The sequence below is a fragment of the Coregonus clupeaformis genome, chromosome 18 (assembly GCF_020615455.1).
Source record: "Coregonus clupeaformis isolate EN_2021a chromosome 18, ASM2061545v1, whole genome shotgun sequence".
NCBI classification, from domain to species: Eukaryota; Metazoa; Chordata; class Actinopteri; order Salmoniformes; family Salmonidae; genus Coregonus; species Coregonus clupeaformis.
This window is the reverse complement of record NC_059209.1, coordinates 57,730,260-57,802,348: the sequence shown is the minus strand read 5'-3', so window position 1 is coordinate 57,802,348 and position 72,089 is coordinate 57,730,260. Positions and strand designations below refer to the sequence as shown.

At 43.7% G+C, this 72,089-nt stretch overlaps 3 protein-coding genes across 3 annotated transcripts; 1 reads left to right on the top strand and 2 right to left on the bottom strand.

Annotated features, from left to right (window-relative positions):
- Positions 1-22,806: 22,806 nt before the first annotated feature.
- On the top strand, positions 22,807-39,098 carry adamts13 (ADAM metallopeptidase with thrombospondin type 1 motif, 13). The gene is made up of 31 exons (XM_041864609.2): positions 22,807-23,044; positions 23,405-23,471; positions 23,576-23,844; positions 23,976-24,141; positions 24,239-24,375; positions 24,525-24,608; positions 24,740-24,864; positions 24,992-25,138; positions 26,363-26,497; positions 26,664-26,814; positions 26,971-27,075; positions 27,243-27,400; positions 27,573-27,636; positions 32,060-32,186; positions 32,324-32,472; positions 32,765-32,885; positions 32,991-33,071; positions 33,164-33,345; positions 33,529-33,685; positions 33,825-33,954; positions 34,043-34,222; positions 34,344-34,542; positions 34,648-34,756; positions 36,481-36,610; positions 36,685-36,864; positions 37,060-37,264; positions 37,420-37,786; positions 37,900-38,043; positions 38,163-38,342; positions 38,487-38,668; positions 38,808-39,098. Exons 1-31 carry the CDS (start codon positions 22,964-22,966, stop codon positions 38,961-38,963), a joined length of 4,668 nt encoding a protein of 1,555 aa, XP_041720543.2. The 5' UTR covers positions 22,807-22,963; the 3' UTR covers positions 38,964-39,098.
- Positions 39,009-54,872, bottom strand: LOC121551929 (carnitine O-acetyltransferase-like). Its single transcript, XM_041864610.2, has 14 exons — positions 54,702-54,872; positions 46,259-46,537; positions 44,035-44,153; positions 42,939-42,992; positions 42,677-42,842; positions 42,337-42,511; positions 41,940-42,118; positions 41,679-41,779; positions 41,217-41,336; positions 41,003-41,125; positions 40,760-40,895; positions 40,598-40,660; positions 40,362-40,499; positions 39,009-40,208 (listed from the first exon to the last, which is right to left on the bottom strand). Exons 1-14 carry the CDS (start codon positions 54,726-54,728, stop codon positions 39,993-39,995), a joined length of 1,896 nt encoding a protein of 631 aa, XP_041720544.1. The 5' UTR covers positions 54,729-54,872; the 3' UTR covers positions 39,009-39,992.
- Positions 54,873-55,348: 476 nt separating this feature from the next.
- LOC121551261 (immediate early response gene 5-like protein) lies at positions 55,349-56,447 on the bottom strand. Its single transcript, XM_041863830.1, has one exon. The coding sequence runs from the start codon at positions 56,328-56,330 to the stop codon at positions 55,425-55,427; it is 906 nt and encodes a 301-aa protein (XP_041719764.1). The 5' UTR covers positions 56,331-56,447; the 3' UTR covers positions 55,349-55,424.
- Positions 56,448-72,089: the final 15,642 nt, after the last annotated feature.

Genomic DNA, 72,089 nt, shown 5'->3' with positions numbered 1-72,089 from the left:
AATGGGCAGTTGTAACCTATAACATACCTCATTCAATCTCCTCAGGACTTTAAATGGCCCCACAAACCGCCGACCCAGCTTCCGGCAGGGCAGGCGAAGGGGCAGGTTTTGGGTCGAGAGCCAGACCCGATCTCCCGGTGCATACACTGGAGCCTCACTGCAGTGGCGATCGGCGCTCCCCTTTTGCCGCCTGATCGCTCGCTGTAGGTTTCAGGTTTCCTCCGAGCAGCGTTCCAGGTTTCCTCCGAGCGCCGAAACCACTCATCCACCGCAGGGGCTTCGATCTGGCTCTGATGCCAAGGTGCCAGGACCGGCTGATAACCTAGCACACACTGAAAAGGCGTAAGGTTAGTTGAGGAGTGGCGAAGTGAGTTTTGGGCTATTTCTGCCCAGGGGATATATTCCGACCACTCCCCCTGCCGGTGCTGGCAATAGGACCTCAGAAACCTACCCACATCCTGGTTCACTCTCTCCACCTGCCCATTACTCTCGGGGCGAAACCCTGAGGTAAGGCTAATCGAGACCCCCAGACGTTCCATAAACGCCCTCCAGACTCTAGAGGTGAACTGGGGACCCCGATCAGACACTATATCCTCAGGTACCCCGTAGTGCCGGAAGACATGTGTAAACAGGGCGTCAGCAGTTTGTAGGGCTGTAGGGAGACCTGGCATAGGAATGAGACGGCAGGCCTTTGAAAACCGATCCACAACGACCAAGATCGTCGTATTCCCCTGGGAGGGGGGAAGGTCCGTGACGAAATCCACTGAGAGGTGAGACCACGGTCGTTGTGGAACAGGTAGGGGTTGTAATTTCCCCCTGGGTAGGTGTCTAGGCGCCTTACACTGAGCGCACACCGAGCAGGAGGAAACATAAACCCTCACGTCCTTAGCCAAAGTGGGCCACCAGTACTTTCCACTAAGGCAGTGCACTGTCCGTCCAATAACAGGATGGCCAGAGGAAGGTGACATGTGAGCCCAATATAGTAATCGATCACGAACCTCGAGCGGCACGTACTTCTGACCCTCTGGACACTGTGGGGGAGTAGGATCGGTACGTAACGCCCGCTCGATGTCCGCATCAACCTCCCATACCACCGGTGCCACCAGACAAGACTCCAGAAGTATGGGAGTAGGCTCAATGGACCTCTGCTCTGTGTCATATAGTCGGGACAAGGCGTCTGCCTTAGCGTTCTGTGCCCCTGGTCTATAGGTGAGCGTAAATACAAATCGGGTGAAAAACATAGCCCACCTAGCCTGGCGAGGGTTCAGCCTCCTCGCCGCCCGGATGTACTCCAGGTTACGATGGTCAGTCAAAATGAGAAAAGGGTGTTTAGCCCCCTCAAGCCAATGACTCCACACCTTCAGGGCTTGCACCACAGCTAACAGCTCCCTGTCCCCCACATCATAATTGCGCTCCGCCGGACTGAGCTTCTTAGAAAAGAAAGCACAGGGGCGGAGTTTAGGTGGCATACCTGAGCGCTGAGACAGTACAGCACCGATCCCAGCCTCGGACGCATCCACCTCAACTTGGAACGCCAAAGAGGGATCCGGATGTGCCAGCACCGGAGCCGAGGTAAACAGGTCCTTCAGATGCCTAAAAGCCCTATCCGCCTCAGCCGACCACTGCAGACGCACCGGACCCCCCTTTAGCAGGGAGGTAATGGGAGCTGCTACCTGCCCAAAGCCCCGGATAAACCTCCGGTAGTAAATGGCAAAACCCAAGAACCGCTGCACTTCCTTCACCGTGGAGGGAGTCGGCCAATTGTGCACGGCTGAAACACGGTCAATCTCCATCTCGATCCCTGACGCGGACAACCGGTGTCCCAGGAAGGAGATGGACTCCTGGAAGAACAGACATTTCTCTACCTTTGCATACAGGTCATGCTCCAACAGTCTACCAAGCACCCGACGAACCAGGGACACATGCTCTGCGCGGGTAATGGAGTATATTAGAATGTCATCAATATACACCACTACACCCTGTCCATGCAAGTCCCGGAAAATCTCATCCACAAACGATTGGAAGACTGAAGGAGCATTCATTAAACCGTATGGCATGACGAGGTACTCATTGTGACCCGAGGTGGTACTGAATGCTGTCTTCCACTCATCTCCCTCCCTAATGCGCACCAGGTTGTACGCGCTCCTGAGATCCAGTTTTGTGAAGAATCGCGCCCCGTGTAATGACTCCGTCATACTAGCAATCAGAGGGAGAGGATAGCTGTATTTGATGGTGATCTGATTGAGACCACGGTAGTCAATACACGGGCGTAAACCCCCATATTTCTTCTTCACAAAAAATAAACTTGAGGACGCAGGGGAAGTGGACGGCCGTATGTATCCCTGTCTCAGCGATTCGGCGACATATGTTTCCATAGCCGCCGTCTCCGCCTGAGACAGAGGATACACATGGCTACGGGGAAGCGCAGCGCCTACTTGGAGGTTTATCGCACAATCCCCCTGTCGATGGGGTGGTAATTGAGTCGCCTTCCTTTTACAGAAGGCGAGAGCCAAATCGGCATATTCAGGTGGAATGTGCATGGTGGGAACTTGGTTCGGCCTTTCCACCGTCGTGGCCCCTACGGAAACACCCACACACCTCCCGACACACTGATCAGACCATCCGTTGAGAGCCCTCTGTTGCCATGAAATGTTGGGGTCATGAGACGTCAACCACGGAAGCCCCAACACCACGGGAAACGCAGGAGAGTCAATCAAATACAACCGAATTATCTCCTCATGGCCCTCCTGCGTTTTCATCCTGAGCGGCGCCGTGACCTCCCTAATCAACCCAGACCCCAAAGGGCGACTATCTAGGTCATGGATAGGGAAGGGCACATCCACTGGAACTATAGGAATCCCTAACTTATGGGTGAAATGGCGATCGATAAAATTTCCAGCTGCACCTGAATCGACTAGCGCCTTATGATGGGAATGAGGAGAAACCTCGGGAAACACAACTCTAATACACATATACGCAACAGGGAGCTCTGGGTGAGTTGGGCACCTACTCACCTGGAATGACTCATCAGTGCGCGGCCTACTGACTCGATTCCGAGGAGACCCTCCCCAGCACCGACCAGCAGTGTGTCCTCTGCGGCCACAGTTGGTGCAGGGGACGGCCTCTCTCCAGGTCTCCCTCCTAGTACTAGCACCTCCGAGCTCCATAGGGGTCGGCTCGGAAGGGCTGGGGGATGGAATGGACGGCCCGAGTCCGGACGTCCGCGGGTAGCCAACAGGGTGTCCAGGCGAATCAACATGTCCACCAGTTGATCAAAGTTTAGGTTGGTGTCCCTGCAGGCCAATTCCCGACGCACGTCCTCCCTCAGGCTACATCTGTAGTGGTCGATGAGGGCCCTCTCATTCCATCCCGCGTTGGCAGCCAGCGTCCGGAAGTCCAGTGCGAACTCCTGCGCGCTCCTCCTCCCCTGTCGGAGGTGGATTAGACGTTCACCCGCCGCCTTACCCTCTGGTGGATGATCGAATACTGCCCTGAAGCGGCGGGTGAACTCCGCATAGTTGACTGTAGCGGCGTCTATTCCCCCCCACTCTGCGTTGGCCCACTCCAGTGCCTTGCCGGACAGACAGGAGATGAGGGCGGACACGCTCTCGTATCCCGAGGGCGCCGGGTGGATGGTTGCCAGGTAGAGTTCTACCTGGAGCAGGAAACCCTGACACCCGGCAGCTGTGCCATCATAAGCCCTCGGGAGCGAGAGCCGAATCCCACTGGACCCCGGAGATGAAGCGATGGGCATAGCTGATGGTGGTGGTATCGTCGGAGGAGGTGTAGACCAACTTCTTCTCTCCCATCGCTCCACGGTTTTCACCACCTATTCCATGGCGGTGCCGAGAGCCTGGATCATAGCCGCTTGTTGTTCTTCGCGCTCTTCTATTGATCCAGCTGGCACCGCCGCTCCTGCTGACTCCATGTCTAAAGGTGCGTAATTCTGTCACAGCGACGTGTATGCGGTAGGCGAAGTCAAGAGCAGGACACCGAGCTACTGGCAGAAACTTTACTGGATGCAGTGCAAATACAAAGTACAAAGGCAACCTCAATCAGAGAGGAAATAATATGACCCGCACACATGGGCAACTGCCGCAAAGACCAAAACAATTACGAACAATACACAATGAGAAACCGAGGGTTATAAAGGGAACACAATAAAACATAATGGGAAACAGGTGTAAACAATAAAGACCAAACAAGACAAACACCGAAACATCGATCGGCAGCAGCTAGTACTCCGGGGACGACGAACGCCGAAGCCTGCCCGAGCAAGGAGGAGGAGCAGCCTCGGCTGAATCCGTGACATCCATTTTGACATGTGTACCTGTTTTCACACTTACCTATACTGTTGTTTGATATCACCAGTTTGTGGGCCATATCTCACGTATTTAGATACTTTATAGGCATATTGTGTTATGCCGTTTGCCCATAGGATCCCATTCAGCCCAGAAATACATCTAAAATACCTTACAACCAAAAATATCCACATCCTAATATAACAATCACACCAATATTACCTGTAAAGACCTTGGATAAATTCTAAAAATAAAATGTGTCCACTTTTGACTTTTAAAAATACATGCATGTAATTACAGTACTTAGTACAAGGTTATTTTTGTAAATTGCATTAAGATCAGGGATTTGAGTATTGTGTAAGTCATTTGTGATTAACAATGACACACTTTGATGATATGTTTGGTTACTGAATCTCTGAGATGGGTTAGCTGACAATGTCACGGAAACGATGTGTGCACTTCCATGGGGCAGAAGTCAACGTGTTGTTGTGATTCTGGATGGCAAGATTGCTAGCAAGAATTACAAGAAACTGCCATGTAGGAAATCGTAAGTGGCTCATTTCAGCTCATTTCATCTTCTTCTTGATACCATGTCTTGTTTTGAGGTGTTTTGACTGATTTCATGTCAATGCTAATATGGCTCAAATTCACTAGCTAGCTAACCAACAACTGTAACAATGTATATGAGAAACAACAAGTGCTCATTGTGCAAATATATTTATGTTTTCAATAAACATTGGAGACGAAATATAGCTTACATGTTGTCAACAATCTATGCCAACCCAGTTTGTTTTGCCCCATAGTTGTGTACACGCGTTTTGTTGCTAAACAACCAACCCGTCTATAGAGATCAGTAGTTTTTCAATGGCAAACTATGCAACACTCTTTACCGAAACATGCAATCTCATCTCTGAAACCTGCTCATCATTACCGTAACGCACCAATATTTAGGAAATATCAGGAAGAAAAAAAACATATACAGTGCATTCGGAAAGTATTCAGACCCCTTCCCCACATTTTTTACGTTACAGTGTAAAATTGATTAGATAAATGTTTTCCATCATCAATCTACACACAATACCCAATAACGACAAAGCAAAAAGTGGTTTTTATAAATGTTTTCTAATGTTATAAAAAATAAAAAACAGATACCTTATTTACATAAGTATTCAGACCCTTTGCTATGAGACTCAAAATTGAGCTCAGGTGCATCCTGTTTCCATTGATCATCCTTGAGATGTTTCTACAACTTGATTGGAGTCTATCTGTGGTAAATTCAATTGATTGGACATGATTTGGAAAGGCACACACCTGTCTATATAAGGTCCCACAGTTGAGAGTGCATGTCAGAGTAAAAACCAAGCCATGAGGTCAAAGGATTGTATCGAGACACAGATCTGGGGAAGGGTACCAAAAAATTTCTGCAGCATTGAAGGTCCCCAAGAACACAGTGGCCTCCATCATTCTTAAATGGAAGAAGTTTGGAACCACCAAGACTCTTCCTAGTGCTGGCCAAACTGAGCAATCGGGGGAGAAGGGCCTTGGTCAGGGAGGTGACCAAGAACCTGATGGTCACTCTGACAGAGCTCCAGAGTTCCTCTGTGGAGATGGGAGAACCTTCCAGAAGGACAACCATCTCTGCAGCAATTCACTAATCAGGCCTTTATGGTAGAGTGGCCAGACGGAAGCCACTCCTCAGTAAAATGCACATGACTGTCCGCTTGGAGTTTGCCAAAAGGCACCTAAAGACTCTCAGACCATGAGAAACAAGATTTTCTGGTCTGATGAAACCAAGATTGAACTCTTTGGCCTGAATGCCAAGTGTCATGACTGGAGGAAACCTGGCACCATCCCTACGGTGAAGCATGGTGGTGGCAGCATCATGCTGTGGGGTTGTTTTTCAGCGGCAGGGACTGGGAGACTAGTCATGATTGAGGGAAAGATGAACAGAGCAAAGTACAGAGAGATCCTTGATGAAAACCTGCTCCAGAGCGCTCAGGACCTCAGACTGGGGCAAAGGTTCACCTTCCAACAGGACAACAACCCTAAGCACACAGCCAAGACAACACAGGAGTGATTTCGGGACAAGTCTCTTAATGTCCTTGAGTGGCCCAGCCAGAGCCTGGACTTGAACCCGATCGAACATCTCTGAAGAGAGCTGAAAATAGCTGTGCAGCAACGCTCCCAATCCAACCTGACAGAGCTTGAGAGGATCTGCAGAGAAGAATGGGAGAAACTCCCCAAATACAGGTGTGCCAAGCTTGTAGCGTCATACCCAAGAAGACTCGAGGCTATAATCGCTGCCAAAGGTGCTTCAACAAAGTACTGAGTAAAGGGTCTGAATACTTTTGTAAAGTTGATATTTCCGTTTTTTTATTTGTAATACATTTGCTAAAATTTCTAAAAATCTGTTTTTGCTTTGTCATTATAGGGTAGATTGATGAGGGGGGAAAAAATGTGAAAAAAGTCAAGGGGTCTGAATACTTTCCGAATGCACTGTACTTTACCAATTTTGGCTTAATGTGACTTTTGTTCTTTATCGAAATATGTCTACATAAATCAACAACAACAAAAAACATGTATACAAAAGTGATTATGACCAAAAAAAGGTTGTTTTACGCAATGAGATAAATTACGAAATACATTTTTATTTTCAGTCATGTTTTTTCATTAGGGGAGCAATGTCAAAAATATTAGAAATTGATTTGTTTATTACGTTTTTGGACTTTGAAAACTGTTGCGGTAATAAAACATTTTGTGTTGGTAGTTGTGGAAATGGTTGTAAAATGCATCAAAAAACATAATAATAATTATTATTATTATTAAATAGAAAAGTACAGATCCTAATCTCAGTGATTCTAGAGGTAATTTCTGGAAAAATTACACTTGAGAATTTTTGGGTCAAGTGTCAGTTTTGTGAGAATGACCCAGCCAAGCTATTTGTTCTCTCTTAACAGACTAGTTACAATATTGTTATTAGCCTATTTACAACCAGAATCATTGTCCAGTATTGTGACTGACTGGTGCAGTTAGTATAAGATCAGTAAAGAGACATGATGCAACCAATTTCCACAGTGTTACACCCTAATCTGTTTCACCTGTCTTGTGATTGTCTTCAACCCCCACCAGGTGTCTCCCATTACCTCATGTGTATTTATACCTGCGTTTTCTGTTTGTCTGTTGCCAGTTCGTCTTGTCCCGTCAAGTCCTACCAGCATGTTCCCGTGTTTCCTGAACTCTAGTTTTTGCTTTTTCTAGTCTTCCCAGTTCTGACCTTTCTGCCTGTCCTGACCCTGATCCTGCCTGCCGTCCTGTACCTGCCTGACTCTGATTTGGATTACGACTCTTTGCCTGCCTTGACCTACCGATTGCCTGCCCCTTGTACTGTAATAAACTCTGAGACTCGTACTATCCACCTCCTGTGTCTGTATCTGGGTCTTAGCCTGAGCCATGATACTGAGGGTATAGCCTATGCCCACATGTACATCCCTGCTTCACTTTGCTTTGCTCAGCCCTTCACAGAGTATCATCATGTGACACAGTCATAAATTCCAGAGTCAATCTCACGACTGTCAGGCAAGCCAAGCCATGAAATTGGCCTCAAAAGTCAATGGCGTCAAAAAATCTAGGCAATTCACCATGGCTATGATTTAATCAAGTTTTATTACGTAACTCAGTTAAAGGCAATGGGCAGTAATACAATCAGCCTAGGAGGACGGATGAGAGCAGTGAGGCCAGGGCTAGCAGCTCAGCTCATTTAGCCCTGCAGGCCTGCTCACATCCAGCATGCACTATGTCAGTATCAACCGCTGAGCTGAGTCTGACGGCTAACAAAAACAGCTATTACATCCTTTTTTTTTTTCTTTTTTTTTTTTAACCTTTATTTAACCAGGTAAGCCAGTTGAGTTCTCATTTACAACTGCGACCATTACATCCTCAAGTTATTTGACTGGGATTCCTCTTTCCATATGATATCAGACCAGTCATTTGGAAAACCATTTGGCTTGTTCAGTTTTAGGTACAGTAGGCTAAACTGTGGTCCCCTACATTAAAAGATGGGTATGTTTTAAGCCATAACATGCAATATAAAATGCTTGTTATATTGACAAATTGAAATAGCTAATAAAGAAAGAAGGCAAGCAGAGGAAGTATCTCTGCTTTCTGGCCTGCACAACCAAACGTGTAAGACTGGTATAATTATAGATAGGCTATTTGAAGTGTCAAAAGTGAATGTCTCAAACTTGACATTGGATCAAAGTGAGGTTGGCAATAAGAGTAACAACGTTGCTTATGAGATTTACTTGACTGGCTGTCAAAGTACCTTAGATGCAAAAAAAATAAACATCTCCAGAACTGCATCCTGAAATTTTGCTAACGCACAGATGGTGCTCCTCCTCTAATTTGAGTGTGTGCCTTGGACAGGACAGTAGGGTAAGCCAGCTTCTTTTAATATTTTATTATGGTACTGAAAACAGGCCTACAACTTCCTGAGCTCAAAATGGATCACTGAAAACAACTTCCAATGGGAAAGGAAGAAATTATATGATTTATAAGTCAGAGGAAGAATATTTAAGCCTCTCCACAGGAGAGAGGAATCAGAAAGAAATGAGGGGAGAAACGATAAGGGGTCTAAATTAGACGAGAGCGGGGTAAGGGAGTGGACATGCTGGGAGAAAAGGCTGGGTGCCCCTCTGTGCAAAGCTAAGCAGATGGGATCCTAATTATACTATTCTGCTCAAATAGGGCAATTAGGGGATGAGAGAGAGAGCGAGAGAGTGAGAGCGAGAGCGAGAGAGCTGAATAAAGTACAGTAGCAAACAGCCCATCCCAGCACGAAGCCCAATCTTCCTCACCACTTCAATCTCCTGCCACAGCAGCCTTTCCTGGTTGTGGTGAAGCCCACCGCGTGAACAGCACTGTCATTAGGCAGCCATTGGCTGTCAACTCCCACCCATCACCTGGCATGCTATGCTACAGGCTAACCACCACCCACTAGACTAGATACTGTGAGCGCAACAAATAGAGAACGTTTCAACTCTAGTCTTCTAAATGCTGAAAGAACAAAAAGCAATATTTATTTATATGCAAAATGGACGGCTATGTGGATACGTGGATACGTTCATTCTGTGATTAGAGATCCTAATTAACATAATTGTGATTATCTTGTTATTGCTGCAAATGCCTCCAGTCCACTTTGCTTGACTTAGGCTAAGTGACCTATTGCCAACAATTAAAATAGTGTTCTTTCGCCTGCTACTTGAAGACCTTTGCCTAAATGTGCATACTTATGGAAATGTATGAAGGCGCCATCAAGCCCATATTTGCTAACTTTGGCAAAACACCAGCTTGATTGCTGATCCAAAGTCTTAACCATATCTGCATATTCAGAGATCTCTCCTTCCCAGTGGAGTGTTTCAAAAGACCTGAACTAATCACAATTTGTGACACCATATAAATATTTATGCAAGCCAAAAATATGAAGCATAGTCTATATCCACAGAGGAGCTGACATTTAAAGGCCCAGTGCAGTGAAAATTCTGTTTTTCCTGTGTTTTGTATCATATTGTAACAGCTGACTAAACTAACACTGTAAAAGAGTGGAAAATGTGATCAGTGTTATTTCCTGATAGTTGATCTGCACAATCTACACAGGACCTTCTAATCAGCATGAGCGGGAGTTTGGGCTTTCCATGGTGACATCACCATGCGGTAAATTGGTTAATAGACCAATAACAAAGAGAGTTCCAAACCTCTGCCAATAACAGCTAGTTTTCGGTTTTCCCCTCCCCACGCATTTTTTGCTAAAAAAGCTGTTTTTGCCCATTTTAATAGAAATCTGTAAGGTTACCCAGAAATTATTTGATATTGATATAAAAACGCCTGCATTGGGCCTTCAATTTGTTCTGTTGTTTCTGAGGATTAAGTGAAACAGAAGCGTAGATGTCTTATACAGGCTACATGGAAACCAGGTCATATGAGGCACACATTTAGTAGTATTTTATTCACTGTTGCTCATCATAAAATGCACTGGAAAATGCACCAGCACTAGATCAGTCTTGGTTCAGTGCTCTTATAGTTCTGTTACATAGTTATTAAATAGGCATTTATTATTATAGGTTATTTATTATTGCATGTTACAATAATTTTGTTATCCCCACATAACATATTAGCATTTTATACAATCCACGTCCTATCTCAGTCCAGTTGAAAAGAGAGAACATAAAAAGAGAAGGTCACTCACAGTAGGTCTTCCTGGTCAGTTCCTCCACCACCTCCTGCTTGAGCTTGCTGTTTGATTTTCCCATGGTGGGTACCTTTGTCCTCACTGCCTTGGGTTACTCCTCCAGCTCCACCTTGACACACACTGAACACCCCTCTCAGTCTACTCCTCAGTCCAGTCCTCACTGGTCAAACAGACGCAAATATGGGCCAGTTAAGGAAAGCGATGCAATTATACCACTGAAATAAGAGAACAGTAAACTCTGGCAGAGAATTGAACTCCATCCACCCACATCAGGCTTCTGTTCGGTGCAGTCCACTCTGGATGTGGCCAAGATGTGCCCAGACTTCAGCCCTCCAGGGCAGCCACTCCAACCCCAGGGGCTCAGCACTGAATAATGGGAGACTGTTGACTGAGTCTGAGTGCTCGCCTCCCCTTTCTTTAGAATGTTCAGTGGGCGAGAGTTGCGTTGTGATGCGTTGCTACCTTTGTCCTTGGTTACAGGAGTCCCTCAGTCTCAGGGTTGTGTGTACACACTCCCTCACACTCCGCTCACTGTTCCTCTCACCCCTCCTTTTCCTCCTTTCTCTTCCTCCCACCCTCTTTTCCCACCACTGTCTCTGTGGCTCCGGGTAACTTATAATAGAATCCTCCCTCTTGACAGCTGAGATAAGGGGATGGGTAAACTAAAATACAATGAACAGGGCTCAGCCTCAGATGCACTCCGTTTTCAATTACACCCCAGGCTTGAACTCAGATCCCAGCAGGACTTCCTTCTGACACAGCAACAGAAAATACAAAGTCAAAAGGTTTCTGCGACTTAAACTGTAATTTAAAATGCAAAATACCGAAAATTAGAGAGAAAATAGAAATGTTCCAGTTCTTTGAATGAGGCTGTTTTCCCAGTGAGTTTACAGGCTGAGGGATTTACAGAGTGACAGTTCTCTTTTCTCTTCCATTCTGACTCATAATTCTCCCTCCTTCCTGGCCTCACAGCGGCAAATGGAAGCCTTTTGATTTCCACCTCTCACAGCGGACAGGAGATGGATAATGGAATTTCTCTGTGTCACAGGCCTGAAATGGCATTCATAGATGCTTAACCTCAGTAGCTGGCTGAGTCTCAGTATAGCACAGGACAATACGGCACCTTTCCTCACTAAGCATTAGGGTCTATGCCTGTGTTTGTTCTGTTCTTGGCCAGGACTGTCTTCTCTGTGCATATGACTGTGGTGACGGTAATCATCGTCTTGTGTTTGCTCAGCTCCATGGTCCCGGGTAACCCAGACGCTGTAAAAAAAAAAAACAGCAGTTGCAAGGTCAGGGCAGTGCCAGGAGGGCAAGATTACTGTGAACATCAGCAAGCCTTAATCTCTGGAATCTCACCCACTCCACAGTGTCAAATGCTGAGCATTTCTCAATGCTGAGTTCTCCTCAAGCATTCACAGACAATACTGAAATAGCAACTTGCTTGACTTTCACTGGGGTGAGAGAGAGATGCCCTGCTCCTGTATGCAGCCCTCACAATACAGGGCTGCGCTTGCAGTGCAGATGCAAAGTTTGGCAACAGGATGACAGAACAAACAGCACAAATCCTCATTCTGTTACCAAACTTTGCATCTGCACTGTTCTTCAAGTAAATGTGCTTTGGTAAAATGTTCAGTGGTCATTATTAAAAGTAGTCCATTGTGCATAGAGTTGTATGGTTTCTTTAACTTTGCAATCATTGTTTTTTGGTTTGACATAGCCTTCATTTTAATGTGAAAAATCTAAGTCTCAGCGTCACTCTGTTACCATGGAATTGCCCTACTACATAAATGAGATCAATAATACCCTCCTGTAGGTCATTCAATGTAGCATATAAATTATTCAAACCAATGTTTATTAAGACATTCTGCCAGGCTTAAAGAAAATAACATATGTAAATAAGATATAATAATTTTACTCCTCATTGCATTTTGGTTTGAGTTTACTACACCCACCAGGCTGGGTGATGTTTCTTACAACAAAATAAGAACTCAATAACGAAACAGTCAAATCTATTAAACTTATTGTGCTCTGTGCACCTTTCCAGAATGTGCAAAAGTAGGGTACCAGTAGCAGAGACGGTTTCAACGCTATTGCTTAGCAACACAAACAGTAATGTATCTGGCGACCGTGAAGGCTGAGCTCTTCGGTTTGTTACCTGTCATTCGGTTACTACTAAAGCTACTTTCACTATCCAAGGCAACTTATGACAAATAATACCCTTGTAACCGACAGACATGATGATAACTTTCTATTGAAACACTCACCTTCATTTTCAGGCAGGCATCCGGAATTGACTGTTTATGGACGAATTATCTGCTTTCCCCGCAAGGCTTCTGTAGTCTACAAGAGCGCGCTTTTCCTGCGGCTCTCTCCCACTGGCGTCGGCTAGATTCAGAAGCGAATGACATCGCAGTCCCGAACCACAGAACAACATTTGCTATTAACCCTTTATTTCCTGTGCAATTTTCGATAGTCTGCCTTGAACTGTAAATCAGCGATATTGTGAAATGATTCAAGATGAACAGCAATTATGTGTAATAGAATATAACATGATAGATACTTTATTTTCCATTTGGTTAGAAACAGAAATTCGTTCTCTGCCTTTACTAACCAGCAGACTTACACCAACATGGCACAGGGTCAGCAGCGGTGCAGTGCAGTTGGAGCAATTTTGGGGTTAAGTGCCTTGCTCAAAGGCACACCGGCAGTGGAGCTGGGATTCCTTTTAAATCGCATCACCTTGAGAAGGCCATCTCTAGTGGTGTGCTGTGATGTTCTGGATGAGGGACTTTGTCATTGCTCCTGTAAGTCGCTCTGGATAAGAGCGTCTGCTAAATGACTAAAATGTAAAATGTAAAAATGTCATTACAGTCAGCTGCATCATGCCCATAGGGGGCACTAGGGCACATGCCCCCTCAGATTTGTTATTTCTCAGATATTTACATTTTAGTCATTTAGCAGACGTTCTTATCCAGAGCGACTTAGTTAGTGAGTGCATACATTTTCATACATCAGATGTTGAATGTATTACTACATGTAATTTTTAAGCCCAAGTTTTATCATCATTGTTTACAAAAATATCTGTCAGCGGTATTTTGCAGAGGGGGCACACTGACTGGACCAGGCAAAGAGCACCCTTGCACTTTTTTCAAATAATGCACAATTTCTTCCAGAAAACTGTTGAAATTAAAACATATTTTGGTATCCACATATTGTTTTGCAGTTGAACAAAACAAAACATTTGAATAATTTACTAAATGTTAGCTTTTAGGAGGAGGTCAGACAAGATTGTAGCCAAGCATGGACAATCTCAAGGCTACAAGTCCATCAGAGACCTTGATGTTCCTGTTTCCACCGTACATAATGTAATCAAGAAGTTAAAGGCCCATGCCAGAGAAAACCTGATGAAAGATTGCAGCGAAGGATTGTTTGAATGGTGGAGAAAGCTCCTCGATCAACTGCCACACAGATTCAAGCTGACCTTCAGACACAAGGTATGACAGTTTCAACTCGCCCCATCTGTCGCCAACTCAATGAAAGGGGGTTATATGGTAGGAAACCCAGGAGAACCCCACTGCTGAGAGAGAGACATAAGAAAGCGTGACTGCAATTAGCCAAAATACACCTGAACATGCCAAAATCCTTCTGGGAGAATGTCCTGTGGACAGTTGAGACCAAATTAGAGCTTTTTGGTAAAGCTAAATAACACCTTCCCTACAGTCAAATATGGAGGAAGATCAGTGATGTTTTGGGGTTGCTTTGCTGCCTCTGGCACTGGGTGCCTTGAACGTGTGCATGGCATCATGAAATCAGGAGAATACCAAGGCATTTTGGAGCGCAATGTCGGACCCAGTGTCAGAAAGCTGGGTCTCTGTCGAAGGTCATGGGTCTTCCAGCAGGACAATGACACCAAACACACTTCAAAAAGCACAAAGGAATGGTTCAAGACAAAACGCTGGACTGTTCTGAAGTGGCCAGCAAGGAGTCCAGATCTAGATCCCGTTTAAAACTTGTGGAGAGATCTGAAAACAGCAGTTGGGAGAAGGCACCCTTCAAATCTGGGAGAACTGGAGCAATTTGCACAAGAGGAGTGGGCCAAACCGCCAGTAAAGAGGTGCAGGAAGCTCATCGATGGCTATAGGAAGCGCTTGATTGCAGTTATTTTCACCAAAGGCTGTGCTACCAAATATGAAGTCTATGGTGTTAATCATTTTGCAAATGCCATTTCTGTTTATTTTCTGATTTAAATGGATATTGTCACGTCTACGCCCACTCCCCCTCTCCGGCGCTCGACGTCACCGGTCTACTAACCGCCGGTCCTGGCAACCCATCATTACGCACACCTGGCAACCTTCATTACGCACACCTGCGCCTCATCATTAGGCACACCTGGACTTAATCACTTCCCTGATTACTCCCCCTTTATCTAGCACTCCGTTGATATCACCAATCAGGCAGTATTGTTTCTGTGGTCATGTTCAGACGTCACTCTTGTTTGTGTATTCACTCTATGTTCGTTCTTATTAAACTCACCGACTGCACCTGCTTCCTGACTCCCTGCGTCTTTGTTACAGATACATTAAGTTCTGAAATTAAAAACAAAGGTTCTGTACTATTAACAGTGAAATAAAGAATTGTGGAGACCAAATACTTTGGTCAATTTCAACTTATTTTTTGGGGAAAATTGTGAGTTACTTTAAAAAAGTGCAAGGGTGCCAATATTTTTGGCCACGACCGTATATACAGTACCAGTCAAAAGTTTGGAACCACCTACTCATTCAAGGGTTTTTCTTTATTTTTACTATTTTCTACATAGTAGAATAATAGTGAAGACATCAAAACTATGAAATAACACATATGGAATCATGTAGTAACCAAAAAAGTGTTAAACAAATCCAAAAATATTTTATATTTGAGATTCTTCAAAGTAGCCACCCTTTGCCTTGATGACAGCTTTGCACACGCTTGGCATTCTCTCAACCAGCTTCACCTGGAATGCTTTTCCAACAGTCTTGAAGGAGTTCCCACATATGCTGAGCACTTGTTGGCTACTTTTCCTTCACTCTGCGATCCAACTCATCCCAAACCATCTCAATTGGGTTGAGGTTGGGTGATTGTGGAGGTCAGGTCATCTGATGCAGCATTCCATCACTCTCCTTCTTGGTCAAATAGCCATTACACCTCCTGGAGGTGTGTTTTGGGTCATTGTCCTGTTGAAAAACAAATGATAGTCCCACTAAGCGCAAACCAGATGGGATGGCGTATCGCTGCAGAATACTGTGGTTGCCATGCTGGTTAAATGTGCCTTGAATTCTGAATAAATCACAGACAGTGTCACCAGAAAAGCAACCCACACCATCACAACTCCTTCTCCATGCTTCACGGAGGGAACCACACATGCGGAGATCATCCGTTCACCTACTCTGCATCTCACAAAGACACGGCGGTTGGAACCAAAAATCTCAAATTTGGACTCATCAAACCAAAGGACAGGTTTCAACCGGTTGGTTTCTTTAAAGCAATTCGACCATGAAGGCCTGATTTACGCAGTCTCCTTTGAACAGTTAATGTTGAGGTGTGTCTGTTACTTGAGTTCTGTGAAGCAATTATTTGGGCTGCAATTTCTGAGGCTGGTATCTCTAATGAATTTATCCTCTGCAGCAGAGGTAACTCTGGGTCTTCCATTCCTGTGGCGGTCATCATGAGAGCCAGTTTTATCATAGCACTTGATGGTTTTTGTGACTGCAGTTCTTGTAATGTTCCATATTGACTGACCTTCATGTCTTAAAGTAATGATGGACTGTCATTTCTCTTTGCTTATTTGAGCTGTTCTTGCCATAATATAGACTTGGTCTTTTACCAAATAGGGCTATTCTCTGTATACCGCCCCCTACCTTGTCACAACACAACTGATTGTCTCAAACGCATTAAGAAGGAAAGAAATTCCACAAATTAACTTTTAAGAAGGCACACCTGTTAATTGAAATGCATTCCAGGTGACTACCTCATGAAGCTGGTTGAGAGAATTCCAAGAGTTTGCAAAGCTGTCATCAAGGCAAAGGGTGGCTATTTGAACACTTTTTTGGTTACTACATTTACATTTACAGTGGGGGAAAAAAGTATTTAGTCAGCCACCAATTGTGCAAGTTCTCCCACTTAAAAAGATGAGAGAGGCCTGTAATTTTCATCATAGGTACACGTCAACTATGACAGACAAAATGAGATTTTTTTTTCCTGAAAATCACATTGTAGGATTTTTTATGAATTTATTTGCAAGTTATGGTGGAAAATAAGTATTTGGTCAATAACAAAAGTTTCTCAATACTTTGTTATATACCCTTTGTTGGCAATGACACAGGTCAAACTTTTTCTCTAAGTCTTCACAAGGTTTTCACACATTGTTGCTGGTATTTTGGCCCATTCCTCCATGCAGATCTCCTCTAGAGCAGTGATGTTTTGGGGCTGTCGCTGGGCAACACGGACTTTCAACTCCCTCCAAAGATTTTCTATGGGGTTGGGATCTGGAGACTGGCTAGGCCACTCCAGGACCTTGAAATGCTTCTTACGAAGCCACTCCTTCGTTGCCCGGGCGGTGTGTTTGGGATCATTGTCATGCTGAAAGACCCAGCCACGTTTCATCTTCAATGCCCTTGCTGATGGAAGGAGGTTTTCACTCAAAATCTCACGATACATGGCCCCATTCATTCTTTCCTTTACACGGATCAGTCGTCCTGGTCCCTTTGCAGAAAAACAGCCCCAAAGCATGATGTTTCCACCCCCATGCTTCACAGTAGGTATGGTGTTCTTTGGATGCAACTCAGCATTCTTTGTCCTGGAGTCCCTGACACATACAGTAGGTCTCGTGTCTGAGCCATTGAATTGCGAATCCACTTTGTCCCTGTACTGTCGTTTTGCCTCTATGATTGCCTTACGGAGGTCATAGATGTTCAGTTTGTACACGTCTATGTTCCCAGTCACCTTGCCATGGTTAAATGGGATGGTTGCTGCCATCCATCCAAAATTGTTGGTTTGGATAAGTTCTAATTGTCACTGTGGGAACAACATCCTTTATGCACTTCCTGATGAATCCAGTCACAGAGTCAGTGTGTACGTCGAAATTATTCTCAAAGGCGACCCGGAACATTTCCCAATCCACGTGATCAAAACAATCTTGAAGCATAGATTCCGATTGGTCAGACCAACGTTGAACAGTCCTTACCACGGATGCTTCCTGTTTAACTTTCTGCCTATAGGTGGGGAGGAGAAGAATGGAGGCGTGATCTGATTTTCCCAAGGGAGGGCAGGGGAGGGCCTTGTAGCCGTCCCGGAAGGGAGAGTAACGATTATCCAGGGTATGTGATGTGCATGTAGCACAGGAGATGTGTTGATAGAATTTCGGTAGCATTTTCCTCAGATTTCCTTTATTAAAGTCCCCAGCTACAATAAATGCGGCCTCAGGATATGCGATTTCCATTTTGCACATAGTCCAGTGTAGTTCCTTGAGAGCTGTCACGGTGTCGGCTTGGGGGGAATATACAATATACACATAATGACCGAAGACAAAACTCTCGGTAGGTGATGCGGTCAGCATTTGATGGTGAGGTATTTCAGATAGGGAGATGCAGCCGATCAGGTTGAAACTATCAGACCAAGAGTTCCATTTATTTTATGCCCGCTGCATTAGGATCATTGCATTAGTGAAAACCAAGACTGTTCTCAGGGCAGACCTGGTTGTAGCTAGACATGTATTTTGGTGTTTTATTAAGATCCCCATTTGCTGTTGCGAAAGCAGCATCTACTCTTCCTGGGGTCCACACAAAACATGAAACATGACATAATACAGAACATTAATAGACAAGAAAAGCTCAAGGACAGAACTACATCAATTTTTTAAAAGGCACACGTAGCCTACATATCAATACACACAAACTATCAAATAGGGGAGATAGGGGAGAGGCGTAGTGCTTGAGGTGTTGCTTTATCTGTTTTTTGAAACCATGTTTGCTGTTCATTTGAGCAATATGAGATGGAAGGGAGTTCCATGCAATAATGGCTCTATATAATACTGTACATTTTCTTGAATTTCTTCTGGATTTGGGGACTGTGAAAAGACCCCTGGTGGCATGTCTGGTGGGGTAAGTGTGTGTGTTAGAGCTGTGTGTAAGTTGACTATGCAAACAATTTGGAATTTTCAACACATTAATGTTTCTTATAAAAAGAAGAAGTGATGCAGTCAGTCTCTCCTCAACTCTTAGCCAAGAGAGACTGGCATGCATAGTATTTATATTAGCCCTCTGATTACAATGAAGAGAAAGACGTGCCGCTCTGTTCTGGGCCAGCTGCAGCTTAACTAGGTCTTTCAATGCAGCACTCGACCACACAACGAAAAGTAACTTCTGCTAGTCAGACCCGCCCTGAGAACAGTCTTGGTTTCCACTAATGCAATAGAGCGCTGCATTAGGTTACGGTGAAAAAACTGCTGCAACCTTATTGGCTGTTCCCAGTCCGCCCCAGTTGAGATGTGTGTACTTTGTGCCCCCTCTAAAATAATGGGTGTATGATGCCCCTGATTACAGTGTGGGAATTGTAAGAAAATAAGGACAGTTAGAGGAGAGATGTCTTTCTGGCTGTCGGGTTTGTTGTTGTGTTTCAGTATTTTATGAAAAAGTAATGTAAAATGATTAATCTAGGGCCACACAACTGTACCCTCAGTCAGATAAAATCCCCAAACACATGTACAGGGCAGACCTCCACATCAGTTTCAATTTCCGTATCTGTCAGCGGGCTACAGGCAATTATTTTATTTGAAATTAATTGTTTGGGATTAAGTGAACTGGGACTGGGTTGACTAAAGACTAAAAGCTGGATGCAGTCAGTACATATCCTCTTAACATTCAGAACAGAGAGGAACACATTGTATCTGACAGGGGTTTGGGCCAGCCTTTTAGTATTCACAAGAGGGAGTCCTGCAGTCCCTTACGTTGCACAAATAGCAGCTATACTCTCAGAGGAATAAATTGAGTATAATAAACTGCCTGTGCACTGGGCAGTATGCTATGAGGTGTTTGGTGACAGATGGGTGAATGTGTGCGCCTTGTTCCTGACTGTGCCCAGTACTTGGCAAACATATAGCTTTGCCAGTCTGTGTGCTGAGAGTGTTTAACCAGGCCAGTGCAGCCTGTCTCTCAGTCTCCCTTCCAACCCTGCATCCTCAAGAGCCATCATCCTCACCAATCATTTGAGGCTCCTTTCGCACTCACTTTCCTAATGCATCAACGCACCTTTAGGCCAATGTACTAGTAAACTTTGGAGATAGTAGTAGTCCCATTTTGACATTATATTGTATATTATAATATTGTATTGTAAGTATTTGCCACTTTTGGTTCTTTCTCATTGCATTGAAACTCACAGCATCTTTGTATTATGAGTAATATGGCCATTAATAATTTTTAATAATAACCTGACATTGCAATTTTAAATAATTATTCCATGTTAATACTGAGAGACATGTTATGTAGCACACATGATATGAACTGTGCTCCAAACTCTAGACTTTATGCAGGGCAACTAATATAGAGTATTTTCATTATCATATCCACCGCTATCAACATTCTTCATGTCCATATAGTATATTATAGTGAATAACTTATCCCAACAATAATAATGTAATAATATCCAGCCCAATCCGTTGGATGTTTTTGGAAGCAGTATATGGCTAAACCTGTCTAATGGTAACTGACTGACTTGAATTTCCATGCCTGGCACAGCATCGGGGATGCAATAAAATATCCTTCAATAGAGGGAAATATTGCACAGATTCCCTCTGTGTAGCCAGATTTTACAGACGTTTTATTACATTAGAACTGTGAAAAGACAGCAACCCTCCTGCATAAACAAAGACCCAAACAATTAAAGGAAACATCCATGTATTTGAAAAATTATGTTATGAGGCTATTGGTGCGGATGTTTTTAAGTGTTGCTGTACCATTTGCTAAGCATCAGATCAATCATTATCGCACTTTCATAAATAGTCAAGGACATAACTTTCCAAATTAATGCACATTTGATTAATCACAAGTGACAGATGTACTCCATAAGGGCAGCGATGCCTGCGGATCAATAAAGACTAGCAAATACTGAAATTAAAAACACCAGGAGAAAGCCAAATAATTACAATCTTGTATGTTAGATTGAACTTCATGACTCTCTGCCGACTTACTGTAGCAGGACAGGACAAAGTCATATCACCAAGTTAATTAATTATCATGAACATTTGGTCATTTCAAAGGGCAATACATAGAGTTGACTAGGAAAGGATGTTTTAGATTAGAATAGTGGTGAGCCACAGAGTATATGTTAAGTGTACAGTAAGGACACATAATGAAGATAATGTACTATGAGGTACGGACATTAGTAGACACTTGCTGGATGCCACAGATTTCAAGGCCAATGTGACAGATGGAGGGAGTGAATAAGGACAACCAATAAACAAGTATCTCATGGTGGTACTGTATACAGGCCATATCCACTCTGCATAATGTTGGAGATCCAATCTGAGAGGGAATCCATGCATACTGGGAAATACTACTTCAGCACAGTTAACTTAAAGTTCTCAACCTGTGTCTGTCCTTTTTCATTGTCTGGTCTACAGGTAGCCTACGTGGTTTTCAAACCTCTCCTCGGGGACCCCCAGAGGTTTTACTTTTTCTTATTTTTCTGAACTAGCTCACCTGATTCACCTATTGAAGGGCTTGGTTAATAGTTCACAGGTGGAATCAGGTGTGCTAGCTGTGGAATAGTTAAAAGTGGAATAGTTAAAATACATGTAACAGTTGTGGTTTGAAAACCCCAGGCCTACAGCACCATTTTCCAAACCAGCAGGATAATCCCTCAGCAGGTGGCACTGAGGACAAAATGTGCTCTGCTATTCCAGGGGGAAGCAGGTTTCAGTATAGCAGCTCTGTTGGTATAATGCCTGATACCCAGCTGTTAATTCAGACTGACAACAGGCAGATATCTAGCCGACTAATGGCAGATGGGACTGGAATCCCAGCTTTATAGAGATAAACAATGCCCACTGTGGAGAGGGAGGGAGAGACACACTCAAATTAGTATGATATGTTACGTTTGATATGTATTAATTTGTAGATGTCCATCATCCATTTCGTATAATATATTACGAATTACAATTCGTACAATATGTTAAGAATTTGCAATACTTATGATGTGTTATGAATTCCAATATGTTGTGTTTAACGTTAGCTAGGTGGTTAACGTTAGCTAGGCTAGGGTTTAAGGTTAAGGTTAGGAGTTAGGTTAAGGCTAGGATTAGGGGAAGGGTTAGCTAACATGCTGAGTAGTTGCAAAGTAGCTAAAAAGTAGTAAGTAGTTGAAACGTTGCTAATTAGCTAAAATGCTAAAGTTGTCTGTGATGAGATTTAAACACGCAACCTTTGGGTTGCTAGACATTCACGTTATACACAACCCATCCACCTTGACCAACCATACTCCTTTCATTTTTGCCTTAAGTAACCTTCTGTCTCATGTAACCATACCAAACATATCATACTAATTTGAGTGTCCCGGATTTTCATTTACTTTGGTTTTAATGATCTAGTCTATGAGACCAGGCTATTAGACATCACATGTAAGGAGCATTCAGTCCTTCTAAAGTACATCTGTAATGTGACAGTGGGCCTTGTCTGCCCTCTAGTGGTACTATATTACACTTACAAAAATGATCTGTATGGCCCGCAGCATTTATGATACTGTGTGTGTGAACTTCTATAAATTCAGTTTAGAGCTTCTGTGAAAATGATCAAGCCGAAATAACATCCAGTTTTTTTCTTTGATTTACACACTTATGATGCACACTTAGTTAGAAAGTAATTGCTGCACAGGAAATTGGTATATCAACAAGTCTTCAAGTCTAAAATGTAAATACATTTCTTCAAGTTCAAGAGGTTCTTTATAACCATTGCACATATAATGGCATTTCCATGTGCCAACTCTCATGGGATATAATGGAATTTTCCGTCTTACAGTACTACGTCACAACAAAATACTGTACATGAAACAAGCATGGAGTGAGTTTGTGGACAAATGCACTGTTCTGCACTGTGACACTCGCCAGTGACATCCGGTGACCAATAGAATAAACATCAGTGTTGACCAACCAGCCAATCAGCTGGCATTGCTCTTTTCACCTACTCCCACAGTGAAAATCAACAAATGAAGTCTGTCACTGATCAACTACTGCCCCTGATGTTTAAGTAAACTCGTTTGCCACTTCCCAATTTGGCTGGGTCTCATCAGACTTGGCTGGAAGGAAAATCTTGGTCCTCTTCCTCCGATAGATATATAGCAAGGCCAGGTAGTGTGTGGTGTGGTCCCACAGGGAGAGGAGAGGGGAAACATGACAGCCTTGGCGCTGCTCTGTCTGCTGTCAGTGCTGCCAGGCTCCACAGCAACACTAATGAGATCTCCATTGGAGGAGGTAAGTGGAAAACACAGGGATGTGGTTGGTGATTCTTCTGTTTGTGACATCTGCAAAGTACATTGACCTCCTCAACTTGCGCTGTTTATTGTCCTGCGGAAATCTCTACCTACAGAGAGACAGATCACAGGTTTCACAGGATCTCAGATGTATGAGACACTTTTAAAAAAACCTTAGTGACATTTTTCAGGGGTTCTCTAGAGATATTATTCTTGTTCAGTTGATTGTGCTCGCCATGGACATAGGCCTACTGTAATCTGTCATACTGTATACAAACCAGGAATGGATCAGTGAATCTAATCTGCATGTTGCTGAAGGCTCACAAAAGACCCCAACATTTAATTTGTATCCCCTCCCCAGCTATTTCTGCACTCCCTGGAACAAAAGGACATGGTGTTTTATTTTGGTACTGCCTCTGCTTCCTCAGGTATGACTGAATAATGACACAGTTTCCATACAGTTAGTGAGCTACTGAACCATTATGGTGGATACAATAATTCACATACAGTATTGTAACCTTTCTCACCCCAGTGCCTGAGTTTCAGCTCATCTGGACAGACTGTGCCTCCACGGAGCTCCACACTGGCCCCTGGCGATGCTCCTTCGAGGCCCAAGGGAAGCGCTTTGTGTTGGGGCCCGGGGAGAGGAAGCAGTCCCTCTTCTGTCAGTCCACATTAGAGACAGCTCGGAACACCACTCTCAACGTCATAAGGAAAAGTCATGCCATGTGTTGTCAGCAGGCCAAAGTTCTACATCCTCCTTCAACTAAAGGATTTCTCACCATCTGTGCCAGGAAAATGGTAAGTTGTTTCCAAGTTAAGACATAAACAATTCTACAGTTTACTTATTTATTTCAGCTGTTATTCTGTCTTTAACATCCATCATTCTCTTAAATGAATTTGGATTGCAAATGTTTTTCTATTTCCAACAGCAAGGCCTGGTTGTTGCAGGTAAAGAGAAGGAGAGACTATACATTCAGTCAGTGCTTCAGAAACACATTCATCTGACTGAAGCCAGAAACTGTTCCAGTCCAGGAACACCTCATCTGGTGTTCCACCAGCCATTTACTGCCGGAGGCCCCCCCAGACACTCTCCCAGTCAGTGTTCAAACATTATAGCATTGTATTTAATGTTTCATACTTCATCCTCACACATTCTATCAGCATACTGCTCTTTTTGTCTTCATCCTGACAGTGAAGAGGCTGCGTCGCCGACGGTCAACCATAATGCCTGAGATGACCCACCTGGAGCTGCTAGTGGTGGTGGCGCCTGATGTGCAGCTGGTCCACAGGCAGGACACAGAGAGATACATCCTCACCAACCTCAACATTGTGAGTTTGTCTGTCTGTCTGCCTGTTTGCCTGTTTGCCTGCCTGCCTGTCTTTGTCTGTCTGTATCTGTTTGCGTGAGGTATCTGAATGATTATTGAAAGTGGTTATTCTGTGTTGCTCTTATGGTGTGTCCTGTTATCTTCCCACAGGCCTCAGAGCTGCTGAGGGACATGACACTGGGAGCCAACATGAGAGTGCATCTGGTCCGCATGATCATCCTCTCAGAACCAGAGGTCAGTGTCTGACAATGTCTGTCCACCCCACACCACACCACACACACCTGGGTGGGCCAGTCTGCCATTGAGGCCTGGCTGAGGAGCCAGAAGAAAACTTTCCTCTCTGTTTGCTATGTTCTCGCTTTCAGCCAGAGATTAACATCTCCACCAACATCTCCTTGTCTCTGAGGAGTGTGTGTGAGTGGGCCAGAAGGGTCATCCCCTCTAATGACACGGACCCCCTGCATGCTGATCTTGTGTTATACATCACAAGGTAGGTCATTGTACTTTATCCTGTGCTATTTTTTCAAGTTGAACGGTACTCTGTCTAAAGATATAAGATGTGTATCATTGTAAGTCTTGCGGTTTTACTTTACTGTAATGTGTTTGTCCTCAACCAGATTCGATCTGGAGCTGCCCAATGGGAACAAGCAGGTGAGGGGTGTGGCCCAGCTGGGCGGGGCATGTTCTAGCCAATGGAGTTGTGTGATCACAGAGGACACAGGCTTTGATCTGGGCATCACCATCGCTCATGAGATAGGCCACAGGTAATTTGAAAAGGAAAAGGTGCAACGCTCACTCACAATTAAAAACAGATTATTTTATTTAAGCAACTATTAAAAGCTTAGGCCACAGGTAAGACATAGTGGCATGAGATAGGCCACAGTTAAGACATAGTGGCGTGAGATAGGCCACAGGTAAGACATAGTGGCATGAGATAGGCCACAGGTAAGACATAGTGGCATGAGATAGGCCACAGGTAAGACATAGTGGCATGAGATAGGCCACAGTTAAGACATAGTGGCATGAGATAGGCCACAGGTAAGACATAGTGGCATGAGATAGGCCACAGGTAAGACATAGTGGCATGAGATAGGCCACAGGTAAGACATAGTGGCATGAGATAGACCACAGGTAAGACATAGTGGCATGAGATAGGCCACAGGTAAGACATAGTGGCATGAGATAGGCCACAGGTAAGACATAGTGGCATGAGATAGACCACAGGTAAGACATAGTGGCATGAGATAGGCCACAGGTAAGACATAGTGGCATGAGATTGGCCACAGGTAAGACATAGTGGCATGAGATTGGCCACAGGTAAGACATAGTGGCATGAGATAGGCCACAGGTAAGACATAGTGGCATGAGATAGGCCACAGGTAAGACATAGTGGCGTGAGATAGACCACAGGTAAGACATAGTGGCATGAGATAGGCCACAGGTAAGACATAGTGGCATGAGATAGGCCACAGGTAAGACATAGTGGCATGAGATAGGCCACAGGTAAGACATAGTGGCATGAGATAGGCCACAGGTAAGACATAGTGGCATGAGATAGGCCACAGGTAAGACATAGTGGCATGAGATAGGCCACAGGTAAGACATAGTGGCATGAGATAGGCCACAGGTAAGACATAGTGGCATGAGATAGGCCACAGGTAAGACATAGTGGCATGAGATAGGCCACAGGTAAGACATAGTGGCATGAGATAGGCCACAGGTAAGACATAGTGGCATGAGATAGACCACAGGTAAGACATAGTGGCATGAGATAGGCCACAGGTAAGACATAGTGGCATGAGATAGGCCACAGGTAAGACATAGTGGCATGAGATAGGCCACAGGTAACACATAATGGCATGAGATAGGCCACAGGTAACACATAGTGGCATGAGATAGGCCACAGGTAAGACGTAGTAATAAAGTAGTGCCATAGTCAATAGCATGGGATGAGCTACAGTTAGTAATCTTCGCTTCTTTCCCCCCAGCTTTGGTATAAACCATGATGGGATCGGTAACACATGCAGCAGCAGTGGCTTTATGATGGCCTCTGATGGAGGCTACAACAGTGTGGATCTCACCTGGTCCCAGTGCAGCAGACAGCAGCTGTACACATTCTTCAGGTAAGCATGCCAGCTGTTACTCACATGGACTCTTAATATGAACTGTTCATCATAAGTAGAGTACTCTGCAGAAATGTAATAATGGTCAGTGGTACTGTATACAACACATTGAGTATTGTATATTCTGGTGATGAGAGTAAGATACGTGTTTGTAATGCTATTCTAGTGAAGGCAAGGCTGACTGTGTGAAAGACTTGCCTGTCCTGGTTGGCTCTCTGCAAGACTGGAAACCAGGCCTTTACTATGGAGTGGACGACCAGTGCCGGATAGCGTTTGGTAGCACCGCCAGGGCCTGCTCCTTCACCAACACTGACCTGGTAAGGGACACATTATGACATTAATGGCAGCCACTTCTGTGATTATACTATCATTGGTTATACTGTAGTAATAAGACTGGTTATAGAGTATGTTGATAGTATCTATAGCTCTGTCTGGGTAAGGCTTTCCCAGTGTTAATTCTCTCCTCCTGTCAGCCTGTGTGCCGTGTTCTCTCCTGCCACATCAAACCTGATGACAACAGCTCATGTAAACGCCTGCTGGTGCCTCTGTTGGATGGGACAGAGTGTGCACCCAACCAGGTACAGCCTTTTTTTATCACTAGTCACATTCAATCACTATGGCTATGTTTGGTCCAGTCAATGAGCCAAATGTTACAATGACGAAAATATGACTGTTGCTCAAAGTATGCAAAATCTGTGTTGTGAAATGAAAGCAGCCCTGACCTCTAACTCTGCATGTCCTCTAGTGGTGCCTGAAGGGCCGCTGTGTGTCCCCAGACCAGCTCAGCTCCTCTTCCTCTGTGGTGGTGCACGGCTCCTGGTCCAGCTGGTCCCAGTTCTCCCCCTGCTCACGGACATGTGGTGGGGGCGTCACTTCCCGGACCAGGCAATGCAACAACCCACGGTAACAACAAACAACAAACGTCTTTGTTAGTCAGTTCCAATTACAACACTAATTCTCATGACTCCTCCCAAGGTCAAGTGGTACATTTCTGGCAAATGAGATTAGCCAAACAGTTTATTATTCTTGATGGATGTCTTCATGATTTTAATTTTTTTAATGTTTTCATTTCCAGACCTGCATTTGGTGGGAATGATTGCAAGGGCAGGGATACGGAGGCTGAACTTTGTCACCAGCAGGTAAAACTCCACAGGTCATCTTTATGTTTACAGTGGGCCTCCGTAGGTCATTTTTACAAGGTACATTGTTGCACCATTTATTCTGTTTCTGTGAGTACTGTAAGTGTATGTATGCAAACACATGGAGCGATTTCAGTGCCAAGAGAAATTGTATTTGAATTCCATACTTTGTTAGGATATTGAATTTGAATACAATATTTTTTATTTGTAATGCACAAATTGAATCATTGAATTCATAAATTGAACTTGTATTTCATGATTTGAAAATTAATTGAATGAATATTGCATACAGTTTTAAAATTCAATTTCTATTTAACTGAATATTCAAATTCAACATTTACATATTCAGTTTCAATATGGTAGATATTGCATTAATTTTCTGTGTATCAAGTTTACAAACTAACATTCAGATTCAGTTTTAAAATTCAGTTCTCTAAATTCAGATTCAAAACTAGAGACAACATCCTGGTCCTTTGCCAGCCAGGAAAGGTAGTGGAGCACAGAAATAACCAAATGCTCTCTGTGGTAAACAAAAGCTTCTAGCAGTTTCTGTGTATCAAGTTTACAAACTAACATTCAGATTCAGTTTTAAAATTCAGTTCTCTAAATTCAGATTCAAAACTAGAGACAACATCCTGGTACTTTGCCAGCCAGGAAAGGTAGAGGAGCACAGAAATAACCAAACGCTCTCTGTGGTAAACAAAAGCTTCTGGCAGTTTCTGAAGCCAATGTGGCATGTTGAATTTATTTTCTTCCTATGAATTTGACTCTAGCGTTTAACCTTTTTGACTATAAGCGATTATGACCCCATTCCTGAAAGCTTAGACTCTCTGGAACATGGTTAACTTGTCTGAGACCTGAAAAGTTGCATTGTCTGGAGCACAGGAGACCTGGGTTAGAACCCCATCAGTCAAACTAACACACCTTCAGGTCTTAGACAAGGTTGCATATCATATTCATGGATCACCAAACTACCTCTGTTGCACTCTCCTTAAATGGGGTGAACAGATCTGTCTGCTTCTGTTTGCCACAGAAAGTGTTGTTGTTGGGCAGTAGGCCTGATTTCGAACCTAGTTAGTTATATTGGTGCCGTGATCTCTGAGTATGAGTCAAAAGTGTTGTGAAATGAAACCAAGGTGGTTAGATGAACCATGCTCTTTTGATGAGTAACCTTGCTGGAGACTTGAGTTAGCTTCCTGAACTCGTCCCTATGGGCTTTAGCTAAGTGGGCTAACACAGTCTTGTGACATGCAGGAGACTTGGTTTGAACCCAGTCAGAGCAAGATTAAATAAGGAGTGGAAAGGCTATCCTTAGAAGGGCAATGACAGGGCTATTCAACTATATTCTTATCGGGGCCAAACTGCGGTTTTTGTGACACTCCCTTTCAATGTTCCCTCTCATTTTGGGGGGCACTGAGCAAATTTCAGGTCTGCAAATTTGAACATTGTGAAAATTCTGTGCAACTTCCAGCGCGCGTTTACTGTGAACACTGAGGCGGTACCCACTTTAAGTTACAGTTTTAACAGTGGTCAAGTAGGCTACTGTGGCTATCTGATCATAATGTGGGCCTACCAGAGTGGCCTACAATAGAAAAAAATCCATCTCATAACATTTTAACATGGAAATAGCTGTTCTATCAGTCAGCCTACAGTAGCAGCCAATGTGTGGTGTTCAATGTAGGCCTACATTCCATGAGACTTTTGAAAAAAACCTGCAGGGCTTGACATTAACCTGTTTATCCACTTGTCATTCAGACAAGGAGGTGACTGAAAATGTTGTTGTGTTTTTTGATGCAAGAAACCACTTTACAAAATAAAATGCATTATTATTCCCATAAGATTATTACAGAGAATCAGACAAATTATGCTACCCTCTGCCTATTGGCTACTTAGCTTATTCAAGCCTGTTTCAAAAAACAACGCTGCCCCTTTAAGATCAAAAATAGCTCTTTACCTGACTCGAATTTCAAAGATGTCTAGAAATGTACATGTTTTGTGCTCTTGTAGGAAGTAATCACTCCCCTATTGCTGACTACAAATTATCTATAACTGAGCTAATAACTCACTAACTAGCAAAGGATATGAACAAAATGTGTACACGTGGCTACATGCAGCTCTCGCTTTAATCTCAAAACAAGTGCATTTACTCACGACCGCTCATGCTGTAAACACAGTCCAGTTCAAGGTAAATGGCAAAGATTCATATATGACAATGGTCTATTTGCATATAGGCCTACTGCAACTCTGATTGGTTAGCCGCACAGTTCTGTGTAGAGTACGGGCTGAATCCTACTCCGATGCGTTCTGCCTACAACAAAATCTCTTGCATAGTTCATTTTGTTTCGGTATGTTGCATTGGAAGTGGCTAATATTGCGTTGATTTGATCAGAATTGGCACAGTAAAGGGAAAGTGTTAACAGGGAAAACTCTAGAACAGTGGTCACCAACCTTTTCTGAGTCAAGATCAATTTCTGAGTCAAAATGCAAGCCAAGATCTATAGTTCATTATTATTTTTTAAACATGACTTAAAACACATAAGCCTATGCATCATTAACCAATTAAGTACAGTATTGTAGCAATTAAGTTTGTGCAGTAAGCTAGAGGCCCAATACATTATCACTGCATATTGGCTTTGCTTGAATTACCCTGCTAATGCGTTGTTGTTCGGGCCATTTTTTTGAGGTAGTCTATATGATCACACCGGTAATAGATCTGTGGTTGTATTACTTGTGAGGCACAGCTGAGTGAGCATACATTTAAATCATTAGCTTTTTATTTTTATTTCACTGGGCTGATGGTGCCTGCATCTGATGATCAGTCTCAGCGGAAGGAGAGAGCAGCAGACTGAGGGTCCGCCTCTCAACATCCCTCTGCTCTCCCGCTGACCAAAAATGTCTTCCAGTTGATGGCAAAACTCGATTCGCACCAAATTATTTCTGCCTCATGCACAAATTCATGTCGTTACTCCTGTGAACAGAGAATGTGAAATATTCCTTGATATTAAAAAAGACGCAAGCCGCTAAACATAACAACAACGCAAGCCTATCGATACACTTTCCTACTCATTTATTACTGCTGCAGTGCTTGTTGTAGTGTTGAGTGGAAATAGGAAGAACGCGCATTTTATGGCTTATAAAAGTGCTCAATACAACATTTTGACAGTGCTGAGTAAAAACTTAAACATGAACTCACTCATAAAAACAGCAGCTCTTTGCTGTATTTGTTGACAATCTCTCTCTAGTCATGGTTTTAAACATTTTAAAATCTCACAGTATCAACATTGCTGTAGCTTTCTTTTATGCCTGCTATGTTACTGCAGACACAGTAATCTGAGCCATCTGATTGGCCAGCGGTAAGCCTATAGTGCACTTGATTTGCTTTCCAGGCCCGCTGGGAAGGCAAAGTTTGTACCTTCAGACACAAAATGGCAACAGTTCGACCTACCCGGCACGCAGGGCAGCTGAATCGGGTGCACCTACCGCCAACAGCCCGTGACAAATAAAAATAAATAGGAACACAAGGCTTTATCGTTGGGTTTTTTACAGAAATGTTTGGAATGCTAGGAATGCCTTGGATATTGACCAGTCGATTGCGATTGACAGGTTGGTGACCACTGCTCTAGAAAGTTGAGTGAAATTCAATCTCGTGCTTCTCTCAGTGGCTGATATTTATTCTGCGCGGGAGTCCCGGGGGCAACTGCGTGCAGTTTAGAGGGAACATTGCTCCCTTCTAAAATGTCCTGTTCGTCATTTCAAAAGAAACGTTGTTTCAACCAGTGTGTGCCCAGTGGGAAGGCATGTTCATGTTCCAGAGAGTCTAAGCTTTCAGGAATGGGGTGTAAGCATAATAGCTTATAGCCAAAACGGTTCAAACGCTAGTGACAAATTCATAGGAAGACAATAAATTCAACATTTAAAAAAAAACTGTGTTTTAGTCATTTAGCAGACGCTCTTATCCAGAGCGACTTACATTATTTTTTAAATACTGGCCCCCCGTGGGAATCAAACCCACAACCCTGGCGTTGCAAGCACCATGCTCTACCAACTTAGCTACACAGGGCCCATATTGGCTTCAGAAACCAGAGGCTTCTGTTTACCACAGAGAGCGTTTGATTATATATTTTCTCCTCTACATTTGCTGGCTTGCAAAGTATCAGGGGGTTGTCTCTGGTTTTGAATATGTCTGAATCTGACTATATCCAAAATTATGGAATTCAAATACAATTCCTGAAATTGCTCCATACACATGCTTTGGAGTGGAATGAGGGGAGTTGAATTGGAAAGAGTAAAGTGGCTTCCCTTCAAAAGATTGTTATGATCGAAAGTTCAATTGGTCGTCAAAAGGATGTTAACTGAATCAAAGGGTGTGAACTCAACAAGCAATGTTCCGCATTCCTCCCCGCACACTATGCTGTCTGAGTAGCAGTGTGAAAGGACCCAGCTGGCCTTCATGGCAGAGCAGTGCTCCCAGACAGATCTCCAGCCCCTGTACTTGTCCCCCAACACGGCCTCCCTCTACACCTGGATCCCCGCTGTCGGCTTTGTCACAGGTGGGCCAAGACACCTCTCCAATGGGGAATGGTGGGGTCACTGGGGTGGAGGGCAATAAACAAAGGGCAAACTACTACAGTACTGACTTTTTACATTCTCCCTCCACTGTATCCCTCTGATTGTCCCCTATGACCAGGGGATGAACAGTGCAGGTACATGTGCCAGTGTAAAGGAGAGAACTTCATTGTGAGCCGTGGGTCTCAGTTTGTGGATGGGACTCGGTGTGAATCAGACAGTCCAGCTCCCCTGGGTGCCACGACAGCTTGTCTAGGAGGGACGTGCCAGGTAAAGGCCTGCTTCGGTTTCTCCACCTTAGAGAGTTCTAGAGACACTTTGACAGATTATTAGACCTGACTGTTATATCTAGCCTAGCTGTAGAAGAACGCACATCTGCACAGTTTCACATTGTACATCACTCTGTCCTTTAATGATATGTGCCACTCATTCTGACAACCCATTCATCCGTAAAGCAGCACACTGTCGTAAACCATAACAACGTACAGTACGACGTACCATACATAACACTGACATGTCCTCATAAACTAATGGGCTATAATTTCTGTCTGTCTTCCACCAGCTGTTTGGCTGTGATGGAGTGTTGAAGTCTGGGAAGGTGGAGGATGTGTGTGGGGTGTGTGGAGGAGATGGCTCCTCTTGCAGTCTCACCTCTCAGTCTTACAGTGGTGGTCGGGCCAGAGGTAACGACTCAAATATCCCCATTCTTCAGTCTGGAGAGTGATAATTTCTACCTCCATCTCATTCCAGTAATGAAATTAGATTTTCCCTGCTTAATTGATTCTCAGAGTACGTCACATTTCTGACACTGCCAGTAAACGCCACTCAGGTTCACATTGTCAACAGGGCACCTGTCTTCACTCACCTGGGTGAGTATCTGGGGTGACCTTGGGTGGTTTGAAAATAAACTCCAAATCATATAAAGGGCAATAAGCAAGGTGTCTGGTGTTTTTATCCATAGCGGTGTTGATTGGGAAACAGTATGTTGTGTCTGGGAGTGGCAGCATAGCGTTAAACATCACTCACCCCTCTCCTCTGGAGGACGGTCGTTGGGTTTATCGTCTGTACCTGACCCCTGACCTCCTGCCTCTAATGGAGGAGCTGCTGCTGCCTGGAACTGTTACAGAGGAGACACACATACAGGTCAGCAGTGAGAGAGACATTCACAGACATGGCAACAGACACTCAAAGCATCAGAGGGGGCAACTGTGAGAAACACATATAGAATAGGAACAGTATCTCCCTCCACTATGCACACACAAATATGGAAGTTTACTGAATCCTCAAAAAAGAAAGGAATGTGAAATGTGTTTTTTGCTCATATAGGTCTATCGGAAATATGGAAAAGAATATGGAGAACAAACCAGTCCAAACATCACCTACCACTTTTATACTCCCATTAGTAATAATGCTTTTATAAAAGAGATACCCAGGGGCAAGTGGACTGTTGTTACAACATCCTGCTCTGTCACCTGTAGCTCTGGTAAGAGTCACTTTGAAGTTTTTATTTTTGACAAATTATTGTTGAATAAATATATTTAGTTTGTTTGTTGTGGTAGTACTTTAGGGCTTTCCAAATGTCACTGTTCTTAGAGATCCACTGTTCTCTCTTTTTCTTGTAGGCATACAGAAATCTATGTATGTCTGTATGGATGAAGACACTAAGGAGCATCTGGAGGAGGTCTACTGTGATTCAGTTCCCCTTCTCCTGCCTCAGCAGACAACCTGTCACCTCCCAGCCTGTCCCCCCAGGTGCACTACATTTACGGCACACTGTCACACCTAGACGCTTGAACATTCATCAAACTGATTGATCAATGTCCTGTGTTGTGTTCTCCAGCTGGGAGATGGGCGAGTTTAGACCCTGCAGTGCCTTGTGTGGTGGTGGAGAGAAAGTGCGTCCTGTGAGATGTGTTCAAAGGCAAGGAGCAGATGTCCTACAGGTGCCAGTTTCTGAATGTCCACAACACTCAGCCCCACAATCAGTGGATACATGCAACTTTCAACCCTGCCCTGCAAGGTACACATATTTGTATGATCAAATACAATATGTGCATGAAGCAAACAAGGTCCAAGTAGGTTAAATGGCCCAGTACAGTGGTTACATTTACATATCCTTTTTTTGTGGATGTGTGTGACAGGTGGAATGCGTCAGAAGCTGGGGAGTGTTCAGCAGTGTGTGGGCCCGGAGTGGCCAAACGCGTTGTGACATGTGTGCGGTCCGAAGGTGGTCATGATGTTGAGGTGGACCATAGCTTGTGTTCAGGGCTCTTCAAACCACCTGTCTTAGTGTCTTGTGTGGTTGATGTCTGCCCTATTGGCTGGGAGTCTAAGGGACAGGTACAGCAGAGATCTATAATACATCTCATAAACGTGCACACAGAATTTTAAGATATCATACTGGAGAAGGTGGAGCTCTGACATCCATTGATTTGTCTTTACCAGGATCAACCTATACTTAACAAATCCCCTGGTTTAAGGCAACGCTCCAGGTACCTAACAGTGTATGTTTGGAGCCCTGTGATAGGCCAGTGCTCAAAGACCTGCAGAAATGGTAAGTGAGACCAGATAATCCCTTCATTTTTTACAAAGACAATGTGGTATCTTGGTCAACACAAGCCTTATACAGTTGAAGTCGGAAGTTTACATACACCTTAGTCAAATACACTTCAACTCAGTTTTTCACAATTCCTGACATTTAATCCTAGTAAGAATTCTGTGTCTTAGGTCAGTTAGGATCACCACTTTATTTTAAGAATGTGAAATGTCAGAATAATAGTGGAGAGAATAATTTATTTCAGCTTTTATTTCTTTAATCACATTCCCAGTGGGTCAGAAGTTTACATGCACTCAATTAGTATTTGGTAGCATTGCCTTTAATTTGTTTAACTTGGGTCAAACGTTTCGGGTAGCCTTCCACAAGCTTCCCACAATAAGTTGGGTGAATTTTGGCCCATTCCTCTTGACAGAGCTGGTGTAACTGAGTCAGGTTTGTAGGCCTCCTTGCTCGCACACAATTTTTCAGTTCTGCCCACAAATTGTCTATAGGATTGAGGTCAGGGCTTTGTGATGGCCACTCCAATACCTTGACTTTGTTGTCCTTAAGCCATTTTGCCACAACTTTAGAAGTATGCTTGGGGTTATTGTCCATTTGGAAGACCCATTTGCAACCAAGCTTTAACTTCCTGACTGATGTCTTGAGATGTTGCTTCAATATATCCACATAATTTTCCTTCCTCATAATGCCATCTATTTTGTGAGGTGCACCAGTCCCTCCTGCAGCAAAGCACCTCCACAGCATGATGCTGCCACCCCCGTGCTTCACGGTTGGGATGGTGTTCTTTGGCTTGCAAGCCTTCCACTTTTTCCTCCAAACATAACAATGGTCATTATGGCCAAACAGTTCTATTTTTGTTTCATCAGACCAGAGGACATTTCTCCAAAAAGTACGATCTTCGTCCCCATGTGCAGTTGCAAACTGTAGTTTGGCTTTTTTTATGGAGGTATTGGAGCAGTGGCTTCTTCCTTGCTGAGCGGCCTTTCAGGTTATGTCGATATAGGACTCGTTTTACTGTGGATATAGATACTTTTGTACCTGTTTCCTCCAGCATCTTCACAAGTTCCTTTGCTGTTGTTCTGGGATTGATTTGCACTTTTCGCACCGAGGTACGTTAATCTCTAGGAGACAGAACGCGTCTCCTTCCTGAGCGGTATGACGGCTGCGTGGTCCCATGGTGTTTATATTTGCGTACTATTGTTTGTACAGATGAATGTGGTACCTTCAGGCGTTTGGAAATTCCTCCCAAGGATCAACCAGACTTGTGGAGGTCTACCATTTTTTTTCTGAGGTCTTGGCTGATTTCTTTTGATTTTCCTGTGATGTCAAGCAAAGAGGCACTGGGTTTGAAGGTAGGCCTTGAAATACATCCACAGGTACACCTCCAATTGACTCAAATTATGTCAATTAGCCTATCAGAAGCTTCTAAAGCCATGACATCATTTTCTGGAATTTTCCCAAGCTGTTTAAAGGCACAGTCAACTTAGTGTATGTAAACTTCTGACCCACTGGAATTGTGATATAGTGAATTATAAGTGAAATAATCTGTCTGTAAACAATTGTTGGAAAAATTACTTGTGTCATGCACAAAGTAGATGTCCTAACCGACTTGCCAAAACTGTAGTTTGTTAACAAGAAATTTGTGGACTGGTTGAAAAACGAGTTTTAATGGCTCCAACCTAAGTGTATGTAAACTTCCGACTTCAACTGTACATGTGTAGGTACCCTGCAGGTGTGGTTTTCATGTGTGGACCACCAGACCAGGCTAGGGGTGCCTGAGGTCCACTGTGATGCCTTCAGCAAACCAGAGCCTCACACAGAGTCCTGTAACCCTTTCCCTTGCCCTCCCATGTGAGTCCATCCTTTCAAATACAAGAATGATTGCTCTGTCATAGCAGGGTAACAGCAGTGTGTTTCCAATGCAGGTGGCGCTACAAGCAGGGAGTGTGCAGTGTGTCGTGTGGAGGAGGCGTGGCCCATAGGGTGCTGTACTGCTCACAGGAGACCGAGGGAGATGAGGAGGTGGTTGTGAACAATACAGAGTGCAGTAGCATGACCAAACCCATAGCAGTGGTCAGATGCAACTCCAACAGCTGCCCAGCCAGGTAAACGGTAAACACAGACACTGAACACCGGCTGGAAGATCAGGGTAAAAAAGATAATCTAAATGTGGAATTCACCACCCATGGATTTCAGTTTGTCTTGAATGCTATGTGAGTGTCAACAGACAGTGCCATATAGAGATTTCTATATGTATTGCTGGGTGTAAATAAACTTAAACTTGATATAATACTGTCCAGGTGGAGAGTGCTGAGGACGGGGGCCTGTTCTACGTCCTGTGATCTGGGGGTAGCCAGGAGGCATGTCTCCTGTGTTGAGTATATCCATGGAGAGGACAGTGAGGTGTCTGAGGAGAGGTGCCATGCAGCCGTTAAACCTGCTACCACAGTACCCTGTCTGGTGCAGGTGTGCACCTTCAGATGGGATGTGAAAGACTGGAATCAGGTAGGTACAGTGAGAGGTGCAGACCAATGATACATATGACATGAGCTGGCAGATGCAGTGATCTACTGTAAATGGTGATCAGCTGTGTTTTCATACATTAGTAATTTATACATTATGTAGATGTACTGTTGACTAACTTTTCTGTTGTCTCTCAGTGTTCAGTGCCATGTGGGTATGGGATCCAGTCTAGAGCAGTGTCCTGCATGGGACCCACTAAGCCTGAGCCCCTCAGCCCACTGTTCTGCATGCACATGCCAAAGCCCATCACCATCCGGGGCTGCCAGATGGACGACTGCAGGGTCTTAGAGAAGACTAGTCCCCTCACCTACACACACACCACCAACGCCCCCTCACTAGAGACCAGGGACCAGTTAACCAGTTCCCAGGGCATGGAGGTCACTCCCATGGATGAGGAGCCACTCCTGTCTCCTACTCTCAGCCTGACCCAGACACCCCCGACTGCAACAGAACTGACCACCCCACAGACCACCACAGCCATGCCCTCCGTGACCCCAAAAACCAGTAAGGTGGCAGAACTCTCTGCTTTTTAGCACTCATCAGAATAGGCATAAACCAAGCATTGAGAGAGCTCCATCAGCTAATGTAATAGTTATCTACTGTGTGTTGCTATCTAGGTCTGTGTGGGCAGCTTCTGCTGGAGGAGTCAGGCACAGTGGACCTGAGACATGAGACAGGTCGCTGCATCCTGTCCATAGGCCGGCCCCTGGATGAGGTCATCCACATGAAAGTAGTGTTCAGCTCCCTAAGCTGCAAGAAAAGTGAGAAAAGCTATAATACCCTTTTTACTGTCTATCTATGGCAACCGAAATGGACAACAATAACCCTGTGTGTGTGTGTGTGTGTGTGTGTGTGCGTGCGTACATGCGTGCGTGCGTAGGGGAGTATGTGGCATTCTATGACAGGCTGGTACTGGTCAGGAAGTGTGACCAGCTTGAGGACACTGAACTGACCTCCAGGACCAACGTCCTGCTAGTACGCCAGAATCTCTTGTCCCCCGGAAACGGAGTGCTGCTCACTTACAGCAGTCAGAAGAACACCAAAAAGAGTCACCACCAGGGTAACATTGAGATGCTACTGTATGGGCTAGAACAGAAGGCAGAGTGGCATGTTGTTACAGAGCTGGAATAATAGATTTTTAGAAGGACATATTATTTGGTTAATTTAATACTTACCCACATGCTTCTCACTGTTGCTCCTACAGACTGTGATGTCCAGCTGTTTGCTCCCAGCGGGGTCATTGAGAATCCAACGATGACCTCAGTGTTGGGCAGTCACACCTGTCGAGTCCTCATCAACGCCCCTCCCTCAGTGAAGATTAGGATCCGGGCTCTGAGCATGGGCCCTGTCGTCAACAGCACAGCAACCCAGTCCACCTTCATTATGGTCAGGGAGTAGGGAGACTGTTCTCTCTTGCTTTTCAGTATATTCATCAATGTAAACTAGTTGAGTGTACATTAAATCTTGAATGTTGACATGTATGCCATTGTAGATAACATTATGCCTCTAATACCATCTACATTAGATACAAGATGTAGACGTCTTGAAGACCAACGTGTTCAAGGGCCAACAGCTTTTTGACTGGCGATCAGCTGGAAACATGGCGGAGATAGAATTCCATGGCGAGTACCTGCATAGCAACGGGAGCTTCCGAGCGGAATACTCATTTGTGGAGCCTTGATCCATGGCTCGCATTTCTATTATACAGTATTTAACAAGACAGGAATTTAGGCAGAGTTCCTGGAGAATAATTTGTCCTTAGTTTAATCAGTATTGTCAGAGTTTTGTAACATTAAAATAAATGATTATCATCACAGCAGTCTGTCTTATTTTTTGGGGGGTGGGGATTTGGTATATAAAACATTTACTAATGTAGATCACAGCAGAACCACTCAGCAACTCATCATTATGGCACATTTGGTATAGTATGGCACACATTTTCAGAACTTAAATAACTTACAACTGTTTGAACATATTTTATAAATATGAAATAACAAATATGTAAGTAAACAAACTGAATAAACACATTTATAGAATCCCACAAAAATAAATGATAAGACAGCGCCAACATACTGTGACTTTTAAATATAACTTAAAACAGACAAATGTACTCTCTTAATTCGATCACTCTGTTGTTGCAGACATTTTTCCTGCGCAGCTTTCTAAAGTTTTCAATTTCCACTTTAAAATGTCAGACTTGATTTATCCTAACAAAAAAATTGATCAACCTCTACAAAAATGTACCTTCATTATAATGCACATAATAATTCACATTTCCTGTTGCTGCAGGATTATTGTCCTGCTGTGAGAAACTGGTCAAATTAAGATAGTACACCTGTAATAGAGTACAGTCTCTGCCTTGATCTGGTGTGGATCTTTCTTTGACATACGGCACTTCCTATTTGGAAAAGGATACACCCATTTCATTCAACATTATGTATAACTTTCCATCAGTCATACTCGCTTTACAGTCTTATAGTATTTTGCATATTTCAGGACTTTCTCTCCTACATGACCTTCCCTCCCACACTCATATCAAGTGGGCCCAAAGCTTCCCAAGGCCCACCTAACGCAGTGCAAAGTGCATCTCCTCTCTCCATGTTACAGAACTAGATACAGTACACCCAGGTGGCTTTAGTTTCCCCCACTACCTCCAGCACAGGTTCAGTTCCACACAGCCCTACAGAGGAGCCATGTCCCCTGTGGGGCCTCAGTGCTTGGCCTTAGCTGTGTCCTCCAGCAGAGACCTCATGTCTCTCAGAGCCTTCTTCACAGCCCGGCCAAAGTTGGCAGCATGTGTCTCTTCACAGCTGTTGAAGGCTGTAATGGCAATGTTGATGTGGTCTGCCATGGGGTTGTAACACACTCCGTAGCCATCCGGCACCAGTGGACCGAAGCACATCACACAGTCTGTCTTGGCACCAGCCTGGAGAAGTGAAACATTACCTTTAGCATGTACAAATGTGGGCCAAACCTAATAAACAAATTATTACCAAACCACTGTCTACAGGTCTGCAATTTGTCCTGTTATATGTTGTATATTGGGATGTTTAATATCTCACATAAACAGCCTTCATACCTGGCTGGTGGAGAGATTGGGATGCTCAGCCACAGCATAGGCTGTATCCATGAATATCTCTGGCATGGACGTCAGTTCTTCAATCGCCTGCAACTTCAGGCCAAGGAGATGTCTGTCTATGGCCTGGCCATGAATTGCCTGTTCATTATGACATACACAAAATAAATGTACAAGCATGGATTAATACAGTACATTTAGATTTTAATCAAAAACCTATGCATAGTTCAAGTCCTCACCATGCGTGTGTATTCTACGTGGGCTTGGCATGCCTTGTCCAATAGAGCCACCTTCTCTGTGTTCTGTCAACATATGGGATAAACATCCATCATTACAGTAGAGTGACAGTCAGGGGTTAGTGTTTATTTACTGTCAACATCCAGGTTTCAGAGTTGACCTACCGGTTTAGCTGGGTCCTCCATTGCCTGGACAAATTTGAGAGACTCATTGGAGCAGGAGCGGATGGTGTCTGTTCGACCAAGTGCAAACATACGCAAGGATGCACTCTCATAGGTGGAACAGCACATCTTATACATTCTGAAACATGAAACAGCAATAAGTCTAATTTGTGTCAGGTTAAGGTAACCCAACTGCTGTTTCAGATGTTGACTGTTTTGTTAGAGTAAAAATGTCATGAAACCCACCGGAAGTAGGCAAGCTGTAGAGCCATTTGTATAAAGGCATCTGGACTCATCTTGTGCGCCTTTGGAACATTTCTCCCATAGTCAGCAAAGTAGACCACATTCACATCCAAGTCGTGCGACATTCTGGTAAATGAAAGAGTAGCCAAAGAGTGAGAAACACTTCAAAGATATGTTTGAATGGAAACTGCTAGGAACACAAACAGACTCTACTTGCATGTTCATATTCTGTTTGGCCGACTCAATATCCTTCTTGACCTCAGGTGTGATGTTGAAACGCAGTTTGGGAGGCATGGGCAGAGGGATCATGGGAGCGCGTACTACCTCCATCCTTCCCCTGTTTAAACAACACCAAACATTATACTTCAAGAGAGGCAGGGTCACATTCAGTTGAAGGCCAGGGTCATGATTCCAGCTTGGTCATGATTAGTGGGTTCCAAATGGTAGTAAAAATAATTTTGAAATGGATGAGGCACTATCTAAACGTGACAAATAGTAAACCTTCAAAATGCTTGCTACACTCAGGCATAACGCACCTGATCTGGTTGGAAAAATAGCCATTGCAACCATAGCAACCAGCAACCTGTGCCGACCTTCTTATCTATAGTAAACAATGACCTTGGTAGTGCTATGTACCATTAATCAATGAATGAAATAAAGATATTCTGTAACGCCTTACATGTACTCAACCAAATAGTCCACCAGGAACACAATGGGTGGGCCTTCAGCTGGGGCATGCTCATACACCAGACCACAGGTACCATCTTCACCCACAATAAACTGGGGATTGAATAATAAACGTTATAATAATAAGACTTAAAATACATTTATGAATAAAGTAGAATAATGCAAGAGACACTTGTGAATAAAAATATGAACATGAAATAAAATATCTGGGAGGATGTAAGCTTTGTTCTACAGCTCTAGTCTCAGAGCTCACCTGTAATGTCTTATCAAACCAGCGGTTGCCACTGTTCCAGCGACTCCCTCCACCATGCAGCATCTGGGCAGCGACGCGGCTCTGGTAGCGCTGCTCAGACATCTGTGGCATGGGGGCGTCTAGACACACCGTGAATATGCTCTTCTGGATAGCACGGACAGACTCCTTATTTGTCTTGTCTAAGGAAGAAAACGATACAATGAGCAACCTACAAGGACCTTGAGGAAAGCATCGACCAATATCTACAAAACAGTGTGTCCAAAGTGATAGGTTGCAACCAGTTACTCTTATGTTATGGCTCAAGGCTGGGTTATGACTAGGGTTTTGTTTATTTGGTGGGTCACTCCATGCGCTCCAAAGACCCTTCTCTGCCATTCAAGGCTCTCCCTGGCCTCACCCTTGATGAGGTTGTTGTAGGCCTTGCCCCAGGTGTTGCGGTGCTGGGAAGTCAGGATGCCGATAGGCTCCTTGTTGCTCTGCAGGGATGAGTTCCAGATCTTCTCCAGTTGCATGTAAATCTGGTCCACCGTCAGTGGGGAGCCATCACTGTTATACACATCCAGGACAAAGAACTGAGGACAGAGGGAGAAGGTTAGTCAGCATTTGAGGTTCTGGTTAAGTGGGTTACAGCCAATAAACTAACAATGCAACAATGTGATTGATTTCCTCTCTGTTTTGTAACAACATAAAGCAGCATCAAAGAGAGAAAAGCAAAGCAATAGCACACCCTAGTGTACCTGGAAGTTATGGACCACAGTGATGTGAGTAGGGGCCACTTTCCCGATAGCGTGGTTGACCACAGTGTCTCTCTTTGGTCCAGGGATACGACAGGAGGACAGTATCTGGTAGTACTGGTCCATACACAGAGGCTTCCCACCCAAATACTCAATAGGTAGGGTCTCACTGTGACACAGAGTTAGAGAGTCAACTGGGGTGACAAATACATATTAGATGTATATAATTAAAATAGATAATATTTTCTATATCCATATTACTCACTTGTCAATCATTTGTTTGAAGTCCAAAACTCCTGAAATCAATTTAGCAGCAAACCTGAGCAGAAAACATTGATTTACATTTTAGTAGACAATCTTATCCAGAGCGACTTACAGGAGCAATTAGGGTTAAGTACCTTGATCAAGGGCACAGACAGATTTTTCAACTAGTCGGCTCAGAGATTCGAATCAGCAACATTTCGGTTACTGGCCCAATGCTCTTAACTGCTAGGCTACCTGCCACCCTATTGATTAATTAAGTATGATACCTTATATGGTATTTCCTCATCCAACTGAGATTCAGCCTTTTACCTCTACAGCATTTCATGTTCTATTCACATAATCAACTCCAATAAACTTTAGTGCACCATTGTTTTCCATGTCCTCAAATCTCCAACCAGACTTACTTAGCATGTCCGACTTAGAACCATGATTATTATAACAAACATCTGTCTATCTTTCCTCTGTAGCTCAATTGGTAAAGCATGGCGCTTGTAATGCCAGGGTAGTGGGTTCGATCCCCGGGACCACCCATACGTAAAAATGTATGCGCACATGACTGTAAGTCGCTTTGGATTTTTCTTTGATTCTATATCTCTGCATTTATTGAACTGTCTGTGTCACTCTAGTCTAGTGAATAAGATGGTGTACATTACAGTACAGTATATTGTTGAATCATTGACTTTTCATATGAGCACTGAAGTCTGCGCTAGTATCATATTCTACTGCATGTGTTTGGCACTGTCCGCAATGTTGATTGCGTATGTGGGTCACCGCGGTCCAAAAAAGCTGAGCAATGCTATGAGCAGCCAATGTGCTTAAAATAGCCAGCATGAAGGGGGAGTCTGTCTAAAGGTCATCTGAACCTCAAGCTTATTCTTAAGTTCAACAGAGCAATGGTGAATTACAACACTGAAGTCAATCACTTTCTACTAACTTGCTTTTGAAGAAGCAGTAAGCCTATAAAATGTCATTTTCACTGATCGGTAGGACAGCCCCAAGATGTTTTAGTGCTGGAGGGAGGGTGGGCATCTACTGTATAATCTCGTAGCAATGGCTGGTACAGTGGTCTCAGACATACATGGTTCCTTGTTGCTCACCTCATCTGTCCTTGGCGATCTTGGAAGGTCATGCGGGGCAGGACCACCCCAGGGCTGGAATAGACCGCCACAGGCATCCGGGAATCCAGATAGGCTGACTGCATCCACCACTCTGTGAGCTGCAAAAATATCCACAAACAGCCATGATAACGCTATACAGTCGTGGTCAAAAGTTTTGAGAATGACACAAGTATTGGTCTTCACAAAGTTTGCTGCTTCAGTGTTTTTAGATATTTTTTGTCAGATGTTACTATGGTATACTGAAGTATAATTACAAGCATTCCATAAGTGTCAAGGGCTTTTATTGACAATTACATTAAGTTTATGCAAAGAGTCAATATTTGCAGTGTTGACCCTTCTTTTTCAAGACCTCTGCAATCCGCCCTGGCATGCTGTCAATTAACTTCTGGGCCACATCCTGACTGATGGCAGCCCATTCTTGCATAATCAATGCTTGGAGTTTGTTAGAATTTGTGGGGTTTTGTTTGGCCACCCGACACTTGAGGATTGACTACAAGTTCTCAATGGGATTAAGGTCTGGGGAGTTTCCTGGCCATGGACCCAAAATGTTGATGTTTTTTTCCCCAAGCCACTTAGTTATCACTTTTGCCTTATGGCAAGGTGCTCCATCATTCTGGAAAAGGCATTGTTCGTCACCAAACTGTTCTTGGATGGTTGGGAGAAGTTGCTCTCTGAGGATGTGTTGGTACAATTCTTTATTCATGGCTGTGTTCTTAGGCAAAATTGTGAGTGAGCCCACTCCCTTGGCTGAGAAGCAATCCCACACATGAATGGTCTCAGGATGCTTTACTGTTGGCATGACACAGGGCTGATGGTAGTGCTCACCTTGTCTTCTCCGGACAAGCTTTTTTCCGGATGCCTCAAACAATCGGAAAGGGGATTCATCAGAGAAAATGAGTTTACCCCAGTCCTCAGCAGTCCAATCCATGAACCTTTTGCTGTCCCTGATGTTTTTCCTGGAGAGAAGTGGCTTCCTCGCTGCCCTTCTTGACACCAGGCCATGCTCCAAAAGTCTTCGCCTCACTGTGCGTGCAGATGCACTCACACCTGCCTGCTGCCATTCCTGAGCAAGCTCTGCACTGGTGGTGCCCTGATCCCGCAGCTGAATCAACTTTAGGAGACGGTCCTGGCGCTTGCTGGACTTTCTTGGGCGCCCTGAAGCCTTCTTCACAACAATTGAACCTCTCTCCTTGAAGTTCTTAATGATCCAATAAATGGTTGATTTAGGTGCAATCTTACTAGCAGCAATATCCTTGCCTGTGAAGCTCTTTTTGTGCAAAGCAATGATGACGGCACGTGTTTCCTTGCAGGTAACCATGGTTAACAGAGGAAGAACAATGATTTCAAGCACCACCCTCCTTTTAAAGCTTCCAGTCTGTTATTCTAACTCAATCAGCATGACAGAGTGATCTCCAGCCTTGTCCTCGTCAACACTCTCACCTGTGTTAACGAGAGAATCACTGACATGATCTCAACTGGTCCTTTTGTGGCAGGGCTGAAATGCAGTGGAAATGTTTTTTGGGGATTAATTTCATTTTAATGGCAAAGAGGGACTTTGCAATTAATTGCAATTCATCTGATCTCTCTTCATAACATTCTGGAGTATATGCAAATTGCATTCATAAAAACTGAGGCAGCAGACTTTGTGAAAATTAAGATTTGTGTCATTCTCAATACTTTTGACCACGACTGTAGACCATCAACATGACATATACTGTAGACCATCAACATGACATATACTGTAGACCATCAACATGACATATACTGTAGACCATCAACATGACATATACTGTAGACCATCAACATGACATATACTGTAGACCATCAACATGACATATACTGTAGACCATCAACATGACATATACTGGAGACCATCAACATGACATATACTGTAGACCATCAACATGACATATACTGTAGACCATCAACATGACATATACTGTAGACCATCAACATGACATATACTGTAGACCATCAACATGACATATACTGGAGACCATCAACATGACATATACTGTAGACCATCAACATGACATATACTGTAGACCATCAACATGACATATACTGTAGGTGTATAAATGATATAATACAGGTATCTGTTCCTGCCAATCAACCCAGATCAACCCAGTGCTCTGCCCTACCAAGTACCCATCTCTGCTCCCTCTTCTCTATGTGACGAGTTCTGTTCTATGACAGTACCCACCCAGTTTTCTTTGTTGCTGGCTCTGCGCTCCAGGCTCCTCTGCAACCTGTCTCCCACCCCCTCAGGAATGAGGAACTCCTTGACTAGCTTGCGTGTGTGATCCATCTCCTCCTCACTGAGCAGGGGCTCCAGCATCAACAGGTAGCGCTCAAATGTCTGCCTTAGTGGAGGCACGGGCAGCTTGGGCAAATTGTCCTGGTGATGCGAGGATCTCTCTGGGAGGATGTTCACTGACATCGGCTTGACCAGGCGACATGGCTTCACCAAGCCCGGCCTTAGCTGAAAAAATAAATACTGTGTCATTGCATTTCTAATAAATCATTTGTTTTGCATTCGATATGACATATTGAAATACCATTCATACAGTATCTAGGTTGATATTTTGTGTTTTAAAGTACCGGTATCTAAAATATTAAGTTGATAATCCCATTGGGATATAAAATATATCAGCAATGTTGGGTGAACACCACAGAGCTGATTTGTAGCCCTACTGGCCAGCAACTGTCAACAACCTGATACATACTGTAGGTTTGTTAAAATAGAACCCTCTAACGCAATGGTAAATCTAAGCGCTGCCGGTAGTGCTATAGGTCCGGGGTTGTGACAGCAACAGTAAAAAAAAAAATCTGTTTTTGCTCCAAGGTTATTATAGTAAATGAATACTGAAACTAAAATAAAAAATACAATTGGAAAAACTATTTAGTAAACTTAAAAAATAAATTAAATAAAAACATTTAAAAAGCTAAAACTATAGTGAAACTATTATCTTTGACTGCAAAACGAACTAAAATAAAATAGAAAACATCATCAATTGTTTTTTTTTTTTTTTTTTTATCTAAACTTTGGACAAAAATCTAATGGGGTTTTCGAGCTTCTGAATCTGGCGGGTAAATGCTGCCAGTAGATGCCAATGTTTCAAATAGGCCTAGTTTGTGCGTCACTATCACTAGCTATCACTAGCTAACAGGGAAGAAATCCTAGGGCGAGCACGGAGCGTGACTGGGCCAAGCTAGAACAGCTTGTGAAGTTGCTGGAGCCGTTCGCAATCCATGCCGACCAACTTCAAACAGGCACACTTGCGGTCAACTACTCTTGCAAAACAGTTGGCGCAGGTCCTCCTGAAGTCACTGTGTGAGCGCTTCGCATGCATACTGAATCCTCTGATAGCCAACTGCGATCCAACCCCTGCAGCAGCTTGCCTGATGGACCCAAGTGTGTCTCTGGCACTTCGCTCAACAGAGATGGAGCCCCTGATTAGGGAAGCAGAGTATTTTGTACTTCAGAAAATCAGAGAGTTCAGCCATGGAGCAGGACCCCAGGAAGATGACAGCACGATGAATCCAGCAAGCATCTCGACCACAGTGCTTCAGAAATATAGCTTCCTCGCATCGAAGATTGCGTCTGAGGTCACTGTCCAGCTGGAGGGTCAACCTGGCAGGGCATTAAGTGCCCCATGTGAGCTGCGGAAATACCTGGAAGACGTAAAGGGGGGCATGTTTACAGAATCACCTCTCAAGTTCTGGCAGGCAAACTGTGCCCAGTGGCACTGGATCTGGTTTATGCCCCTGCATCCCAAGCGTTGGTGGAGAGAATATTCTCTGTCTGTGGACAACTGTCATCAGGCTTGAGAAACGGAACGACCACCTCTCTGGAATGCAGAGTCTTCTTGAAGATAAGCCAGAAAATCTTGTTTGGTTGAAGAGAAACGCACACACAAGCTGGCTGGCTGTGAACTGACAGATTTGTGAAGAAGTATTGTATTGCTTATGTTTTTTGCTGTTGTTGCAGCTGTTTTTATTAACACTTTTTGAAGGGGTTAGTCAATGATTCATGTTTAATATTACATAAACATAACATATCAAATGGGCCATGACTTCATTTGTTGTTTTTTCCTCTCTCTGTCTGTCAGATAAAGGTAAAGGTACTTATTGTTCTAACATTTACTTAGTTAAAAAAGCATTGGATTGGTGTAAACATGGGCAAGAGAGTTTCCTTCCACCATATTTCTTGCACCAGTCTAGGCGCTTATTCTTTAAATCCAAGTCACATTAGGATTGATTTATCATTTATGTCCTTGCCATAAAGTTTTATGGAGTCCTCTAGTGGCCAAATGCCTGTGTTAGCATTGGCAGCTCCATTCAGGACTTTCGCCATTTTTATTTAGTCAACTGGGCAAGACTTCCAACTTCCTTGACTGATCCTTCCTGATGACCCGGTTTGAGTCGTGACAGCTGGGTCATTAGGAGGATCAGCCAATTAATTTTACTTGAGAAGAAGAAAATTGACTATCTCAAGATGATGGCCTCAATGGTGCTGTCCATGCTCTCACAGACACCATCATGACACAGATACAGAGATGTTATGTCTATCCAAGTCTATGGTTCTGGCCAATCAACTTATGTATTACTGCCCCCCAGTGGCAAGAAGTGACATCCCCAAAAAACAAACTATAGGCCTACAACACATAAATGACTCCTAGCCTCCCACACATAGGCACATTTTGTGTCCCTAACACTAACACTAAAACTGAAACTAAATAAAAATGAGTAAATTAAGTCTGAAAACTAACTAAAACTAAACTGAATTTCAAAAAACATCACAAAAAACATCACAAAACTATAATAACCTTGGTTTGCTCAATATGTTTAGAGTGTTGACAGTCAACATTGTTGTAATTGGCTTCAACGAGTATAGGCCTTTACGAATCGCACTTCTCCTCAAATAAAAAATACTAGGTTCCCGCAAATTGTATTGTATGTGTGAGGCACATTCTAAATAAGCAAGATATAGCCTAGGCCAACCGTTGATATGGCGTTATGGGACTGAAAATGTCTGTTTGGAAGAGCACGTCTTTGGTAACTGGACAAGAGGCGCACTTTGGAAATGGGGATGGATACAAGCCGAATGGAGTATGCACTGCAGGCAGGCCTATGTGAATTGTGAATAATGCAAAAGCATGTCGGCAAAAGCCTCACGAGTAGACCATTTAGAAACATTTTATGGATAGGCTCCATAGACAAACATTGGCAGTAGAATGGCCTTACTGTAGAGCTCAGTGACTTTCAACATGTCAGTTCATCACATTTCTGCCCTGCTAGAGCTGCCCCGGTCAACTGTAAGTGCTGTTACTGTGAAGTGGAAACGTCTAGGAGCAACAACTACTCAGCCACAAAGTGGTAGGCCACACAAGCTTACAGAATGAGACCCCCAAGTGCAGAAGTGTGTAGCACGTAAAAATCGTCTGTCCTCTGTTGCAACACTCACTATCGAGTTCCAAACTCCCTCTGGAAGCAACATCAGTACAATAATTGTTCGTCGGGAGCTTCATGTAATGGGTTTCCATGGCCGAGAAGCTGCACACAAGCCTAAGATCACCATGCGCAATGATGGAATGGTGGACTCTGGAGCAGTGGAAACACGTTCGTCCGACGGACGAATCTGGGTTTGGCGGAGGACAGGAGAACGCTACCTTCCCGAATGCATAGTGCCAACTGTAAAGTTGGGTGGAGGAGGAATAATGATCTGGGGCTGTTTTTCATGGTTCGGGCTAGGCCCCTTAGTTCCAGTGAAGAGAAATCTTAAAGCTACAGCACACAATGACATTCTAGACGATTCTGTGCTTCCAACTTTGTGGCAACAGTTTGGGGAAGGCCCTTTCCTGTTTCAGCATGACAATGCCCCCTTGCACAAAGCGAGGTCCATACAGAAATGGTTTGTCGAGATCGGTGTGGAAGAACTTGACTGGCCTGCACAGAGCCCTGACCTCAACCCCATCGAACACCTTTGGGATGAATTGGAACGCCGACTGCGAAACAGGTCTAATTGCCCAACATCAGTGCCTGACCTCACTAATGCTCTTGTGGCTGAATGGAAGCAAGTCCCTGCAGCAATGTTCCAACATCTAGTGAAAAGCCTTCCCAGAAGAGTGGAGGCCATTATAGCAGCAAAGAAGGGACCAACTCCATATTAATGCCCATGGTTTGGGAATGAGATGTTCGACGAGCAGGTGTGCACATACTTTTGGTAATGTAGTGTATATCTTATTCCATGTGCATATGGGCACTGTGCGTCACAGCTGCACTGCCGTTGTCAAAATCCATGCCATAACCAACCGGGTTACCGCTAAACCAGCTTTTGGTTGGTCTTAAATATCCCCACCAGCGCATACTGAAATTGACACTTTGGCGCACGTTTTTAAGGGCACAACTCAGATATTGCCACCCCTCCCACCTCAGAGCGAGCGAGCTCATATAAGACAGATAAATTACCAATCCTGGCGCTAGGGTTTGAAGAGCTTTAATGGATCAACATGTTTAATCAAATCTAATTTTATTGGTTGCGTACACAGTTTAGCAGGTGTTGTGACGGGTGCAGCGAGATGCTTATGTTCCTAGTTCCTATCAATCAATGCAGTAAATGTCAAACAAGCACACAATAATAAAACATTCTAAAATAATAAAAATGTAGTACAGCAGTACATATATAAATAGCATGTAAACATGATTAAAGTGACCAGTGTTCAATGACTATGTAAATAGGGCAACAGTCCCAAGGTGCAGGGTTGAGTAACCGGTGGTAGCCGGCTAGTGAAAGTGACTTAGGGGCAGAGTAGGATACTGGGCAGAGGGCAAGGTACTAGGCTGAGGCCGTCTAGTGGTGGTTGTTTAACAGTCTGACGGCTTGGGGAAAGAAGCTGTTTATCAGTCTCTTGGTCCCAGCTTTGATGCACCTCCTCCTTCTAGATGGTAGTGGGGTGAACAGGCCGTGGCTCGGGTGGCTGTGGTCCTTGATGATCTTCTTGGCCTTCCTGTGACACCGGGTGCTGTAGATGTCCTGGAGGGCAGGCAGTGTGCCCCCGATGGTGCGTTGGGACCCTCTGGAGAGCCCTGTGGTTGCGGACAGTGCAATTGCCGTACCAGGCGGTGATACAGCCCAACATGATGCTCTCAATGGTGCATCTGAAGTTTGTGAGGGTCTTAGGGGCCAAGCTGAATTTCTTTAGCCTCCTGAGGTTGAAGAGGCGCTGTTGCTCCTTCTTCACCACACTGTTGGTGTGATGGGACCATTTCAGGTCCTCAATGATGTGCACACCGAGGAACTTACGTTTTTGACCCTTTCCGCTGCAGCACCGTTGATATGGATGGGAGCGTGCGCTCTATACTGTCTCCCGTAGTCCATGATCAGGTTCTTCGTTTTGTTGACGTTGAGGGAGAGGTTATTTTCCTGGCACCACGCTGCCAAGGCACTCACCTCCTCCCTGTAGGATGTCTCGCGTTGTTGGTAATCAGGCCTACCACTGTTGTGTCGTCAGAAAACTTGAAGATTGAGTTGGAGACGTGCGTGGCCACACAGTCATGGGTGCACAGGGAGTACAGGACGGGGCTGAGCACACACCCCTGTGGGGCCCCCGTGATGAGGATCAGCGTGGCGGAGGTGTTGTTGCCTACCTTCACCAACTGGGATCGGCCCGTCAGGAGGTCCAGGACCCAGTTGCACAGGGTGGGGTTCAGACCCAGGGCCCTGAGTTTAGTGATTTGGACGGCACTATGGTGTTGAAGGCTGAACTGTAGTAGATTAACAGCATTCTTACATAGTTATTCCTCAAATCAATCACATTTTATTTGTCACATGCTTTGTAAGCAACATGTGTAGACTAACAGTGAAATGCTTACTTACGGGTCCTTCCCAACCATGCAGAGAGAAAAAAGAGAAATAATTGAAAAACAATAATACAAGGAATAAATACACAATGAGTAACGATAACTTGTCTATATACACGGGGTACCAGTAACGAGTCAATATGCAGGGGTACGAGGTAATTGAAGTAGATATGTATATATAGGTAGGGATAAAGTGACTAGACAACAGGATAGATAATAAACAGTAGCAGCAGCGTATGTGATGAGTCAAAAGAGTTAGTGCAAAAAGGGGTCAATGCAGAGAGTTAAATAGTTAACCAAATAGCTACCCAGACAAACTATTTAGCAGTCTTATGGCTTGGGGGTAGAAACTGTTCAGGGTCCTGTTGGTTCTAGACTTGTATCGGTACCACTTGCTGTGCAGTAGCAGAGAGAACAGTCTATGATTTGGGTGGCTGGAGTCTTTGACAATTTTTAGGGCCTTCCTCTGAAACCGCCTGGTATAGAGGTCCTGGATACCAAGGAAGCTCGGCCCCACCCCAGTGATGTACTGAGCCGTGTAGCGCCGGATGCCAAGCAGTTGCCATACCAAGCGGTGATGCAGCCAGTCAAGATGCTCTCAATGGTGCAGCTATATAACTTTTTGAGGATCTGAGGGCCCATGCCAAATCTTTTCAGTCTCCTGAGGGGAAGAGTCATTGTCATGCCTTTTTCACAACTGTGTTGGTGTGTGTGGACCATGATGATTTCTTAGTGATGTGGACCCCGAGGAACTTGAAGCTCTAAACCCGCTCCACTAAAGCCCCGTCGATGTGGATGGGGGCGTGCTCGGCCCTCTGTTAGTAGTCCTCCTCTTGTCCAGGTGGGATAGGGAAGTGTGCAGTGCAATGGCGATTGCGTCGTCCGTGGATCTGTTGGAGCGGTATGCAAATTGTAGTGGGTCTAGGGTGTCAGGTAAGATGGAGGTGATATGGTTCTTAATTAGCCTCTCAAAGTACTTCATGATTACAGAAGTTCAATTACCTTCGCTTTCTTGGGTACAGGAACAATGGTGGACATATTGAAGCAAGTGGGGACAACAGAGTGGGATAGTGAGCGTCTTCTAAATGACTAAAATGTCAAATGTAAATGTAGTCAGCTGGTCTGTGCATGCTCTTAGGACACGGCTTGGGATGCCGTCTGGCAATTGCAATTGCGCTGGCTTACCACCAGCTGAAAATAGAGCCCAAAGGGTCCAGGCTGTTGCAACAGAAACCATAACATAATAAAACAGACATAAGGTTACACAAAGTGATTAACATGCATTTACTTTAGTTTCTATTTAAACAGGTGTGATCAGTATAATTCTGTATGAATCCAAAAACCAATGCAAAAACTAGATTGCTAGGGCACTGTATGAGCTATTTTTATGACTAAGAAACTTGAGACCAAAACAACTCTGTCAAGTTTAGTATGTTGTTACACTATTTGTTTCGACTGTGTGCTTGGTTGTCAAGTTTCCTGACAGCTTCTTCAGGTTAGAATTTACACTGAGAGTACAAAACATTAGGAACACCTGCTCTTTCCATGACATAGACTGACCAGGTGAATCCTGGTGAAAGCTATGATCCCTTATTGATGTCACCTGTTTAATCCACTTCAATCACTGTAGATGAAGAGGAGGAGACAGGTTAAACAAGGATTTTTAAGCCTTGAGTCAATTGAGACATGGATTGTGTATGTGTGCTATTCAGAGGGTGAATGGACAAGACAACATATTTAAGTGCCTTTGAACGGGGGTATGGTAGTAGGTCCCAGGCGCACCAGTTTGAGTGTGTCAAGAACTGCAATGCTGCTGGGTTCTACTACACTCTGTGAACCCTTGCAATGAAGGGAGAGATCTGTACTTTTCTTGAGTATTTACATTTTTGAAAACTTTTACTCCACTACATTCCTAACGAAAATATGTATTTTTGAATCACATACATTTTCCCTGACACCCAGAAGTACTCACTTTCATTTCGAATGCTCAGGCAGGTCAGCAATATTGTCCAATTGCCGCACTTAGCCTATCAATATAACGCATTGTCATCACTACTGCCTCTGATCTGGCAGACTCACTAAACACAAATACTGCGTTTGTAAATTATGTATAAGTGTTAGTGTGCCTCTGGCTGTCAGTAAATAAAAATAAATAAATAAATCGTGCGTCTGGTTTGCTTAATGTAAGGAATTTGATTCATGGCATTTACTTTTACTGTTACTCATGTATGACAATTAGCCTACTTTTTCCACCACAGTATTTAAGTACATTTAAAACCAGACACTTTTAGACTTTTACTCAAGTAGTATATTACTGGGTGACTCACTTTTACTTTAGTCATTTTCTATTAAGGTATCTTTACTTTTACTCAAGGTATGACAGTTGAGTACCTTTTCCAACACAGCAAACACATCTAAAAAGCAAGCTGTAGTCTATATTAAAATATTGTATGATAGTTTAACCCACTGTCCCTCAATGAAGTGTTATCAGTATTGATTTGATATAGACATGAACCTTGAAACGTTATCCATGTTGTAGCCTAATATAGAGACTCTGGTCTTTATTAGACTGGGGTAAATAGGTTACAGTATCCAAGCCATTCGATAGGATTTTCTTGGAAACATGCGGAGTGGCCTGGCTTGACATTGTAGGCTACTATAAGCTAATAACAGTAGCCTAACCTGGTTCCCCACACATTTACAGCAGTAATAGTGAACGCGCTGATCTCAGTTATGGGTGCACAATTGCGCATTTATGAATCATATAAAAACGTTTGACTCACCACGACTCTCAAAAGAAGACCCAACATAATTTCATAAAAATGGCCCAGCGAGGCTTTGGTTGTTGTTAGTGTAAAGAAACACCTCGAGCTGTCATTTCAAGGACATAGCCTACGACTAAAGTTTCCCAGTCGAGAAGTTACTTAGTCATGTCGGACATCTCTACGCCCCCCTCCGGACATGATCGGAAACGATATAGCCTATGTCTACAGCTGGATACACTGTTGCCCATATTCAATCATACTGGCTTGATACGTAATTTACATTCACGCAGCTGGATACTTTGTAAATAACATGTATTATTTAGTTACCAAAATTATACTATCTTGCTTTGTGGAGGGACATCATTAAGTATGATGGCATGACACATAAATTATATAAGACATCTTTAAATAAAATTGTCTTGGTCTACACAGGCCTAATTAAAACAGACTATATTGCCCTATGAAATGCACACACCTGGTAATTTTCTTATAATTTCACGGGACTGATCATTATTTACTGTATAAAATAGGTGTAGTTATCATCTATTATCGCATGGTGGAGCTCGTTCTGCATCACACATTCGTGCAGGTCACATGAAGGCAACATGCTGGTGCAGGAGCAAGAAAGTGCCCTCTCCCCAAAAGTGATATGGAAGAGAGGAGGAGAGTGTTAAGTGTGTAAAAAATACTTATTTTATTTGAGACCAGCAATGGCGTGTAGAAAAAGTAAAAGTGTGTGGATCAAAAAGCTTCAATTGCTCTAGTCCATGCACCGCTGCCCGCCAATGCTTGTTTGCAACAGTTTGTTTGTCCATTGACTAGGCATATCTGTTCCAAGTCTGTTTGCCAGTTCAACAGCTCAGTAAACCCCGAGCCTAACACTGACATGAGATTGGAGATGTTATTTGTGTCCAGCTGTTCAGAATTACAACAATAAACGTCATCAGACCTAATCTGTTTGCATGACATGGGCAAAAAGTCTGAAAGATAATCGGAATCAGAAACATAACTTGAGTCAATTTTTCGTTTCTTAGGTGAACTTTGCGGGCACTGTCCATGTTGTTTCAATGACGCGCAGTAGTCTGCGGGGAGATATCTATACTCGACAGTAGTCACCACATGTGTGTCCAAGTCCAACACAGTCTTTTGATTGTTGGGTGTGTTTGAAATAAGAATGTCCCGTTTGGATGTGTAAGGTTCCGAATAACAGTCCCAGCAGACTTCCGAGTCCATCAGGTTAGAGTCACAATGATGCACAGGAGCCATGGGACAGGCAGTTACCGTCTGGGTGTGCGCTTCGGGCACCATTGCTGGGTGGCCAGCCGACTGTGGCGCTGCGCAGTGGTTAGTCTCCAACGCATCCCCGCTGTAGTTGCAGCAAAACTCACCAGCTAGATCCTCACAGTTCCCGGTCAATTCAAAGGAGTCCTGCTTTTCATCAGAGACAGTCCTCATCTCCCCGTTCTGCTGTATGCTGTATATTCCTGCGAACTCCACGCTCATGTAAAAGTCTCTAGCGTTCTTCAGGACGTAGGTAACCAGCAGGTTCTTGTGGAGCTTGATACCTCCTCTCTGCGTCCTGGAGTTATGGATTTTCTGCAAAGAAATAGAGATCAGATTCTGTGCGTCAATGGCACATTCCTCCATCCTTAAAACTGTCCAACTGTTTTTCCCTGATTCTGGTGAAAAAATTAACTGTAATCTGTGTGTAAAAATACCAATAGAGTTTAACTAAATTCGTGGAGAAAATCTGAACATGCTTTCCCATCCTTTCTGGAAATGGGTATGACGCCCCTCATTGCTGTGAGGGATTTAAAGCCATCTCGCATAGGTTCCTCCCCCATTCCAGTTTCCACCAACAAAACCCCGGCGTTGTCAAAGACTGGCTTGCCTGCCACGCCTTGTAGTAGGTACTAACCAATAAGAGAGAGGCAGTTCTTCTACTACTCAAATATCTGTGTGCCAAAAGCGCACAGCGATGCGCAATTGCGCATAATGCATTAGTAGGCTACACTTTCATCTCCCCAACGATAATTTGTGGAAACCGGTTGTATTGCTGTTAATGCAATATATTACGTTTATCATCCAACATTTCATTTAATCAAATGACTTACTATTTCAACTCATCCAACATAGAGCTATATTGAATGAGATGTGCAGAAATTAATTGAATAATGAATTAATGAATCTGCCGCACCCGCACACACGAACACACACACACACACACACACACACACACACACACACACACACACACACACACACACACACACACACACACACACACACACACACACACACACACACACACCGAGTTGCACATCTGCTGGTAGTAGACAGATGGAAGATATCATATTGGATACCTGCACAAGCCTTTCATGTTCTGCCAAATAGGTTACTGTAGAGGTAACCACTTAGTTGAAAAAATAACATAATTAAGGCTATTATGCCCTGATAAATCTGTAGGTAAAATGAGTAGTGTGTGATGGTATGTCTGTCAGTGTATAGCAGTGTTTAGGTGTGTATTTGTCAGAATGTCCAGGAACAGGAAATCAAATGAGTGTGACTCATTTTGTCTGTCTTTGAACTTTGACACAAGGGATTTCCCCCACCCACAAGATGATCACTTGGTTTGCTATAGCCTCAGTCTTTCAAATACAACACACTGACAGAGATGGAGGCATGCAGTAAAGACCAGACAGCCTACTACCATTACACTCAAGTCAGTGTTGTTTGAGTTTTTAACTGTAATAAAGGATGGGAACTACAATTCCAACCTACAGTAGAGTAAAAAAAAGAACCCTGAATCCACCAGTGCTTGATTTAAAACAGTCAAATTCATCCACAGCCATTTTTTTCTTTTTTCTTGACACTGACAATACAAATGTAAAGTCAGGGCACATACAGTGTATTCGGAAAGTATTTAGACCCCTTGACTTTTTCCACATTTTGTTACGTCACAGCAATATTCTAAAATTGATTCAATTGCTTTTTTCCTCATCAATCTGCACACAATACCCCATTATGACAATGCAAAAACAGGTTCTTTGAAATGTTTGCAAATGTATTAAAAATAAACAACTGAAATGTCACATTTACATAAGTATTCAGACCCTTTACTCAGTACTTTGTTGAAGCACCTTTGACACGATTACAGCCTCAAGTCTTCTTGGGTATGACGCTACAAGTTTGGCACACGTGTATTTGGGGAGTTTCTCCCATTCTTTTCAGCAGATCCTCTCAAGCTCTGTCAGGTTGGATGGGGAGCGTCGCTGCACAGCTATTTTCAGGTCTCTCCAGACATGTTCGATTGGGTTCAAGTCCAGGCTCTGGCTGGGCCAATCAAGGATATTCAGAGGCTTGTCCCGAAGCCACTTCTGCATTGTCTTGGCTGTGTGCTTAGGGTCGTTGTCCTGTTGGAAGGTGAACCTTCACCCCTGTCTGAGGTCCTGAGCGCTCAATCCTGACTAGTCTCCCAGTCCCTGCCGCTGAAAACATCCCCACAGCATGATGCTGCCACCACCATGCTTCACCGTAGGGATGGTGCCAGGTTTCCTCCAGATGTGACACTTGGCATTCAGGCCAAAGAGTTCAATCTTGGTTTCATCAGACCAGAGAATCTTGTTTCTCATGGTCTGAGTCCTTTATGTGCCTTCTGGCAAACTCCAAGTGGGCTGTCATGTGCCTTTTATTGAGGAGTAGCTTCCGTCTGGCCGCTCTACCATAAAGGCCTAATTGGTGGAGTGCTGCAGAGATGGTTGTCCTTCGCCACAGAGGAACTCTGGAGCTCTGTCAGAGTGACCATCGGGTTCTTGGTCATCTCCCTGACCAAGGCCCTTGTCCCCTGATTGCTCAGTTTGGCCGGGCGGCCAGCTCTAGGAAGAGTCTAGGTGGTTCCAAACTTCTTCCATTTAAGAATGATGGAGGCCACTGTGTTCTTGGGGACCTTCAATACTGCAGACATTTTTTGGTACCCTTCCCCAGATCTGTGCCTCAACACAATCCTGTCTCAGAGCTCTATGGACAATTCCTTCGACCTCATGGCTTGGTTTTTGCTCTGACATGCACTGTCAACTGTGGGACCTTATCTAGACAGGTGTGTGTCTTGCCAAATAATGTCCAATCAGTTGAATTTACCACAGGTGGACTCCAATCAAGTTGTAGAAACATAGCAACGATTATCAATGGAAACAGGATGCACCTGAGCTCAATTTGGAGTTTCATAGCAAAGTGTTTGAATACTGATGTAAATAAGTTTTTATTTTTATTTTTTATTTTTATACATTTGTAAAAATGTCTAAAAACCTGTTTTTGCTTTGTCATTATGGGGTATTGTGTGTAGATTGATGAGAAACATGTTTTTATTTAATCCATTTTAGAATAAGGCTGTAACGTAACAAATGTGGAAAACATCACTGTCAGAGTGGGGCATAGTTACAGCACCAAGCACTATGAGGGTGTAGGTCAAATGTTTAACACCATGTCACCCTCTTTGACAGACAGAGAGTCATCCAAGTCAAGGGTGCTAAGGCACATACAGTATGTGACCTGCAGCGATATGCCTGTTTTATATGCCATCCTTGTATAACTCAAAATTAAATTAAATTATTGTCATTTATAGTAGACGCCCAGATTTGATTTGACACTTAAGCAGCAGTATATAAATGTCCATATTATAACATGTTAATATGTTGGAAAGGAACCTATACTCACCCTGAGCACAATTGACAATAGCTCCAATACTTGTTCAAACACTGCTAGATGGGCAGACCAAGGAGAAACAATGCAAGGAAGTAGACAAGTAGTAGTAGCCTCAATCAACTCAGTGAGAAATAGTGGTCTTAACTAGTGATAGGCAAGAGGGAGATGGCTATTGAAGTCCATAAGGTAAAGATATAAAGGGGAAAGCATCTACACAGAAAGTAGATGTGCCAACGACTTGATCTGCATACAGTTGACAGAAAACAACCCTACGGATTCTCTGAATATCACAAAAATTCTGTTTCAGTTGTCTCTAGAGTGGACCCATTCCCAAAACGGCAGCTAGTTACAATACAATGCTACAGTCTGTTTTCACCTGTAGAGAAAATAGAGAGTTTACTGTCTCAGAGTGTCGTAGCAGACTGATCTCTGTGTAACAGGGAAGAGGGAAGGTGCTGAAAGAAAAAAAGATTGAGGCTGTTGGCCGGTAAAGATGCATACAATTACCTCCACCAAGCAAGCGTGGTACATTTACATATGCCTACGGAAGGTTACTGTGAGGGTGGAACAACAAGGAGAGAGAGAGAGAGAGAGAGAGAGAGAGAGAGAGAGAGAGAGAGAGAGAGAGAGAGAGAGAGAGAGAGAGAGAGAGAGAGAGAGAGAGAGAGAGAGAGAGAGGGATGGAGGGAGAAGAGCAGGATAGAGATGGAGTGAGGCAGAAAAATGGTGTTGTATTAATATTTAACCACTCCAGGAAGCATCCTTATGATAGACAGCAGAAGAGACTATACCTGCAACCTTCAAGGAAAAGTCAGATATATAATATTTATTGCAAATTGAATAGAAAGTTGTAAAGATTATATATAGACACAATTCCTCTGCCAATGCTACACTCCCATTTCAAAACGACCGAAAGCTCTAACAAAGACAGTGAAGGTCTTACATTAAGAGCACCAAACAAATGTACAATAGCATTGTTTTTTTGTAAACCTGTGGGTTCAATTATGGAGCTATAGAACCTGTCTTTGAACCATAATACACAGTGCAGTGTTTAATATTAACAACATCAGCCACTATAGCCGTTTTTTATTATATGAAAGGTGTATTGCAAGCGGCACATTCATAGGTTCTGAACCCTGGAAACAAACCCAAAACTTAATGAACAGGTTGGATTTAGCTTTTATAACCACAAAACGTAAATATATGAACAAATAGTAGAGCATTTACTATTGAAGTTCTTTGCTGTTACATGTGGTAAACAGATGTATGAAATTCAATCCATTCACATATGAAAACGTATGTTGAATTTAACACAAGTGATATGAAAAAGGAGGAGAAATTAGTAAAAAGTCTGAAAATGTAGTCTTTTTCACAGAGCTTAAGTCTTACACATAATGTTTACATGTGTTGTGTATGTGCATGGCACACAGAGCAAAATAACAAAAACATTCTCCATTCAAAACCACATGCAATGGATTTCTCTGAGGCTGCATAAATCAACCTTGTGTTTCAGATCATATGACACTTTCTCTCTATGTCCTTTATGTTATTCCCAACATATCCTGTTACTAGTTTCCCCCCACAGTTTTCCATTTCCTGTGCGTAGGATCACCTGTACAGAATGCACTGGTTCCCTGCCTCATGCTCGGACTGGAAAACAGGAAAGAGGGTTCAAGGGTGTCCAACATGTAGGCTACTATTCACACACACAGTCAGGGGAAACCCAGCATGGCAGTACTCCCAATTCTTAGACCAGTAAATTGTGCTTTATGAACATTGTGCTTCCTTGCCTGAACATTGCAAGAAATAGCCTAACGAATGGTACATTGAACTGAGGGGATTCCAATGTTAAATGAGGTACAGTCATATTTTTCAGATTTTCCACACTGCCTAGACATGCTGTTCTATCACATATACCTATAAATCAGTCACATTGGCTTAGCCCAATCAATCAGCAGCTATCCCTATGGTTCCCTGTTCTAAGGGTCTTCATCTAACGTGTTCTGACATGACACTGTGATCAATACCATGGTGCCCTGTAGGGTGTCCCCTTGACCATGTGCATCTCTGACAGTCAGCCACTTCCCTGTACAACTGGGGCTCGCTCGCTATATTGTGGAAGCATGCAGATTTATGCCTGAGCGATGCTAGCTAGCTCCTGCATATTTGACGAAAGCCTTGTATGCATATACCCACTGTTTCGCTGCATCTTCCTCTCCCCCTTTCTCGCTCTCAGAATTTTTTTGAAGCTTCACTTTAATATGTATGCAAATGTATTGTGCTCCATGCCTTGATTGTGTGGCCTCCTGCAGTCAGTCAGTCAGGCAGTCAGGCGGTCGGTGTGGGGAATGTGTTTGTATTCATGAGACTGCATCAGTCTCTACCAGCCTAATGCGAGGGAGCGTGATTGGCAGAGGCTCTGTAGTGCAGCCAGAGTGCAGCCTTACTGCCTCTCTGTGGAAGTACTGCTACTAACAAATGATAGAGGCAATCTTGTGTATGCCAATGCACTATTGCCAATGTACTATTCTTTCTACTTTGTTACCGGCCTTTATGAAACAGTTACTCTCTGTATCCGTACAGGACCCTATACCTGTAGATCAGGGGTCTTCAACTTTTTCTTACCCAGCGACCCCGCCGAGCAAACTGGCCACCCTTTGCCTTGATGACAGCTTTGCACACTCTTGGCATTCTCTCAACCAGCTTCATGAGGTAGTCACCTGGAATGCATTTCAATTAACAGGTGTGCCTTGTTAAAAGTTAATTTATGGATTTTTTTCCCTTGTTAATGAGTTTGAGGCAATCAGTTTTGTTGTGACAAGGTAGGGGGGTATACAGAAGATAGCCCTATTTGGTAAAAGACCAAGTCCATATTATGGCAAGAACAGCTAAATAAGCAAAGATAAACAACAGTCCATCATTACTTTAAGACATGAAGGTCAATACGGAACATTTCAAGAACTTTGAAAGTTTCTTCAAGTGCAGTCGCAAAACCTATCAAGTGCTATGATGAAACTGGCACAGGAATGGAAGACCAAGAGTTACCTCTGGATAAGTTAATTAGTGTTACCAGCCTCAGAAATTGCAGCCCAAATAAATGTTCACACAGTTCAAGTAACAGACACATCTCAACATCAACTGTTCAGAGGAGACTGTGTGAATCAGGCCTTCATGGTCTAATTGCTGCAAAGAAAACACTACTAAAGGACACCAATAAGAAGAAGAGACTTGCTTGGGACAAGAAACACGAGCAATGGACATTAGACCGGTGGAAATTTGTCCTTTGGTCTGGAGTCCAAATTGGAGATTTTTGGTTCCAACCACCATGGCTTTGTGAGACGCGATGTGGGTGAACGGATGATCTCCGCATGTGTATTTCCCACCATAAAGCATGGAAGAGGAGGTGTTATGGTGTGGGGGTGCTTTGCTGGTGACACTGTCTGTGATTTATTAAGAATTCAAGGCACACTTAACCAGCATGGCTACCACAGCATTCTGCAGCGATACGTCATCCCATCTGGTTTGGGCTCAGTGGGACTATCATTTGTTTTTCAACAGGACAATGACCCAACACACCTCCAGGCTGTGTAAGGGCTATTTTACCAAGAAGGAGAGTGATGGAGTGCTGCATCAGATGACCTGGCCTCCACAATCCCCCCGACCTCAACCCAATTGAGATGGTTTGGGATGAGTCGGACGGCAGGGTGAAGGAAAAGCAGCCAACAAGTGCTCAGCATATGTGGGAACTCCTTCAAGACCGCTGGAAAAGCATTCCAGGTGAAGCTGGTTGAGAGAATGCCAAGAGTGTGCAAAGCTGTCATCAAGGCAAAGGGTGGCTATTTGAAGAATCTCAAATATAAAATATATTTTGATTTGTTTAACACTTTTGTCACACAAGACAATGCCACAGATGTCTCAAGGTTTGAGGGAGCGTGCAATTGGCATGCTGACTGCAGTAATGTCCACCAGAGCTGTTGCCAGAGAATTGAATGTTCATTTCTGTAATATAAGCCAACTCCAATGTCATTTTAGAGAATTTGGCAGTAGGTCCAACCAGCCTCACAACCGCAGACCGCAAACTGTGGGTTTGCACAACCAAAGAATTTCTGCACAAACTGTCAGAAACTGTCTCATGGAAGCTCATCTGCATGCTCGTCGTCCTCATCAGGGTCTTGACCCGACTGCAGTTTGGCGTCGTAACAGACTTCAGTGGGCAAATGCTCACCTTCGATGGTCGCTGGCATGCAGGAGAAGTGTGCTCTTCATGGATTAATCCTGGTTTCAACTGTACTGGGCAGATGGCAGACAGTGTATATGGCGTCGTGTGGGCGAGCGGTTTGCTGATGTCAACGCTGTGAACAGAGTGCCCCATGGTGCCGGTGGGTTTATGGTATGGGTAGGCATTAGCTACGAACAACAAACAGAATTGCATTTTATTGATGGCAATTTAAATGCACAGAAGTACCATGACGAGATCCTGAGGCCCATTGTCGTGCCATTCATCCGACGCCATCCCCTCATGTTTCAGCATTTTTCCTTTGCCAAGATAATCCATCCACCTGTCAGGTGTGGCATATCAAGAAGCTGATTAAACAGCATTATCATTACACAGGTGCACCTGGTGCTGGGGACAATAAAAGTCCACAACACAATGTCACAGATGTCTCAAGTTTTGAGGGCGCCAGAGCATTTAATGTTCATTTCTCTACCATAAGCCGCCTCCATCGTCGTTTTAGAGAATTTGGAAGTACGTCCAACCGGCCTCACAGCCGCAGACCAAGTGTATGGCGTTGTGTGGGCGAGCTGTTTGCTGATATTCAATGTTGCTAACAAAATGCCCCATGGTGGCGGTTGGGTTATGGTATAGGCAGTGTGAGCACCCGAGGGGTATAAGGGTGAGAAAGGCCTGCTTTTGGCCCCATCTTGTGGCTAAACCACTCGTTAAAAGGTGTGGCATCTCTCCACAGAGACTTAATTGACTGTAGATGCACATCTTGTACACCTGGCTGCAATTACGGCTGCAGCAGCAGCACATGGGGAGGCAGTGGCATTCACACAGGGGGAGAGAGAGTTGTGAGGAGGACACGCCAAGCCTCTGTGGCAAACATTGGACCAGCCAGCATCCCAATGCCGAGTGGCGCAGCGGTCTAAGGCACTGCGTCTCAGTCCTAGAGGCGTCACTACAGACCTTGGTTTGATTCCAGGCTGTATCACAATCCGGCTGTGATTGGGAGTCCCATAGCGCAGCGCACAATTGGCCCAGCATCGTCTGGGTTTGGCTGGGGTAGGCCATCATTGTAAATAAGAATTTGTTCTTAACTGACTTGCCTGGTTAATTAAAAAAATGCCAAAGTGAGAACATTTTTTTGCGACATGAAGATTCCCCAAACTACCTGTGAGCCATTTTTGAGTTAATAAATCCCCTTTGTGTGCTGAATTGCCTTGTCTGTCTCATGGTTTTGCACAACCACACGTGACACACTCCTCCACCTACGGAGTTGTTACAACAGGTATAAGCTATGGACAACAAACACAATTGCATTTTATCGATGGCAATTTTAATGCGCAGAGATACCGTGTTGAGATCCTGAGGCCCATTGTCGTGCCATTCATCCACCACCATCACCTCATGTTTCAGAATGATAATGCACGGCCCCATGTCACAAGGATCTGTACACAATTCCTGGAAGCTGAAAATGTTCCAGTTCTTCTATGGCCTACATACTCACCAGACCAGTCACCCATTGCGCATGTTTGGGATGCTCTGGATTGACCTGTACGACAGCATGTCCCAGTTCCTGACAATATCCAGCAATTTCGCACAGATATTGAAGAGGAGTGGGACAACATTCCACAGCCTGATCAACTCAATGCGAAGGAGATGTCACGCTGCATGAGGCAAATGGTGGTCACACCAGATACTGACTGGTTTTCAGATCCATACCCCTACTTTTTTTAAAGGTATCTATGACCAACAGATGCATATCTGTATTCCCAGTCATGTGAAATCCATAGATTAGGGCCTAAGGAATTTATTTCAATTGACTGATTTCCTTATGAACCGTAACTCATTAAAATCTTTGAAATTGTTGTATGTTGTGTTTTTGTTCAGTATATAAATGTCTTATGTAATCATATAAAGTGTGCATGTTCAATTTCAGTTTGATAAAAACATTTCTACTTATTTCCCTCATTAAAATGCAAATCACTTTATAACATTTTTGACATGCGTTTTTCTGGATTTTTTTGTTGTTATTCTGTCTCTCACTGTTCAAATAAACCTACCATTAAAATTATAGACTGATCATTTCCTTGTCAGTGGGCAAACGTATAAAATCAGCAGGGGATCAAATACTTTTTTCCCCTCACTGTAAGTTTTAGTGTCAGAAAGCCTTATGCATGAGAGGCTAGGAGCTATTTATGTGTTGTAGGCCTATAGCAGGGGTACTCAAGTACTATTTGAGATGGTCCGCTCACACACATTTTCTAGGAGTTAAAGGTCCAGATGGATATTGTAATTTATTGGCGTAACAAACCCCCACCTCGCAACCCATGCGACCCCAAACTGTTCACACCCTTCTTGTTGGCAGAGAAAAACATTTTCTGCAATTCTACACATTATGCCATCAAGCGAAGAGAACATTTAGCAGCTTTAAAGCTAATTTCCTCAATTGTACACATTTTCCATGTCTTGTGTATTCATATGATACCAGGAGTGGAATCCTGATCGAATTCCCCCCAAAACATAATACACTGAACAAAAATATAAACGCAACATGCAACAATTTCAAAGATTTTACTGAGTTACAGTTCATACAGTTCATTTGGAAAGTATTCAGACCCCTTGACTTTTCCCACATCTTGTTATGTTACAGCCTTATTCTAAAATGGATTAAAAAAAATAAAAAATCCTCATCAATACCCCATAATGACAACCGAAAACAGGTTTTTAGAAAAAAAAAACAGAAATACCTTATTTACATAAGCATTCAGACCCTTTGCTATGAGACTCGAAGTTGAGCTCAGGTGCATCCTGTTTCCATTGATCATCCTTGAGATGTTTCTACAACTTGATTGGAGTCCACCTGTGGTAAATTCAATTCATTGGACATTATTTGGAAAGGCACACACCTGTCGATATAAGGTCCCACAATTGACAGTGCATGTCAGAGCAAAAACCAAGCCATGAGGTCAAAGGAATTGTCCGTAGAGCTCCAAGACAGGATTGTGTCGAGGCACAGATCTGGGGAAGGGTACCAAAACATTTCTGCAGCATTGAAGGTCCCGAAGAACACAGTGGCCTCCATCATTCTTAAATGGAAGAACTTTGGAACCACCAAGACTCTTTGTAGAGCTGGCCGCCCGGCCAAACTGAGCAATCGGGGGAGAAGGGCCTTGGTCAGGGAGGTGACCAAGAACCTGATGGTCACTCTGACAGAGCTCCAGAGTTCCTCTATGGAGATGAGAGAACCTTCCAGAAGGACAACCATCTCTGCAGCACTTCACCAATCAGGCCTTTATGGTTAAGTGGCCAGACGGAAGCCACTCCTCAGTAAAAGGCACATGACAGCCCGCTTGGAGTTTGCCAAAAAGCACCTAAGGGACTCTCAGACCATGAGAAACAAGATTCTCTGGTCTGATGAAACCAAGATTGAACACTTTGGCGTGAATGCAAAGCGTCACAACTGGAGGAAACCTGGCACTATCCCTGCGGTGAGGCATGGTGGAGGCAGCATCATGCTGTGGGGATGTCTTTCAGCGGCAGGGACTGGGAGACTAGTCAGGATTGAGGGAAAGATGAATGGTGCAAAGTACAGAGAGATCCTTGATGAAAACCTGCTCCAGAGCGCTCAGGACCTCAGACTGGGGCAAAGGTTCACCTTTGTTGGAAGGTGAACCTTTGTCATTATGGGGTATTTGTCATTATGGGGTATTGTGTGTAGATTGATGAGGGAAAAAACAATTGAATTCATTTTAGAATAAGGCTGTAACGTAACAAAATGTGGAAAAAGTCAAGGGGTCTGAATACTTTCAGAATGCACTGTATAAGGAATTTAAATTAATTAATTAGGCCCTAATCTATTGATTTCGCATTACTGGAATATACAGATATGCATCTGTTGGTCACAGATACCTTTAAAAAAAGTAGGGGCGTGGATCATAAAACGAGTTCATTATCTTGTGTGACCACCATTTGCCTCAATGAGCGCGACACATCTCCTTCGCGTAGAGTTGATCAGGCTGTTGATTGTAGCCTGTGGAATGTTGTCAATGGCTGTGCGAAGTTGCTGGATATAGGCGGGAACTGAAACACGCTGTCGTACACGTCGATCCAGAGCATCCCAAACATGCTTAATGGGTGACATTAGACATCTGGTGAGTATGGAGGCCATAGAAGAACTGGGACATTTTCAGCTTCCAGGAATTGTATACAGATCCTTGCGACATGGGGCCGTGCATTATCATGCTGAAACATGAGGTGATGGCGACGGATGAATGACACGACAATGTGCCTCAGGATCTCGTCACAGTATCTCTGTACGTTCAAATTGCCATCGATAAAATGGAATTGTGTTCGTTGTCCATAGCTTATGCCTGCCCATACCATAACCCCACCATGGGGCACTCTGTTCACAACGTTGACATCAAAGTGGCCTTTTATTGTCCCCCGCACTAGGTGCACCTGTATAATGATCATGCTGTTTAATCAGCTTCTTGATATGCCACAACTTTCAGGTGGATGGATTATCTTGGCAAAGGAGAAATGCTCAAAAACAGGGATGCAAACAGATTTGTGCATAACATTTGAGAGAAATACGCTTTTTGTGCGTATGGACTTTTATTTCAGCTCATGAAACATGGGACCAATACTTTACATGTTGTGTTTATATTATTGTTCAGTGTAGATAAAGACCTTGTCTTTATCTTGAAATTCTTTGTGGGTGTTGTTCAGATGAACTTTGAGTTCGGTTGGGTTTTTCCCTTTGATCTCTGTTCGACACATGCTGCCATCTTCTGACACTACAATACAGTTGCGTTTGTCCTTTCCAGCAATGTACTCAAAATAATCCCATACGGGGCTTTGCCTTTTGCGACCGACCACTGCTGGTGTAGGGTTTGCAGTTCATGCCTATGGTTCATGCTCATGCTCCGCGTTCACCCTCAGATTTCTTCCCTGTTAGCTACTGATAGCTAGCGATAGTGATGCACAAGCTAGGCCTATTTGAAACATTGCCATCTACTGGCAGCATTTACACACCAGATTCAGAAGCTCGAAAACCCAATTAGAAAATAAAGCCTGAAAACCCATTCGAGTTTTGCCCCCCAAAATTAAAAAAAAAAAACAATTAGATTTGTTTTATTGTATTATAATTACTTTTGCAGTCAAAGGTAAGTTTCCATATAGTTTTAGTTTTTTTTATGTTTTTCTTAATTATTTTATTTCAGTTTACTAAATTGTTTTTCAAATTGTTGTTCTTATTTTAGTTTCAGTTTTAATTTAGTATAATAACCTTGATCTGCACTGACCCTATCTTGCACTGACTATGCACACTCACAAGACTATATATACACACGATATACACACAGTGACATTCTCACACAAAACCCACACACATTCACTACATGCCAACAACCAAACACACATACATACACACACGCACATACTGACACAACACACACACACACACACACACACATTTTTAAACTCATCATATGCTGCTGCTACTCTGTTCTTTATTTTACTCTTATTATTATCTATCCTGATGCCTAGTCACTTTACCCTGCCTTCAGTACATATCTACCTCAAATACTGCACATTGATCTGGTACTGGTACTCCCTGTATATACAGTGGGGAGAACAAATATTTGATACACACATTTAATCCTAGTAAAAATTCTTAGGTCAGTTAGGATCACCACTTCATTTTAAGAATGTCAGAATAATAGTAGAGAGAATGATTTATTTCAGCTTTTATTTATTTCATCACATTCCCAGTGGGTCAGAAGTTTACATACACTCAATTAGTATTTGGTAGGATTGCCTTTAAATTGTTTAACTTGGGTCAAATGTTTTGGGTAGCCTTCCACAAGCTTCCAACAATAAATTGGGTGAATTTTGGCCCATTCCTCCTGACAGAGCTGGTGTAACTGAGTCAGGTTTGTAGGCCGCCTTGCTCGCACACGCTTTTTCAGTTCTGCCCACATATTTTCTATAGGATTGAGGTCAGGGCTTTGTGATGGCCACTCCAATACCTTGACTTTGTTGTCCTTAAGCCATTTTGCCACAACTTTGGAAGTATGCTTAGGGTCATTGTCCATTTAGAAGACCCATTTGCGACCAAGCTTTAACTTCCTGACTGATGTCTTGAGATGTTGCTTCAATATATCCACATCATTTTCCTTCCTCATGATACCATCTATTTTGTGAAGTGCACCAGTCCCTCATGCAGCAAAGCACCCCCACAGCATGATGCTGCCACCCCTGTGCTTCACGGTTGGGATGGTGTTCTTCGGCTTGCATGGACCCCCTTTTTCCTCCAAACATAACGATGGTCATTATGGCCAAACAGTTCTATTTTTGTTTCATCAGACCAGAGGACATTTTTTGCAGTTTTGCAGTTGCAAACCGTAGTCTGGCTTTTTTATGGTGGTTTTGGAGCAGTGGCTTCTTCCTTGCTGAGCGGCCTTTCAGGTTATGTCGATATAGGACTCGTTTTACTGTAAATATAGATACTTTTGTACCTGTTTCCTCCAGCACCTTCACAAGGTCCTTTGCTGTTGTTCTGGGATTGATTTGCACTTTTCGCACCAAAGTACGTTCATCTCTAGGAGACAGAACGCGTCTCCTTCTTGAGCGGTATGACAGCTCCGTGGTCCAATGGTGTTTATACTTGCATACTATTGTCTGTACAGATGAACATGGTACCTTCAGGCGTTTGGAAATTGCTCCCAAGGATGAACCAGACTTGTGGAGGTCTACAACTTTATTTATGAGGTCTTCGCTGATTTCTTTTGATTTTCCCATGATGTCAAGCAAAGAGGCACTGAGTTTGAAGGTAGGCCTTGAAATACATCCACAGGTACACCTCCAATTGTCTCAAATTACAGTGGGGAAAAAAAGTATTTAGTCAGCCACCAATTGTGCAAGTTCTCCCACTTAAAAAGATGAGAGAGGCCTGTAATTTTCATCATATGTACACGTCAACTATGACAGACAAATTGAGAAAAAAAATCCAGAAAATCACATTGTAGGATTTTTTATGAATTTATTTGCAAATTATGGTGGAAAATAAGTATTTGGTCACCTACAAACAAGCAAGATTTCTGGCTCTCACAGACCTGTAACTTCTTCTTTAAGAGGCTCCTCTGTCCTCCACTCGTTACCTGTATTAATGGCACCTGTTTGAACTTGTTATCAGTATAAAAGACACCTGTCCACAACCTCAAACAGTCACACTCCAAACTCCACTATGGCCAAGACCAAAGAGCTGTCAAAGGACACCAGAAACTAAATTGTAGACCTGCACCAGGCTGGGAAGACTGCATCTGCAATAGGTAAGCAGCTTGGTTTGAAGAAACCAACTGTGGGAGCAATTATTACGAAATGGAAGACATACAAGACCACTGATAATCTCCCTCGATCTGGGGCTCCACGCAAGATCTCACCCCGTGGGGTCAAAATGATCACAAGAACGGTGAGCAAAAATCCCAGAACCACACGGGGGGACCTAGTGAATGACCTGCAGAGAGCTGGGACCAAAGTAACAAAGCCTACCATCAGTAACATACTACGCCGCCAGGGACTCAAATCCTGCAGTGCCAGACGGGTCCCCCTGCTTAAGCCAGTACATGTCCAGGCCAGTCTGAAGTTTGCTAGAGTGCATTTGGATGATCCAGAAGAGGATTGGGAGAATGTCATATGGTCAGATGAAACCAAAATATAACTTTTTGGTAAAAACTCAACTCGTCGTGTTTGGAGGACAAAGAATGCTGAGTTGCATCCAAAGAACACCATACCTACTGTGAAGCATGGGGGTGGAAACATCATGCTTTGGGGCTGTTTTTCTGCAAAGGGACCAGGACGACTGATCCGTGTAAAGGAAAGAATGAATGGGGCCATGTATCGTGAGATTTTGAGTGAAAACCTCCTTCCATCAGCAAGGGCATTGAAGATGAAACATGGCTGGGTCTTTCAGCATGACAATGATCCCAAACACAACGCCCGGGCAACGAAGGAGTGGCTTCGTAAGAAGCATTTCAAGGTCCTGGAGTGGCCTAGCCAGTCTCCAGATCCCAACCCCATAGAAAATCTTTGGAGGGAGTTGAAAGTCTGTGTTGCCCAGCGACAGCCCCAAAACATCACTGCTCTAGAGGAGATCTGCATGGAGGAATGGGCCAAAATACCAGCAACAGTGTGTGAAAACCTTGTGAAGACTTACAGAAAACGTTTGACCTGTGTCATTGCCAACAAAGGGTATATAACAAAGTATTGAGAAACTTTTGTTATTGACCAAATACTTATTTTCCACCATAATTTGCAAATAAATTCATAAAAAATCCTACAAATGTGATTTTCTTGATTTTTTTTTCTCATTTTGTCTGTCATAGTTGACGTGTACCTATGATGAAAATTACAGGCCTCTCTCATCTTTTTTAGTGGGAGAACTTGCACAATTGGTGGCTGACTAAATACTTTTTTCCCCC

Bases quoted from the DNA above. Each gene is read 5' to 3' on its own strand.
- adamts13 (XM_041864609.2), top strand. From the start codon at position 22,964: ATGACAGCCTTGGCGCTGCTCTGTCTGCTGTCAGTGCTGCCAGGCTCC. The intron at 27,076-27,242 runs GTACAGCCTTTT...CATGTCCTCTAG, and splicing joins CAGAGTGTGCACCCAACCAG to TGGTGCCTGAAGGGCCGCTG. The intron at 34,223-34,343 runs GTACACATATTT...TGTGTGTGACAG, and splicing joins TTTCAACCCTGCCCTGCAAG to GTGGAATGCGTCAGAAGCTG.
- LOC121551261 (XM_041863830.1), bottom strand. From the start codon at position 56,330: ATGGAGGAATGTGCCATTGACGCACAGAATCTGATCTCTATTTCTTTG.
- LOC121551929 (XM_041864610.2), bottom strand. From the start codon at position 54,728: ATGTTGGGTCTTCTTTTGAGAGTCGTG. The intron at 42,843-42,938 runs GTGAGTAATATG...TCTGTGTCACAG, and splicing joins TTCAAACAAATGATTGACAA to TGAGACCCTACCTATTGAGT. The intron at 41,126-41,216 runs GCAAGTAGAGTC...TTCATTTACCAG, and splicing joins GCCAAACAGAATATGAACAT to AATGTCGCACGACTTGGATG.